This window comes from Dermacentor silvarum, chromosome 4, assembly GCF_013339745.2.
Source record: "Dermacentor silvarum isolate Dsil-2018 chromosome 4, BIME_Dsil_1.4, whole genome shotgun sequence".
Lineage (NCBI taxonomy): Eukaryota > Metazoa > Arthropoda > Arachnida > Ixodida > Ixodidae > Dermacentor > Dermacentor silvarum.
In genome coordinates, this window is record NC_051157.2 from 133,714,688 (window position 1) to 133,786,776 (window position 72,089).

General features: G+C 45.4%; 1 protein-coding gene across 1 annotated transcript; it reads left to right on the forward strand.

Annotated features, from left to right (window-relative positions):
* The first annotated feature begins 14,923 nt into the window (after positions 1–14,923).
* Positions 14,924–60,494, forward strand: LOC119448909 (fatty acyl-CoA reductase 1-like). Its single transcript, XM_049666557.1, is given in 14 exon segments — positions 14,924–15,121; positions 30,845–30,999; positions 33,035–33,151; positions 35,264–35,439; positions 40,114–40,186; positions 40,386–40,492; positions 48,057–48,231; positions 48,941–48,985; positions 49,136–49,186; positions 49,188–49,255; positions 53,024–53,263; positions 57,311–57,440; positions 58,593–58,720; positions 59,919–60,494. Coding segments are annotated over 13 exon segments (1,605 nt in total). The 5' UTR covers positions 14,924–15,121; positions 30,845–30,864; the 3' UTR covers positions 60,079–60,494.
* Positions 60,495–72,089: the final 11,595 nt, after the last annotated feature.

Here is a 72,089-nt window from a genome sequence, read left to right on the forward strand (position 1 = left end):
TCTAGATAGACCAATTAAACTGGAGGCGGGCCGACGGACAAACTTTGTCTTGTTATTATTAGTTATTTCATCTTGGGGCGCCGCCAGAGCTCGTGAAGATCCCGAGTTTCGCCAAACTCGGCGCTTCCTGCATAGCACCCCTGGTCTGGCTCTTTCAGTGCATCCTCTCCAGCCCTTCACACGATGTGTATATTCACTAAGAATTGTATTTCAAAGGTTTCAGGCACTCCTCCCTCGGTTTTTTATGAGGATATCTGCAGCGACACTGCCAACTCCCTCAACGAGCGCACTAGAGAAAAGGGCTGTTTTGTAGCACATGAACACCTTGCTCACATGGCTGCAGTTATTCAAAATGCTAGGATGATCGGGTGTGGGTCCTCTACGCAGCATAGCACTTCAGTGGGGCTAGGGGAAGGAGATACCTGTAGGTCAAGTGAAATTCAGTGTCATCAATGCTCGAAGTGGTGATCGCAATCGAGCCAAAGAAGCACTGTTTCAATTTATTGGCCAAAATCTGGTCGATGTCGACCATTCTGGCGCTTTTCACTGGTTAGCCATTTAGACTTGAGCTACTATGCGTAATAGTCTACAGCATATGTTGATGTTCCTTAGAATATGGGAAAATCTATAAAATGATTTACTATAAAGGTGCATATTAACACCTGCGTTACTGGCTGTACTAGGAACGGCAGACGAGTTCCTCAGTCCCTGCCCTTCGGACTCGACACTACTTCAGATGGTGAGCAAGTCGCTGAGCACGAGTGAGCGCTCCACGTTATTGGATGTTCTATCCAAGCACTCGCAAGTGTTTGCTTTTCCCAGGCTGACACGACGTCCCGAATTCCGACGTCTCGAATACGACATCGTATAAATACCGGATCAGCACACCCTATACGACAGAAGCCGTACAGAGTATCCCCGACTGAGCGCAAGATAATTGGCGAGCAAGTTCAGGAAATGCTGCACAAATGGATAATTCAGGAGTCCGCGAGTTCCCTGGGCTGCACCTCTCATTCTCGTTAAAAAGAAAGATGGCAGTTGGCGATTCTGTGCTGATTATCGGCGGCTAAACAACGTTACCAAGAAAGATGTCTACCCACTTCCGCGTATAGATGATGCATTAGACTGCCTTCATTCGGCTTCTTACTTTTCTTCTATAGATTTGCGAACCGGCTACTGGCAAATCCCGATGCATGCCGAGGATAAGGAAAAAACGGCGTTCGTAACACCCGATGGACTTCTTGAATTCAATGTCTTGCCGTTCGGCTGGTGCAATGCACCCGCCACCTTCGAACGATTCATGGATATTATTCTGCGAGGCCTAAAGTTGGAGATATGCATGTGCTACCTCGACGATGTTGTTATTTTTGGGCGCACATTGCACGAGCACAACACGCATCTCGGTATTGTACTCAGCTGCATACAGAAGGCTTGTCTTGAGCTCAACTCTAAAAAGTGTCATTTTTCTGAGCGACAAGCCTTGGTGTTGGGACATTTCGTGGACAAAGACTGTTGAAGCACTTGAACTACCTCAGTCTGTCAAACAACTTCGCAGCTTTCTAGGGCTCTGCTCCTATTTTCGGCGGTTGATTCCTCGATTTGCTGACGTCGCTTATCCCTTGACAAGCCTCCTGCACAAGTGGACGAATGGACACCTGCACGAGTGGACGCCTGATTGTTCTGTTTCCTTTCGACAGCTAAAGTTTCTGCTGACGTGGCGACCGATCCTCCGACACTTCAATCCTTCCGCGCCAACAGAAGTCCACACAGATGCGAGTGGTGTAGGTCTTGGAGCTGTTCTGATCCAGCGCTTGGATGGTGAAGACCACGTCATCGCCTACGCAAGTCGGTCACTAAGCAAACCCGAGCGTAACTACACGGTGACTGAGCAGGAGTGTCTTGCTGTTAATTTTGCGGTGCAGCGACTTCGGTCGTACCTGTATGGACGTCACTTTACGATCGTCACAGATCATCATTCTTTGTGCTGGCTCGTGAATCTTCGCGATCCATCTGGACGCCTTGCACGATGGGCCCTGCGTCTGCAAGAGTACAGCTTCACTGTATCCTACAAGAGCGGCCGACGACATGCTGATGCCGACTGCCTTTCCCGGATGCCTCTTAGTACAACTGAATGCGACGCCGACAGTTTCGACCACCTCATCGCATCCGTACGCCGTGATTTCCCTGATGTCACAACCTTCGCAAGAAAGCAACGTGATGACCTGAGTTTAAAGCCACTTTTCTCGGCCGCGACAGAGTCGACATTATGTAGTTCTTGTGTTCGGGATGGACAGTTGTATAAGAAGAATTTCTCCATGACAGGTGCACGGTTTCTTCTGGTGGTGCCAGAAGCCCTCCGCTCTTCTGTTTTGCACGTCGTGCACGATGATCCACCTCCAGGTCATTTAGGCTCCACGCGGACACTCCATCGTGCCAAAGAAAGGTTTTACTGGCCTCAACTGCGCAAGAGCGTGGAGACATATGTAGCCACTTGCGCCGAGTGACAAAGTCACAAGAGACTTACTGCAGCTCCAGCCGGTTTCTTGCAGCCTGTGGTGCCACCCAGTTTCCCCTTTGAGCAAGTAGGCATCGATCTCATAGGACCGTTCCCACGTTCTTCCACAGGCAAACGCTGGATCATAGTATGTGCCGACTACCGGACTCGGTTCTGTGAGACGGCAGCACTACCCTCTGCAACTGCAAGACACTGATTGTGGGAAGGAAGTAACCCATGTACAAGTTTCCATCCCTCTAACACTGTAGTTCCTGCCAAATTGAAGTGCTCAAAGCAGTGTCGCTTGTGCTAGCTTGTTTCATCAGAAATGTAACTGATTACATGTATTTGGTTAGTGAAAAAATTAATTGAATTACAGGGAGAGTTGTCAAGTCATGAAAGAAATCGTTAAAAAATTACTAAAATACGTAATTAATGACATGTAATTCGTTAGTGGAAGCCCGCAAGAAACCCATGCGGCTGCATTCGTTCTGGTGCACAAATTGAAGTCACCGTTTCTGCAATGCCATGTGTTTTACATACTGCCCTAGATGCCAGATAAGTCAGAGTTTGTTCAGTGCGAAATCGTGCGAATATGAATGCAGTATCTTCTTCTAGATGCCCGTGTCAGTTTGTTTCACGAGTTTACGAATCTCACAGCGGGGTAGCCAATTGTGTGAGATGAATTTTCGAGTGTTCTATCCTGACATGTATGTACAAGTGAAATTCATATGTTATTCATCAGGGGGAAAATTCTGGCTATAAGAGGGTAAATATAAACTCAGTGGAAAATCTAGTTCTCTTAGGGAGGACATCGTTAAAACAGGCATATAGCGTTGTAAGATGCTTCTGTGTAGTTGTGCCTGCTGCTACACTTTAAACCTGCCCCCTTGCCGCGTAGTCAGCCGATGCGCCAGAATTAGCAAAATTAACAGTGCTTACATTCATTGGATGACTTGGACTCGATTGCTCTCGCGGTAATCCCTTGTCTTTATCTTCCTCGAAGAAACCACCGACAGACGCTTTGGATCTGGCAGAAGTGTTACCTCTGTGGGAAAGCAGGTCCGATAATCGCGATGAATAAACACTAATGAATAAGTAATGGGAATGGAAGACACTATCCATCCAGACGACGACGGGAAAAGCATGTAGTATTCAAGCGCACATTGTTTTGCACATTTCTGAGAATCTCATTGGCAAGCACCGGTAATAACTTGCTATATATGTTCAGAAGCCTAGAGACTGTTATGTTGCAATCGTTCTGAATACGCGGTTTCCCGCAATATGCATAGACCGCTCTCCAGGTCTGTGATGTGTGGAGTGCGCGACACGGTGCATTGGATGGAGAGAAACAAGAACCAGACTGACAAGGAGGCGCGCGGAGGCGAATTCCATGCTTGATGGAAGACAACAACGTCGAAGAGCGTCTGCCACGTGAACACGCGGCACAATAAGAAAAAATAAAAGGAAATGCATGCAATCACAAGAACACACGGAGCTTTGAGCGGCCCACAAGCAAAAGACTTTTCGCTGATTTTCGGCTAGAGAGCCAGGAAAGCGAGACGCGCTGGCAGAAGAGGGAGAGTTCCAGGAAGCGACGCCAGGAGAAGGTCAGCCAACGGACCGGGAGTTGAAGACGGGCCATCGGATTCCGGACCCAAGCCACCAGGACTTCACCCGACCGGGACCTCGTGCAAACCCGTTCCTGGGCGTCACCACTCTACCCGATCGTGAACTGCTGCCCGAGGCCGGCGAGTTCTGCGCCCGTGGGCAGAACGAGAGCAGTCGGGCTACAGGCCCGAGTTTTATGCCCAGCTGCCTGGCCAAAACGCCGCCGCCATCTGCCCGTGCCGCCAAGCCGCCTACCTTCCCTCTTCAAACCGGAGATACCGCACTCTGGTCGCCCGTTCGTCCGCCGATCCCAACGACATTGTGGGGAGAGAACGCCACGCCTTTTAGTTGTTTCGCCGCCTTCCATTCTCTGCGAACTATTACGCGCCCTCACAAACATGCTCAGGCCGAACTTGTGTGCTATTGATACCATGCTAGCTCTCAGTGTGTTACGTGCCGTGATATTTCTTTGATTGTTTGTTTTATGGGTTGCTTTTCGTTTTAGTTTATTAAAAGTTTGTGGGCGTTCTACAACAAACGGCTTTGTCCTCAATTTGTTTCTCGAAGGCTCCACCTCAAAGAACCGTCTAAACCATTAAAGAAAAAGAACCTGCATCACAAGGTCAAGATACGAAGAGAATTATTGCGTGAAATTGATAACTAGAAGTCTGCGTGCGAAAAGTGGGTAGGAGGAGGGGCACCGGGAGGGTGGGGGAAAGGAGGGTGCGGTAGAGCGGTGTATATTCATATCTGAGCACTTGCGTCAGCGGGCGTAAGCGGGCGTAAGCGTCAGTCAGCGGCAAATCGTTTCACGAGTAAGATCGTTTCATTTGTTGTTGCTAGGCTGATAAAGGCCCGCAGAAGTACCTCTATCTCCACAAGTGGCCTCGCCCCGTTTGTGACAAAACTTCGACCGAAGACGACTTAGCTGAACGTCCTGTGCATATTACACGTGCCTGGATTCATTAGGTGTGTATTCAACAACAAAAACACCAACATCACCACCACCGCAACCAACAAAGACGACGACATCAATAAGGATCCGCCTACAATCCATTCTCTCCCCATTGCCAAATCCCCAAATCCTATTCTTATCCGAATGTAACGACTTGGTATGAATAAACCGAGACGTACGATGCGAATGATTATTTCTTACGCATGCGATACAAACAGCCCATTGTTAAGAGGATGTGCTTTATATCCCACCTAGGGTGTTCGAGTGTCTGCGTAAAGCCCAGAGATGTACTACTTAATTACTCGATCTGACCGCCTAAGGTCTATTAGATGCTGTCTACGGAAAATTGCGGTGCTATTTTTCTTTCGTCATTACAGAGCCATAAAAATAAGGGTTTATTTTTTAATTGTGGTTCACCTTGATCAAATAAAAATAAAAAGGAAGAGTTCAAGACTTAATGATAATAATAAAAGAAACATCTTTCAAGCGTCGTGCGCCATAATTTCATGTTTTCTCTTCTAAAATGCAAGAAATTTCATTCATATAATTTCAGTGATTTCCCGAGGAGGGAAATTTTTCCGTGGCCTGGCTACCTGAACAAAGAAGTTGGAGTTGGCCTCGAAAGGCCAAGAGGTGCGAGTCTGTGGATGCAACAAAGCTTGAATTTTTTTTTTTGTCCTGACGTTTCGCGATTTACAAAAAAAAAGGTGCAGTATAGTTGCGTGAATTACAGGGCTACCAATGCGGATAGATGTAGCGGGAAAGGTTAGTTCCTACAACAGAAGTGAAACCACAAAAAAATGAAACCATCTTTTTTGTTTCCGAGAATGCAACAGAACTAAAAAAATAATGTGCAGGCGAGTTGTCAGGCGTCACAGAAAGAGAGTCTGGTCTATGTATTTGCCATTGAGTATAAAAAGAGAGAAAAAAATAATGTATAAAAGAGTCGGGACATTTTCCTGTCCGAGCGAGGTCAACTCGAAAAACGGGACATTTATTTAAAAGTCAGGACTGTCCCGCTAAATTAGGGACAACAACCCTGGGCCAAGTCCCGATGGCAAAGACGACTGGACCCAGCTCAGTCGTCAATGATAGCGGTGTTGCTGTATATTTCACTTTAGCATGATAGAATACTGGGCAAGTTGGTATGCGTTCATGATTGGTAGCGGGAAAAGAGACACACACCAAAAAGGCATGTGTCACGCATGTGTCGAGCATGTGTCGTCTTCCTTTTCCCTGTGTAAATGTCTCTTTTTGCGCTACCCATCGTGAACGTACATTTCACTGCGGATAACTGTGGAGTCAATAGTCTCAATATTTTACAGCTAAGCTATTAGTACGACTAAGAAGCGTTCGAAAACACTGTATGCAAGTTCTAACGATGTTCTCAGAGAACTACATCATTCATCGAGTTTGTATTTAGATAATAAATGAATGATCGATGAATGAATGAAACCTTAATTTTAGGGAAGGGGACGGTTCTAAGCTACTGTTGTGGATTAAGTAGGAAAGGAACCTAGTTTACCTGATTGTTCGCTGAGGTGCACCGTCATCTTAGTCGTTGTTCTCCCGGTTTATGTAGAATCTTGAAAACTTCTACTTTGAGGTGTATGTTCAGTTTCGTTGCTTTCGCATGGTTTGGTCAACTTCTCCTATACCACTCGAAACAAGTCCACTTTGTCTGCCGTATGTCGCGATGGCTTTCCGTGTTTCAGGGTGAGTTTGTATGTGATGTACTAGAGTTCTAATTTCTCTGTGAATATGCAGCAAGTGTTGGATGTTGAATCTTCCATGAGAAAAAGCTGCGCAGCTCCAAATGAGGTGGTGTAAATATGCTCTGCTTGACTCCTGAAAATATGTGCATCGTGTAGAATTGTTCGCAGTCGTATCTTGTTTGGCTTGGTACCATTTGTCATGTATGTGTGTTGTGTATGCAGCGTTGGCATTAACCTTGTTCAAACAAAACGTCTTATGTGCGAGCAGGCTAGCCCAGCCTAGTCGTAAAACACAGGCACTGGTGTAGCTTCTAACGGTCTCTGTTTGCCGCCTGCCTTCGTTTTGCTGCTAATGTGATGCATCAGTGCTCGGCTAGGCGAGCCTTCTACCCACATATTTAGATTAGGATTTCGCGCAGCGGGGTTTGGAGAGGAACTGGGGTGTGGGATACTGTATACTTGTAATCAAGCCCACCCATTTGCGTGGCAAAGGAGCGAGTGGTTGTAATCTTTCAATCCGTGCCGGTGCACCACGCTGTCCAATGGATTTCTACATTTGTTCCATTGTTCTGTACTCTCTTTAGCTTGTTTTAGGGATATTGGCCACAGCATCTTTTGTAGTAAACGCCGATATTCAGATAAAATAGGGCACATAACAGGAGGTAGGTGCAGGCAAATTTGGAAGTAATTGGGTTATTACGTGCGAAATAAAAATTGCACAACCATCATTTCCTTGTCTGAGAGGCGCTATATAAACATTTACGAAGCTTCCTGACTGCCTCGGAATAAGGAGAAAAGGGAGCAATTCTAAATTTAGAGAAGTTGGGATCATGTTACCGATGATGTGAATCGAAAGCTTAAAGTTCGTAACTTAATTATGAGCTTTACAAATAATTATTGTATGCTCCTTTTCCCCCCAATTTTCGTGCGTTATACGAGGCACCTATTTGGCTTTTCCGGTCTCTTCTGTGAACTAAACGAGACACGTTTTTTTTTTATTTGGTTGAAATAGAATGATTGTTTTAGATGAGGTACAATCAAAGTTTAAGCTGTTAAGTTTACTTACAGCCTTTCCAGAAAAATTGTTAAGGCAGCGTTTCCAAAAATTAGAAGAGTATTCTATGCATCAAGTAGTAAGTAGCAACTGAGCAATGCCTTTATAGCAGCGAGCGACTCAGGCGAGTCAACAGCGAACTTTTACCGGACCGCAACGTGTATACTTGCAGAACGTCGAACAGCCGAGCCGGCGCGATACACCGACTGGATCATATCATCGCACGGTATCCGACAGCCAAGGACACAAGGCGCCTGCGACAGGCCGTTACGGCGAAGAAACCTGGCGCCAACAGGGACTTTATATATATATATATAAGAAGGAGCGGCACCACAACCCCCAACATAGCAGCGAGCGACTCAGGCGCGTCAACAGCGGTGGTGGTGGTGGTGGTGGTGTTGAAGCAGGCGGGGTTAGCCTGGCATACATAGCCGGCAATTGTTCAGCCTGATCCACCTTCAAGTTGAGATCAGGGGTGTGTCACCAGGTGTCGATGAGCCCCGTGTCTCGCAGGAAGGCTATCAGCAGACGCTGCGCTCTCTTCCTGATTGCCGCGAGCGCTACGGGGAAAACGACGTCTTCAAAGGTACTGTGCGTAAGACCGCTCTTTTGTAGGCTGTAGACCATCGCTTTTCTTTCTGTGTCAAACTGCGGGCATATCCAAGGGAAATGTTCCATGTCACCAATGTCACCACAGAAAGCACAGAATGGGGAAGCGCGAAGCCCAGTCTTGAATAACCAATTTGGGGTGTACGCGGAGTCGGTCATGACGCGGATAATAAAAGCGTCGCTTCTTCGCGGGTAAAACCGTGAGTCACACAGGCTTCGTGGGGATTCTTGTGGATCTCCCTAAAGTGAAGGCGGATTGCACCCTTAGGGTTCTGAAAAGCTTTTGGAGCTTTGACTTTTGGGACACATGTCAGCGCTAAGCGTGCAAGGGCGTCAGCTTTCTCGTTTCCATCAATTCCTACGTGCGATGGTATCCACTGGAACCTTATGTTAAATCCTTTGCTTGTTAGATCGTTAATCTGCCTTGTAAATTTCTCTAGAGGTAAGCCACGATGTAATCTCTATAACGCTGACTTCGGAATCCGTCAGCACCACGACATCTCGTGCAGAAAAGGCCCGTAGTTTCCGCAGAGCAAGCATGTGATTGCGGCGCTTTCTACTGCTGTAGAAGAAACTACGCGAATCAGTCGGCCAGACCATGACAGATCAAGGGATGGTATGCAGAATGCCGCTGCACAGCTATCTGTTTGTGCGCACGCCGAACCCTCTGTGTACACTTGTAGGTGGCTTTGAAACGCTGTGCTCAAGTGTTCCAGTACAAGTAAACTTTGCTTCTGCAGTTGAAATGGTGCGTTTCGCCGGTAGGTGGGGTACACTGAGGCTGCTGGTAACGTCCGAAAAAGACCGTGGAGGGTCAAGGCGACTTCGTTTAGGCCATTCCAATCCTAAAATTCGGAAAGTGTTCAGCGTCGCAAGGAAATGTGAGCGAGTTCTTGCTCTTAGCCGTCGGAGAAGCGCCGTCAACAGCGAACTTTTACCTGACCGCAACCTGTATGCTTGCAGGTGCTTAATTTCTACTTCCATACTGTTGTAGAACTGAGTAGCTCGCTGCTCGCTGCTGCGGATCCAGTATTGTAGAAAAACAGCCTACCACAATGAAAGAGCTTGGTAAGGTCCTAAATGAGCTCATGGCTAACGTTGTATAACGCTGGTCGAGAACTGTTAAAGATCTTACAACAATTCAATTTATGAGTGATCAATTTCATAATATTCAAACGAGCCTTACTGAAGTCTGCGCTGACCTCAAGAATCTATAGAAGGATCATATTGCCTTTAAAAAACAAAATGAAAAGCTAAAGAAAGGGCTGGATGATACTTGAGCAGACCTTATCGAGCTCAAACAGTATGTACAGCAGACAGAACAACATTGAAATTACAGAGCTGCCACGGAATCACTCAGAATGTCTTGAGGCCATTGTACAAGGTCTTGGTGAGAAACTGCGGACCAAGATTGAAGCCTCTGAAATTGAAGTCGTACACAGGGTGCCTACAAAGGAAAAAGGAAAGACAAACGTTATCGTTAGATTTGTTTCTTATTGCAACAGGGTGCTCCAGGCAGCAGAGAAGAAAAAGATAACTACTGCTGATTTTGGCTTCGAGGGCACAAACGCCGTCTACATAAATTAACACCTTTGTCTGGAAAACAAGATACTGCTTGGAAAGGCAACTCAACTTCGCAAAGTAAAACTGTGGAAGTTTTCGTGGGTCTCGGAGGGGAAGATTCTTGTTGGCAAGAAAGAAACGTCCTCTGTGATTCATATTTCACGAGATAGTGACCTTGTGAAAATTGTATAAGCTTTAACCCGAAAATGAACCTTCAAATGTCCTCAGTACAAGAAATAAGTAACGTTCATACCCCGACCCATAACTTAAAGCTCTTACATTTTAACATTCATAGCGTTAATAGAAATATAAATCGCCTATCTTTATCATTGACTGAACACAAATTTCAATACGATGTAATCGCTTTAACAGAAACTTGGCTAAAACCAAATGAACACATTAACATAACTGGACATAACGTGGTCTCGGCTCCTCGCCCTGGCAAACATAGAGCAGAGGGTGCGTTGTTATGCATAAAAAAGAACTTGAATATCAAATTATTTCCCCAGTGATTAATCAGATACGGCAGGAACATAACATGTTATTTATTGAACTAGCCAATGGAATGAATATAGAACCAATGTACCAGCCTCTTCGTTGTAACGTAACATTTCTTGATTGCTTAGAAACAGTTTTTGAACAGTTATCGCTAAAGAATAAGAATTCTATTCTATACGGTGACGTTTACATTTGCTTGGGAGCACTAATGATGCTCATAAAACACTGATTGGTTCCTACCGGCTTTTCTAATGTCATTACACACGCTTCTCGCGTTATTGAGAATTATGCCACACGTATTTACGACATTATATGTAATTTCAACTCGGACAATACGATTTCCGGAGCAATAGATACCGACATAACCGATCAGTTCCCTACTTTTTTGTTGGCCTCCTTCTTATCTAGTGTACCGAAATGTTTATATCGCTCGGTTATCTGTTTTGGCAACAACTTGCTGCGTGACAACTTCACTACAGTTGGAGATATGATTCTATGTGACAGTGACATAAACAAGATGTATGCTTGCTTTGACAATGCTTTTCCTATATTACCCACGCCCTTCCGTAAAAAAAAAACACTTTGAGCGCCCGATTCAGCATGGGTAACACGAAACACTTTAGAACTTTCTACTAAAAATGCTTAGCTGTACAAAAAGCACAAACATAACAAACTGCGTTTATAGACACCTGTACAAGTTTTTCAGAAACAAGCTAGTAAAGTGTTACGCAGTAGCAAGAAAGCATACTACAATCGACTGATTTTGAATAACCAACAAAACTCGAGAAAGCTATGGCAGACAATAAACTCAGTCATCAAGGGGAAAATGCACCTACCGAAACTCCCAGACTATTGCCTGTATGAATAGTCAAAATGGAAGCTGGCAAATCATTTGAATGAATATTTTGTTCATATTGGACGTTTTAGATTGCCTCTTAGTACTGTGCATTCATTTGTATTCTTTGATATATTAGGCACCGAAATCCGGTCCTTGGTGCTCTCATTGCCCACTGGTAAATCAGCCGGTTGCGACGCTGTAACAGTAAAGCTTCTAAAATCAAATATATAGACATGCTTGCTCCATTTCTAGAGAAGATATTCAACACCGCTTATCACTCCGGTACGTACCCTGATATTCTTTAAAAGGGGAGGGTTTCTCCTGTGTTTATAGGCGGAAATCCTGATCTCTTAGAAAATTACCGGCCTATATTGGCCTACAATTATTACATTATTTGAGAAACTGATAACAAAAGGAATGCTAAGCTTTTTATTAAAATACAACATCTTAGTAACTAATCAGCATGGATTCCGGCCGAGCAGATCAACAAACACAGCCGTTACATGTATTGTAATGATTATAATGATATATAATGATTTGCAGAACAAAGGAACAGTTATTGGCACATTTTTAGACTGATATAAACCACTTGATACGGTTGACCATGAACTTCGGCCTAGTCTTTTAGCCTATGTTGTCTACCACAACTCTTGTATTTCTGGAAATAAATCTCTATTGTATTGTAACTATTACTAATGGAGCTAAATTGCTATGGATTTCGGGAGGTAGCGTTGAACTTTTTTCGAAGCTGTCTCACAAACCGACGGCAGGGAGTGCATACAGAAACAGACACTTCCGACTGCTTGCCAATCACACATGGCCTACCGCAACGATCGGTATTAGGGCCAATTTTATTTTCATTGTACATAAATGGCATTCCCAACCAATTGCACGATGATGATGCCATGATATGCGCTGATGACACAGTTGTACTTATTTACAGTAGAGATAATTTGATCAAAAAGAAGCTGCTATAAAGAACTTAATAATATAGCTAAATGGTTCACTGAAAATTAACTGACATTAAACTGCAACAAAACTAATTACATATTATTTACATCCTCAGGCAACAAAAATAAGCGTTCAATTAAGTTAAGAATCGGTAACTAAGAAATCGCCCAGGTGGAAGCATGCCGATGCCTTGGCATTACGCTAGATTCATCAATGCATTTTAAGGAACATATTAGTAACATCTGCAATAAACTAAGCCATGCATGTTTTGTGCTCAATAAGACACGTCAGCACTTTTCCCTAAGTACGCTGAGATTGATATATTTGGTAATTTTTCATTGTCATCTTGCATACTGTATAGAATCATGTGGATATACATATTATTCGTATCTAGCACCACTCATCACTTTGCAGAACTGTGCCCTGCGCCTTTCAACTTTTTCAAACTGCAGAGTACATACTGCATCACTATTTGCGCTCGTAGTTGCACATGATATACAAACAGTACGTGATGTGCTTAAAACTCTGTCGAGTAATAACCCGCTTCCCTCCACCATCTTTCTCCCCCCCAAAAGGCACACAAATAATCAAGATAACCATAATTTCAACATATCGGCCGGTCCGAACTTATACCGCAGGCGACTGTTAGCATTTACGGGCACAAAAATATGGAATACTCTGCCAGTAGAGATAAAAAGAAGCCCCCATTTTTCTCGCTTACTAAAGGACATTATTGCCAAAAACAATTTTCAATTTCTTGCCGAATTATAGTGCTTTGATGCCGTTTTCAAAGTACTATGTACTAACATTTTTTACTACTCTTGGCACTGCCTGTACTTTTCCGGTTTTTCTAAAAAAAAAACCCATCCCGCTTTGAGTTTTCATTTGTTGGTCACTTATATGATAACGAGTATTTATTTTGATTGTTAGTTTCATGTAATCTATCTTTTATGAATCTTAAGGTGGCGGTCCCACTCCGGCGGCACGAGCCCCCCGTTTTCAGTACTTTGGAGCAACCGTGGCGGCTCTTGTACTTAGGATATGAAGTTGTCGTATAAACCATAAAAAGCTTAACTCTTGTAGATTCCAACTATATATAATATAAAAAAATTGATTGATGTGATTTAGAAATAATTGTTCAAGAACAAGCATGAGATACATGGTTTTTGCGAACTGTGTCTCACTTGAGACCATATTTAGAGGAAACTACCGCACTTACTGCATTGCGGCTTGGCCTGTAGCTTTAGGACATATTTATCTAGTTCCTAGACGTAGCAAAGTAATTTTGAATTTTTACTTTTTGGATAAGTTGCTTATGAAAATTGCCAAGTATTGCAATCTTCTGTTGTAAACAGGCCGGCAACTACATGCTCAAGGAAGCTACATTTTGGATAGAGTTCGAAGAATGTACATTTAGGACGCAAAATTTCATTCATGTAAGTTTATTAGTTTTGCTAATAATGCGGCCGAAATTAAGCAATATTGAGAATTCTGCTTTTATTTTTGCCCATTTTTGCGGGAAGGTAATAAACCTATGAAGCTGCTCTTTAAAACTAATAAAGGTACATCAATGAAATTTTGCGTCCTAAATGGAAATTACTTGAACTCTACTTTATCCAAAATTTAGCTTCCTTGAGCATGTATTTGCCGGGCCGTTTACAACAGAAGATTGCGTTATTTGGCAATTTTCAAAAGCAAATTATCCAACAAGTAAAAATTCAAAATTTCTTTGATGTTAGTTTCATGTAATCTATCTTTTATGAATCTTAAGGCTCTCACATTTTATTCATGTTTGTTACACTTGGCACCTAGGTACATTAATTTTGTGCACTTATTGCATGGGCCCGAACTATAAAATTGCTAAGGGCCCAGATGCTTTTGTCACCCGTTGTTGTATGTATTTCTTAAAGAAAATATGTTGAATTGAATTGAAGTAACGTGCCATAAACTTCACATTTCAATTGAATAAGCGGAATGCTATTGGTAAAATGGACAATCTTTTTAGAGCATCAGGTGATTACTCTTTGAACGGGTCGGTAAGCCGGAAAGCCATACGCGTGGAATGGTTTAAAGTATGTGGTTTAATTGCAGGCAACTGGAAATCCTTAGGCTCCGCTGCCAAAAGAAACGGCCTCCTGGCTAATACGGCTGCTAATCGGCAAAGTCGCGTAAGTGCACTGTCTTCGTTTCTTCCGTGAAAATGTTATCGTCCAGCCGGTTGGAAGCGGCTAGGCAGTATCCGAAGGCGCACTCAAGGGTCAAGGGAGTACAGCTGGTCACCGAAAAGTCCGGCGCGTGCCTATGCCATTGTCAAGGTCTGATTCCGCGCGGGAACTTCCCCTGCTCTCTTACCGCAGTGCATTTGGGTTGGCCTCGAGCTAAACACTTCGCCTGTGCTCGAAACGCATGGCAATTATCTTACGGTCGCGTGACCCGAGGCTATTTTTATGGGAACAGCCCGGCAACAGCAGCGCCACTTTGACCACCTCGATCACGGAGCGCGTCATACAGCGCGCCGAAAGCGCCACGTGCTGCCTCATTACAATGCGTGTGACGCAAGCAGTTTTGCCGTAGGCGGCGAGCGCATTCCGGTGGAGACGAGCGGGTCTCTCATAAGGCGTGCTAAAAGCGTTCGTTTCCTTTTATCGCGTCTCGTGGCTCTAGGTGGACGCAGTCTTAACCTATGAAAGCGAACCTGATTTCGAAAGCTCAGAGTATCCTTCTCCCTTCGGCCATCGCCAACCTCGTCGAAGCCTGTTCGGATTTGATGCGTGCCAAGTTCTGCGTGCCGGCCGGAGTCCTTCCCTGAGTGTTTTTTGAAGACCGTGAAACGGTAAGGTGTGCCGAAGGACTGATGCAAGTGATTGATTTTCAAAGTGACCGACGAGAAGTCGCTGAATATTTGAAAGATCACTCTTACTTACTGCTGACTCTGCAGATTTATTGCATTTACGTATTTATGAAGACAGAATAAAACGATACATTAATCGATAAAGCCGCTGCATCATCTAAACACTGCACACCTCAGCTGTTAAACAGATGGGGGCACGTGCGGTGAGAAAGAAGCGAGACATTGTTATGTAAGCGAAGGAAATATATAGTTTGCGTGATAGAGAGCGTCAGTGTCGTCTCAGCGCCCTCAAAAATTACTGATAGAATAACAAGAAACTTTATGCCTGTGTCATCGATCGTTCAGCCCCATTTCTACATAGCTGCTAATTAGACAAATTCTATGAGGGTTCCAAATTGGCGAAGCATCTAGTTTTCTATGAACGAACGTTCAAGAGGCAACGAAAGAGGGCTACATTGAGTGCAGTCTCAGATAAACACTCTAAGTGACATCAGTGTCGCTTAGCAATTTTTAATACGCGTTTAGATCGCGTGATTTCACTCGAGCTGTAGATGCAGTAGAGCTGCGATTGCATTTATGTTAGAGATTACTATTCCTAAACAAGCGAAGCGTTCTTTACCTTGCATTTCGCGTGGCTGCTGCTGTTGAGTCGTTCGGTGCCTCGGTGGACATATTTGCGGATATTTATACATAAGCGTATATATGCACAGAAATGCAAGTGGCCGTTGGTTTTATGCAAAGAAAGAAATAATTTCCTACATAGAACTTGCATACCTAAGGTCCCCTCATAAGTATCCCCAAAGAGCACCGACCCCTTAATAGTAGAGTGCATTAAACTCAAATATTTTCTTGATCTCTTTTTATTAAGCTATTTGTTATGTTTCACTGGGTGTGTGCTCGTTCTTTGCTATTCCCTCATAGTGCGCATCTGTCACTGTGACACATAAGGTTGAGAATCCTTTAATGTAAAGAAATACGCGTCGAACTTCTCTGCGCATACACCTGTCATTCCGATTCTTCCCTCGGGAAGCATCGTACATAGCCTTTGTCCTCGTAAGCGTTTTCTGATTAACAAAAGCTTTGCGACCGAGACAACCACTGATAGAGTCGGCAGCCGCACGAACTGTATCAGCCTCTATTTCACCGTCTCACACTAAAACGGTGCGGTCAGATTGAGCAAGTTAGCGAGATGTGGGTAGTCACCGCTCTTCCACACTCATAAACAAAATATCACTGCAGTTACTATTTAGTTGTTACATTATATAGTACCTTGGTGATGGTATAGAGCGGGTAACATTACGACTGAAGGTAGTCACTGTTGCTATGGCAATATGCCAGAGCTGGTCCGATATGTGCGCTGTACGTAGGCTATAAACGTTGTATCCACTGGTAACAGTGACAACATTGCTTAGACGGTAATGTTACAAGCTCTACTGTTCCCGAATATAGTTATACCAGGGAAGTGTGTTATAACTAAGTAGTAACTACACCAACCTCTGTTCACTCTTCAAGAACACGACTAACTGAACACCATCGCCGAATTGGCAAGCCAGTGTCATCGAGTGCGCAGATTGAAAAGAGCCAGCATGTTCTAGTGGCTGCTCAACACTTTGCCTATTTCCACAACACGTCAGTATCAGTACCTCAAGTCACGGAACTCAGGCGATATTTTTTTAGAGTGTTTGCCAGGCTTCATTTCATTACGAAAGGAAAGTTTTCATGTTTTCTTCTGCTACATTTATTTGGATCCATTCCGATCATCTTGTGAACCAGGGCTGTAAAGTTAAAGAGTAAACTTTTCATTTTTGCGGCCAACTCAATGCTAATATGAAACCGTGGTAGAGCGCCCCTATAAAAGTCGTGTGAATGTAGCTTGTAGATCACGCAACACAGTACAGGACATTGGAGCTACTTCACGCGATCATTCACTCGCAGATTCGGGCTCTGTTGTGTTTTTGTTCAATTATATGGGTACTTCCTGGCGCATTCCCACTGCTGTCGTCGGCCGCGATGTTCTGCATAAAGTCCAAGTATGTTAAAATCCGAGCCGAGCTGATAAATGAGCCGAGAATGGTGGCTCGATCTCGCGCGCGCAAGGGAGGAAGGCGGGGAGGTAGCGCTCCGTCTTCCACCGCGCGAGAGGCGCCGGAGCGGGGGTGGAGGAGGGGGGTTATACTCTGGCTGCGGCTGCGTATGGTGCGGCTAAGAGCGGCCGCGCGGTCCCTTTCTTGAAAGCGATAGGCGGTCCGTTCAAAGTCTAGGTGGACCGACGGCTGATGGTTTCGTGTGCACTGTGTTGTCGCCGCTTCGTTCGCATTGAAGCGAGAGGCAGCACGAAGGTCAATTTAGCTCGCCGCTGCTGCCGCTCTTCATCGGCTGTACCGAGGCGCAGTGAGAACGCATGCGAGTACGTCGGTGGGCAAATTAGGCGAGACAAAAGCACTGCTGCAACATTTCTATTATTTACCAAATACAAGATTGGTGTTAAAAACGAGGTTACTTGAGAGATCGTCATAGTGTGCGTGGAGTGTGCGCTGGAGGTGCTTAACTCTCATAATACGGCAGTCTTGGTTTCAAGGGTAGAGTATAAGCTTCATATGTAATGATTACAAAGAATGTTATGTACAGCTCCCCAGTGGGGAGTTTCTGCCCCAGTTTTCTTTATCGTCAGCTATAGCAGTTGCGTGCTCACATATCTTATAAGTTAATTTTCTCTTCATTTATGTCCCCGAGGCGTTGAAACGTAATTTTACCTGCAAATTTATGGAAGCACGTTAAGACACCTTGCAGGCCCAGAACGTCATTGCATATGGCGTGCATTGCCTGCAGAACTAGAATAACGGTAACACAAAAAATGTACAGCAGCAATGATTGAATCTAAAGAAGCGAGGAAAACAAATAGAGGAGAGGGGGATTTCACAATGGAAACAATGAGGTAATATCAGTCAAAATAGGAAAACATCACAAATTAATCAACCAGGTTTGTAAGTGTCACAAGTGACACCTGATTCCCCAGTCTCTAGCTTAACATGATTCCTAGCTCATCAAATCGAAATAGGCTTAGCGCACTAAAATGACTATATAATATTATTAATTTATTCTTAGCGGATACGGGAACCTCCAGCGGAATACAGATGCTGTCAAGCATTATTTTGTGAAGGAGATGTAAGAGTACCTGATACATTACTACAGCCGTTGTAAAGGCACGTATGACGCAAGCTTAATTTGCGGAATTTATATTCCAATGAGCGCACAGGGGAGACATTTATGCAGTAAACCTTGCGTTATAGGTGCCTCACTGACGCACATGGGTTGCGCGCGTTTCTTCATCTCTCTCGCTGACCTGGCAATCACGTGACCTTGGACAAGTCGCGACTGCATGGGAAAGCCTATAGTTGAAAGAAAGAAGAAGAAGGCGACGGAGACAAATATATCGGACAGGGAAGGGCGACTGCGTTAGCGACAGGTACGTTAACTTGATGAAGGATGATGTTAGTTTGAGGAAATGACTTACGGCACTATTTATTACCTCTGACCTGCTCAGTCTCGCTTTTTAAACCTCCGGTGGCTGTTTTCTTTCCCTGCACACCTTCACCCGACGAACTGCTTTTCTTGTGCGCTTTTTCTGTGGATTTCTTCGTGTTGTAGTGACGGTGAACGATAAGAAATACTGCCGGAAGTGTGAGTTAGCAATCTGAATTTTGATTGCACCAAGTTTTGCCCCGAAATACAATTTACACTAGGATCAGCCAGTTATTGAACAGTCATCGACCTCACGGGCCAAATCGATGTACTGCTTCTAAATTTTGTAACGTACACTCCAGGGTATTTCACGCATACGCCTTTTTGGGGTTTTACGTGCCAAAACCAGTCCTGATTATGAGGCACACCGTAGTGGAGGGCTCCGGATTAATTTTGACCACCTGGGGTTCTTTAACGTGCACTACAACGCAAGAACTAGAGCACTGCACGGGCTCGGGCTTACCCGAAAGCCCGAGCCCGGCCCGGCCCGTGGGCCGGGCCGGGCCGGGTAGCACAGTGTTTTCATGGGCTCGGGCCGGGCTAGGTCACGGCGTGTGCTTTTTAACTCGGGCCCGGGCCGGGCTCGGGTTTTTTGACGCGGGCCCGGGCCGGGCTCGGGCTTGCTGGTGGTGTGCATGTAACGTGCAGCGAGTTATTCTCGGGTGTCTCAACTCCGAAAAACATTACTTTTCGGTCTCGGGCCGGGTTCGGGCCGGTTTCGAGTCGGGCTCGGGCCGGGCTCGGGCCTAAGGTAAAAGGATGGCGGGCCGGGCCGGGCGGGTAACGTAGATTATTTCCGGGCCCGGGCCGGGCCCGGGTCTCGCCGTAAAAGTTTTCATCGGGCTCGGGCGGGCCGCCCAACGTAAAAACGGGCCCGGGCCGGGCCCGGGCTGAAAAAATCGGCCCGTGCAGTGCTCTAGCAAGAACGCGGGCGTTTTTGCATTTCGCCTCCATCGAAATGCGGCCGCCGCGGCCGAGATTCGATCCCGCGATAATTTGCTCAGCAGCCCAACACCAAAGCCACTGAGCAACCACGGCGAGTGAGATATTCGCGACTCCCGCGACTTACGTTATAAGCGGTCTACACTGTACGTCAAAATGTAGCCACGAAAAATGTATCAGGAACCGAAATATCATTTCTATGCTTCAACGCTGCCACTCCGATTCAGTTATTGCGGTGCCTGCATGCTGCAGTCTCACGAATGGCTGCATGTTTTATTTTCAAAGATTCCCCCCCGTATTTTACAACATTCCTCCGCTAAACACTTAGTGAATAAGACTCCAATAAAGAAGTCTTGAGAGCGCCTTATTCACTGGAGAGGCGGCGCTGTGTTTAACTGGGGGGAGTGGAAGAAATGCTTGAAGTTCAGGAGTGTTTGAAAATACCAGGGTCAGTTCAGCGGCCTCTTGTAGGGAGATTGTTGGTAGCATTCATGTCCTCATTTAATCATGTCACAACTCCTCTTTTGTGTATCCCTTTAATGTTCTCGACCACCGCAGTACACGCGCGTGGCGCAATACGAGATCTCGCATTACAAGCGAGGAAGAGATAAACTACACATTGAAAGGACGACATAGCGTGCGTAACTCCTATAGCGATAAAGCCACCGCGGCGGGTACCAGAGTAATTGCTGCTGCTCGCGTACTCCAGAAGATGTGAAAATCTATTCACGTCGCATGCGCACTGCGATTGCAATCGCCGACAACCTACGAAAAACATCGAATAGAGTAGCCGCACCTGGCGCCGAGCAATAACTTGGCAACTGTAATAATCTGGTGTAAAATTGCACCGGTGATTACGATACTCCCTAATGCCAAATTTAGGCACAGCTCTATACGTGTTTTCGTTCCGCGATATATTGGCTGGCGCGGACAATATGTCTCGTCCGGCACGCTGCAAATGGAGCGAAGTGTGGCACGACTGCCTTGCTAATTGGGAGAGAGCGATAGGCAGCGTTTGGGCGACGCGTGGCCGCGATTCATAGCAGCCGCCGCACATTGATCGCATCTGCTCATCATAATTCCGTAAACTTGGTTTTCTTAGACACAAACTGATACTAGCTCCTGCAGAAACTAAGTCACTAGCTTACACATCACACCGTCTGGGGCTCCTACGCTAAGCGTAACATAGAAGCACCGGAAAAATTGAACGCAATGCCGTTCGCTTCATGTTTTCCAGGTATAGTAAAGCTGACTCTTTAACTTACCCAATGAAAGATCTCGATATCCCAACATTACAGCGGCAGCGAAAAATTTAGACTAAAGGTTTTTTTTAGTCAGATATAACAAATTGTTCCTTCGCCATGAACTAACCATTTGTACCACCACTGAGATCGTTACTGACATTGTCATGTAGAATCGCTAGCTCCGTTCAGCCTCCAAAGCAATTCTTTTAAATATTCCTTCTTACCTCGCGCCATCTCTGAGAGTAACAGCTTACCTCTGACAATGCTACATAGCAGTGACTCTACTGCCCAAATTAAGTCTTAACTTGTCGCCGTTAAAATGTATTTTGCATCGATGCACGATATTTATTTATTGTCTTATTATACAGATCATTACTAAAAGTAGAGTACTTGTTCGCGGTATTCATAGCATGTTTGTTTACTTGTTTGCGTTTGCATAACTATTCCATTTGACTACCTATTTTTATTGTTATCAATATTTCTCCTTCTCGGTGCCCTTCCTGCAAGGGCCCTTTTCCGGACTTCAGTGTACTTGCAAATAAAATAAATAAATAAATAAATAAATAATTCGAGAGATAATTAGATGGAGAGGAACTAGTGGCGACACACAGAGTAAATAAAACTGAGAAAATAATTCTAACAGGAGGCACCACATTAGGTGTACCATTTAAATATAAGTAAGGAAATTTGAATTGAAGTGTACATGCCTTGTCAAAAATTTAGAGCAAGAAAGCAAAATAGATTTACTAAATATAATCAAGCTTTTGACTGCGGAAATGTACAATGACATTATATTTCGATAATGAAATCAATGATAGAAATCTGTAAAAACTTAGTTCGCAATAAGTGTTATCGTGGCATATGATTACCTTTGTTATGACTACGTGCAAGACTACAAAAAGTAAAGGGCTGCTATGAACATTCTTGCCAATTAGGGTAACCTTTTTAGAGTTTCCCTTCCAAGCAGTGATGCATAGATGTTGTTTGCAGTGTGTTTAATTTGTGTACCAGACATGACTCGCCACAAGTACGAGTCAAAGTGCCTCGAGCGGCCAGTCGGGCGGCCATTTCGCATGTATTCGCTGGCATCTTTCACGCTAGGAAAAACTTTTATCTAGTACGTATTGAGCAACAGAAAGCTGTTTTGCGAGTTTATCATGTTGCTCTACAATTTTCCTATTGACACTTTGATTATTAGTACAGTACTTCCAGAGTTAGGTAATTAAATACAATTGCCTAATTAAACCTCAGTAACAAAAAAAAAAAATACTGGTGGCTGCGCGGCTGTACTGCAAACAATATGCACTACGTTTTTGTCGAGCAACCCAATTGCTCCTTTTTTTAAATATTGGGGTACGGTAGCTGGTACACCTGGTGTATATTGTTTCTGGAAGAACGAAAGCTTTATTGCAAAATTTAAAATTTATGTTCTTAAAAATTATGACCCAAACTCATTAATTTTTCAGTGACTGCTTTGGCAAGCTTCTTGACAGTATCCGTGCAATGCCTGTTTTATCTGACGTTCATAGGCTGTCCTGTTTCGACCTTACATGGCTTTCGGAGGTCGGTCACGTGTTATTAGACTGTTTTAGTTAGTGTCCGCAACTGCATGCTGCGTGCGCAATACACGAGGGCGCTGCATACACAAGCAAGTAAAATTTTCGTCATATCTGTTTTAGAACCGCTGTTCTTGTGAGTCCCGATGTCAACAAATCAAGAAAGTTTTGCCTTCATTGAGCGTATTTCTTACCGCCATCTCTGAGGACTTTCACGAAGTACGGGGTAATTTTGGTTCAGGCCATGTCGTAGCTCCCATCGAGTATTTTTTTTTGTCTACCGTGTTTCTTCCAGTCCAAGTCGTAGACTATCTGTCCATGTTTAATGTGCAAATGTACAGTATATTTGTCGCAGGGCTTAGATTGTGCACTGAGTGCTCACGAATTCAGTGCACCATGATCTTGTGCAGTCCTCGGCGTTCCAGATTTCTCCCTGTCTCCGCCGCAACGCGGAGTGGCAAAGCACCATCCGACACCGGCGTAAATGTTCACTCTTGGGATTCTTAACCGTGTATCCGAGGACACCACGAGGCACAAGGAAATTAAATTTACTTACCAAGACAGGTGTGCTTCTCCGAAGCAGCAAGCAAGCTCGCACGCAAGCGAGAGATGCCTGTGTAAGTTCGCAACACCAAAGGTAGCTGTTACGTGCTACGCATAGGCACGCCTGTTTACGAAACTGTCTCGCAGAGGCAAGGTTGCTGTGCACGCTAAACTAAAAATGCGCTGTACATAAGCTGTCTGTCATTAAGACATACGGGAGGCTGTACGTAGAGAGCGTGCACCGGTTCGTTTTTAGTGTCTCGCTAAACACTAGCACCACTTTGCAGAAGCGTCGTGATTTATGCGTGCTCTTAGCTCCAGACCATCATCTTTTCAGCTGTCATTTTTTGTTGCAATGCTTCTGCCCGGCACAGGAAGCGAACCTAGGACCAAAGATTGAGGACGTTCTCTCTTTTTGAACGACTACCACGAGCAAACTTCATGGGCTCTTATTTAGCCATTCAGCACGTCAATAGCACAACTACCTTGTAGTGGCGATTGAAACTAACATTGGCGATGTGTTCAACCTGAAAATTAGCTTTAACACCATAAAAATAATTACAATAACCGTATGGCAAGGATTGACATCACTATACTTTGGATTTCGGGAAGTTCATCATGAAAGACACGTCAAATTGTCGAGAAGTTCTTTACTAGCCGACCGAGAAGTTCGGGATAGTGAGCAGTGCATAAAGGCGCCGCGTATATTGATGGTCCAACATTTTGAAATTTCTAAACGCGAAAACGCAAATTGAGACATTGAAAAAAGCAGCGAAGTTAAAAAGCGCTGGTGGACCTCAGGTGCGGTTGGAGGAGGACGTTTATGTAAACGAACTCCACCAGGACTAGGCCTCAGACAAATACGCTCATGTTCCTGCAAAGCAAGGCCCCTTGCTGTATGATTGCAGAAATGAGCAAAGCTAGAAAATGCACTCATATAGTGTCTTTTGACGAGCTTTCGCAGCATATACTTCACGAATAGGATGGTCTGCGTACAACGGCACAGCCGGCATACTTATCGGAACTGAAACGGGGTTTAATGACAACATATGCAGCACCGAATTTGCTTTCCTGCCATCGCTTACTACTTTTCTTAAAGATCGGGTTATTAACCGCGTACCGAGTGTGATAATAGCTGCGAAAGATGGATAACGTATGTATTTCTGTTATTGCCATCATCACACTCATATATATATATATATATATATATATATATACAGTGTTTCAGCGAACACTTTCAGAAATTCTTAAAGTTTACCTGTGGCAGATAGCCCAATTCTCGTTAATGAGCCGGTCTATACTCGAAGCAGCGGACATTACTTGCGCAACAAATTGAAGTGCAGAATCGACTAATCAATAAAAACTCACTAATTAAGTTTTTAACTAATTACCTGATGGCCCATACTGTAATCTACGAATTGTAGCCGTGGAGTTCGCAAGGCGGATCCACTAGGAACGAGTTCCCGGGATGACACCGCTTTCGAGATATTAATTTCCGAACTTTGCGAAGAAATGCTTTGGCGTTCCAGTTAGTTTCTTAACAAAACATCGCTTTATGCATTGAAGCACAAAGTTAACTGGAACGCCAATGCATTTCTCCGCAAAGTTCGATTATGCATTTCAATTTCTTGTGCAAGTTATGTCCGCCTCTTCGAGTAGACCAGCTCATGAACCAGAATTGTGCTCTGTGCCACAGGCAACCTTTAAGAATGTTTGAAAGTGATCGCTGAAACACCCTGTATGTATATACACTGCGCAGGGCTTGTTTCATTTTATTTATCCGTCAGATTGTGGTACCGCGTCCGGAGGAAGCGCTGTCTTTCGCATAAAATTAAAAAAGTAACGCATATGTGGTGAATGAGCTCAGTTGAGAAAATCTGCCGTGGTAGCGCAGCTGCTACGGCGTTGCGCGACTGCACTCATGGTCGCGGGATCAATTGCGACCGCGCTGGGTTTATTTCAATGAGAGCTAAACGCACTAAATCGGCAGAACCCATCTCACGATGACCGTTATCGGTAATGCGTTTAGCATAGAAACATTATAGCCACACAACCTAATGCCACCGTCGAAAATTGTTACGTACGAGGCTTGTAGGACAGCGAGATCCCTCTGTCGTGCTGCGATGATGATGATGATGATGATGATTTATTGGCATCCCCTTTGAAACGGGGCGGCGACAAATAGTCACCTAGCCTGCTTGATTTAATCAGGTATACTATACATGTTCTTTATCTTGCATTTTTGTATACCTATCATTATTTTTCTTTTTCAAAAATTTACCTTGTACCGCTGCCTATGATTTTAAGAGATCAGGTCGCATCCATCTTTTCCCTACTTTTTTTCCACCAGTACTCTAATCGTCTCTTGCTGATCTCTACGGCTGATCTGTTTATGTTCCCTTCCACTTTAAACCCAAGCGCTTCTGGGAGTTGCACGTTACCTACGGTTCTCGCTGGGTGGATCCCGTCACATTCCATTAGGATGTGCTGAGTGGTCTCTGGATCTTTACTGCAGCATACACATGTCTCATCTAATTCCGAATATTTGTTCCGATATGTTTTCGTCCTTAGGCAACCGGCTCGAGCCTCAAATAGCAAGGCACTGCCCTTTGTGTTATCGTACAGATTTTCCCTTCTAATTTCTTTCTTCTCATTCTTGTAAATCTCCATTGTCCTTTTCGTTTCCATTCTTTGCATCCAATTCACGGTCTCTATTTCTCTCACTTTCTTTCTGATGACCCCTGGTTGTCTATTTACAGTTTCGATTATCCTGTACTTGGTTGCCAACTTCCTTGACCTCTTCCTCCATTCTGTGTCCACGCTTTTCATGTAGAGATACTTGTGCACTTTAGCTGCCCATTTATTTTCATCCATGTTCCTGAGCCTTTCTTCAAAACTAATTTTGCTTTGTGCTTCTCTGACTTCAAAAGAGGCCCAACCCATGTCTCCATGCACTGCCTCATTTGTCGTATTACCGTGTGCTCCCAAAGCCAACCGGCCTACTGATCTTTGGTTAACTTCCAAACCCGCCAATATATCCGATTTTAAGCATATAATGGCATTTGCGAATGTTAGCGCTGGCACCATTACTCCTTTCCAGATTCCACGCACCACCTCATACTTATTGTGGCCCCACAGTGCTCTGTGTTTCATTAATGCTGCATTCCGCTTCCCCTTTATTTTCAGATTATCTTGGTGGTTGATTGAGTAATTCTTTCCTTCGTTTATGTGTACGCCGAGGTACTTATATTGCTTCACTATGGGTATTACTTGCTGTTGAATTGACACCACGAAGTTACTCGTGTGCTCATTAAAGATCATAATCCCTGATTTCTCTGTGCTAAACTTAAGGCCTAGATTTGTCGCTGCGTTCCCACAGATATTCGCAAGTATCTGTGAATCTTTTTTATTGTCCGCTAGTAGCACAATGTCGTCTGCGTACATCAGTCCAGGGATCTTCTGTTGCACCATTTGTCCATTACGCATGTAGGATAAATCAAAACCTAATTCGCTGTTTTCCAGTCTTCTTTCTATGCCCTTGACGTAAAGCGTGAACAACAATGGTGACAGAGGGCATCCTTGCTTCAATCCTTGGTGAATTCCCACCATTTCATTTCCTTTTCGGCCTTCCCATGCCACTTGTACTTGGTTGTCTCGATATATCTCCCTCAGCAGCTCCACGAAATCGTCATCTATGCCTTCGTATTGAAGAATATCCCACAACAATTCCCTGTCTACGTTGTCATAAGCTCCTTTAATATCTAGAAATGCTATCCATAAAGGTCTTTTCTGAGCTACTGAAATCTCTATGCACTGAGTTAGTACAAACATATTGTCTTCTAAGCGTCTGCCTGGCCTGAACCCATTCTGTAGTTCCCCCAATACACCGTTTTCCTCCACCCACTTCGACAGTTCTAATTTTATGGCTTGCATTGCCATTCTATATATCACCGACGTTACTGTAACTGGCCTGTACGAGCTCGTCTTATCCTTATCTCCTTTGCCTTTGTAGATAAGATTCATCTTGCTTTCACGCCATCCAACGGGAATATTCTTTGTTCTAATCACTTGCTCTATGGCATTAGTCAGCAGTGCCTTGCTTTTTGGACCGAGGTTTTTGATTAGCTGTATTGGGATTTCATCGGGTCCTGCTGCCGTGTTGTTAGGGACATTTTCTGCTGCCTTTTTCCAATAAAAGCTTTCTATGCTGAATTTTGATCTCTCAGGCCTCTCTGTTGTTGCTGGATCTGTTGTCTGAACTAGGCTTTTTCTCGTACCGAAGTTATGCCTGATAACGTCTGTGATGTACCGCAGCGCATCATCGCCTTCATAGATGTTACCGTCTTCATCCCTTATAGCCGTTTGCGAGTTTCTAGTTGGACCTCCGAGTGCTTTTATATGGTTCCAGAATCTTTTTGGGGCGCCTTTGTCTCTTTTGTGAATGTTATGCACCCAACGTTCACTTGCGCATTTAATTTTCTCTTGCACGAGCTCACTCGCAACCCTTTTCTTTTCTCGGTCTGCCTTAAGAACACTCAGCGCCATCTAGCGCTGCCGTTGCGAAGCCTATGTGTGGCTTCCGAAAGGCGTGGTGCGCCAGTACGTGCGAAAGCTGATAAACGCGTCATGCCGCAACCGGGCTCCGCTCTCGAGCATCTTTATGAACACGCGGCGCCAACTAGTGGCACTGCCGAGAAGACTGCGAGTAGCCTCCGAGATCAGAAGCGTAGCGCTCCAGTACCTGCGAACGCCGAAAATGGTTCCTCCACTTGGCGCACACTCAGTGGCACATAATCAGTGACCCAAGTTGGCGAGATGCGCATTGAAGAGCGGCACGAACCACCCAGTGCATTCATGGCGCAGCTCGCTAAAGCGCTAGCGTGAAAGGCAGTCACTGAAAGTGGCGCGTACACCCAGAGCATTTGTGGCGCAGCCTGCTGTAGGATCGGGTTGCTGTCCTTAAGGAACCCTTGTGACGTGGGTTTGATAGCACTCAGCAACGGAAAAATTTAAGGGATCTTGCTCGTCACTGTAGCGAGGCACAATACCAGTGTCATATGCCTAGTTATCCAAGTTGGCGTTAACGTCGCTCAGTGAAGACTGGCACACACCTACTCACACACGCAGTCCCGCATTTACAGCGACCCATGTTGGCGTGAAAGAGTGTCGTTGAAGATCGGCACGACAAGACGCATTGCCACATACACAGGGACCCGAGTTCTGTTCTCTGCGCACAGCTGCCCAATGCGCTACCCATTCTCCCACGGGCTACCCAGTAACTCAAGTGGGTGGGGGAACGGTTAGACAGATATATACATAGCCCCCGGCAAGTTCATGAAGTACCTAATTAGAATGCGAACGCATGAAAACGGCCCTGTACTCAGAAATAGGTGCACGTTAAAGAATCTGAGGTGATGAAAATTAATCCGGAGTCCGCCACTACGACATGCCTTATAATCAAATTGTCCATCTGGCACATATAACCACAGAATCCAATTCCACAATTTTTTTCAGTTGAAAAAGTATCGTGGCCGGTTTATTGTTTGTAGTTTTCCCGCAGTTTGTCGTTTTCTTCAACAAAACAGTGGCATAACGGCAAAGTAACCTAGCTCCTCCGCTGTCATAGGGTCAGTTTTCAGTGATCAACTGCACTTGGATAGTCAAACCAAATCCGTGAAATTTATTGATAAACTTCATCGTCCTCGGAGGACGAAAGTTTGAGTTTATTTGAGTTTGAATTTATTTAACCACATGATACACGAGGTAATGTACATAAGTGGTTGGGTGGCACTGGTAAGAACCTGCGTTACGGCAGCTTGATTGGCCTAGTCACCTCAAAAAAAAGTACAGGCAGCAGAAACTACAGTACACAAGGAAACACACACGTGGCCTCAGACAGAAAACGGAGTAAATGAAATTTTTAAGTGAATACTAAAACCAAATAATACTCACCAAACGGAACACATAACATATTTAAGTAATACAACCAACCAGATGTTCGTAACTATATCATAATTAGTGTTCTACTTAATTGATGTTTCTGTTCAGCCTGTTTTTTTCCCTCAGTAATGTATATTTTACTTCGGTGTTATTGACTGCAGATTTTTTCATCCCTGCCCTCTTCCGGATATGAATATTTTTTTCGAGTTCTTTGCACATGAATATGGAGACGAATATATTTGGCGGTTTCCAGATGTTCATTTAAGAAACACTTCCACTTTTCTTGCCCATATATTAATATGTCATAGCTGCTCGTGCTCCTCACCCCTGGTAGGCGAGCAACCTATGTATATCGAATCCTGCCAAAACCAGCAGTCTTTCATCTTGCGCAAAAAAGTCTTCTTGTTGAAGCATTGGCACCATCTTGAAGCATCACTTATATGCCCACCGCCGATGTATATTAAGTTGAGTGCTTCGAAGGGAGGTTTGGTTGGCGAAAAAGATTGAAGATGTTGGAATTGCAAATGAACCAAGGTTTATTGCGAAGCTTTTATCTGGAAGGTGTTTCTCCACTCGTTTTCCGCAAGGAAACGGGTCAACGGGTACCGTTACCGCTTGAGTCAAAAGGACAGTGAATTAAAGTGAATCTAGCCAAGGCCCAGCCCATGGCGACGCTGGCGAGGAGCAGTGGGTTTTTACACCAGCCAGTACTTCTTTCGCAGCACGAGTCTCTGCCGAATGTACAATTTCGCGATCACGCTTAAAGAACGAAGAAAAAGAAGGTGCGTGCGAAAGTGCGAGAGTTTCGTGGTAGCCGCGCGTCATTGTACTTGCCATACCTTGAAATCAAGACCGTTTCAAATTTGGAAATATACACGTCAACAACAACTTCTTTAGCTCGGACATGTGATATGATATTTTGGCATTTATTTATTTATCAACTTTTTGCAGCTTTTCGGTGTGTTAGTTCTAGGTTGTACTAATGCCTTTTATTTTTTAGAAGAGAAGCCCAGCCACTCGAAGCGTGCTTACTTCTGACTTCGACGCCTAGCGCCATTAGCTACGATATCTCATTTTGTTAGTTTAGGTACGTAAACATAGCTAGTGCCCACTGTACGGAGCTTTTCTAAGCAAATCAATGGCAGCCGTGCAATGCAGAAGGTGCCCTTTTCGACATTTACACTATCTTATTCTTTTAGATTTTTTTTATGCCAAAACAGCTGGTGTGCAGCAAAACCTGTTGGAAGACAGCGCCGACAAATAGAACAGGCGGGTACTTTCGCCTTGCCACAACGAGACTTATATCGGGTGGGAATTTATGTAATGTATTGAAATTTGCATTCTGAGCTCCTTCACCACTCCTGTAGCCTCCTCTGAATATACGGCTGCGACTTCTGGCAAGAGTGGATAACTTAACCTGTTTATGTTTTTCGTCGAAGTTATCACGGCGCCCCCCCCCCCCCCCCCTATGTAGCAAAACACCTAAATAAAAAGGTGATCGTGCCCTTACAGATGCTTTTATAAGAACAACAGTAAGACAATTAGCTTCCAATGTTTACAATGAGCATTGAGCTGCAAAGTTACGGTTACCTAATAAATAAAAACAAAACATAAAAATGTCGCAGTGATTGACATTAAGCTGTGCAAAAACATCTGATATTCCCTCTAAGTTTGAAGCAGTTCACCTTTTGGTGACCAATCTTTCGAGGACTGCAATGGTGTCATTTGTGAAGCAAACGTTTAAAAAATGAATTTACGTTATGAAAAGTAAAGTGCAGTACATAATACACTGGCAAAACAGTAAAATTTAGTGAACATTTTAGCTAACCAAACAGTCAAATGAACCAACAGAGCTATCTGCTCTTCTGAATTTCTACTGCGTGTGCAGCAGAACTTGGTATGCGTATGTGTGTGTTTTTGTGTACGTCTTGATATTATTTTCTTCTGATATCCTTCAGCCTGTTGGCAAGTGCCCCCCATGGTCCTCAAATTCACCAATCAGCAGAGCCATATACAGGCAGAGGCCGACGAAAAAAGCAATGAGTCCCAGATTGCACGGTTTTACCAAGATCGAGTGGTGTTCATCACCGGAGGAACGGGCTTCATTGGAAAGGTGATTATTGCTAGAGGCTTCTATGCCTGCTGTGATTTTTGTGCTTGTTGGGATGTTGACAATTATCAGGCGAGTATACCTAGATACTGACACTTATGCAATCGCTTAGAGTCAGTCTACATGTGAGAGTAAACCGTGCATAGATGATGGCACTGGTGTTGCATTTCAGGGCTATTTTGAAGTGCTTTGCCGGCAATTATTCAGGAGCATCTCTGACGTTAACACGGGGTTTTACCGAGCGTTCACCGATTCCGTGTCTGGGAAGGAGGCGATCAGCAGGCGTTGAACTCGCTTCTATGCATTCGGCGCCTTCAGAATTTATTACTTCTTGGAAGGTCGCGTGGGGGAAAAGTTCATCTCTGTAGGCTGTCAAACAGCTTCTTTCTCTCTTTCCTCATGAAGTGCGCACGCCCTCAAGTGAAGCGATTCACGTCGCTCATCTCGCCGCATATGTATGTCACAAAGCGAGAAAGCACCAAGCTTTAGCTCGGGAGCTACTAGCTAGGTGCCTGGGGAAAAAATAATTGGTCTCGGCATTCACAGCACAGAACTTGATGACGTTTGTTGCATTAAAAAAATGTCCTGTGCCGGGAGTAAGTATATATTTTTTATTTAGGCTATCAGTATTTTCACAAAAATGGCTGAAAACAGCTAAATTAAAAATTAATCGAAAGTACCAAGTTTTAGACTCTAATTCAACTGTAATTAACGAGATCCCAATTCCGTAAAATATCACTATTCTGACATTTGAAGTGAAAGAAAATGATATATATGCACCACTCTGAAATATATACCTCTAATTTGTGAGTAGGAATATTGCAATGCCTTCGTAAGCATTGTGAGATTCTCATGTCAGTTGTAAACTCTTATTCTTTCTTTATAAAGCGGATAAACATATCTTGTTCATCCACTTAACATGCTCTAAATAGATGAAGTTTATACAGCTGCAATATCTGTCTTTCTAGAAGAATTGCAGATGAGTGAACCAGGTGAATCACTTATTTTAAATTTAGCCAATTCAGCAGTTTTGTAACAAGTCTGAGGTCATAAATAAGGAGTCTCCTTCCTGCACTTATCTGAAGCCATCTTTTCTGTATGAAACAACCTTCATTCAAATTGCTCTGATGATTGTTTGATGGGAACATTCCGTTGTTTTCCATGTATTTGAATAGTGTAACCAGAATTGGCTGCTGAGCTAAAGCTTCTTCTTAAATATCCCTGCTAGTATGTGGGAGGAGCCAGTTCCGTACATAATATAGGCTGTGGGCTGATAGGAACAGAAGCTCGTAGTTTTTTATAGCCTGAGTATCCGTTGCAACCTCCGAGATCTTCTCGCGCTGGATTTAGGCCGCACTGCGCCTCCTTCGATATGCTGCTGGGCATGACTTGAGACCTGAAAACGAGCTTTGGCTGATGCAGAGTAAAGGTTGTGTACTTAAAACACCATATCGGTGCTATATAGAATCATTTACGAAGTGAATTTGGTACTAAGTAAAGATGAAACGCTCAGAACCGAAGTAAGTGATGGCGGCTGTATATTCCATACCAAAGCTAGAGAACCACAAACAGTGTGGTACAATGACTTGGAGTAATTATCCTACAGAAAGTCCTGAACAAACGACAAACGAGAACAACATGCTCACAGTACAAACAATAGTTACTACGTCACATGCCTTTTAATAGAGATTTCAAGAGTTATTATCACCCTAGTTTGGGACGCACAAGTTGTACCTGTCAGGCCTTGTGTATTTGTATTAGGTCTAATAATCAAAGCTGTGTATCTAAAGGCCGATACCGAACTGTCCGCACTTACGTGCACGACAGTGTGCAGCACAAATGCGCACGCAAGACCGCCACCATACAACCTACATGCATCTCTGAATCCCCTATGTTAATAAATATAGGCAGTAAACAGTGTGTAACGGTCAGTCCTAGGTAGTAACTGCTGCAGTTACAAACTTTTTTGTACTTTTTTTAAAGAGTGCTGTCATTTCACGATTGTAACGCATGCTTAATTTCTTTGGACATTTTTTAGGTTCTTCTAGAAAAACTTCTACGATCATGTCCTGGCCTGAAGCGGGCCTACCTCCTCGTGCGCAGCAAACGTGGGGAAGAACCACAGGCGAGACTCGAAAAGATGTTCAACTCCCAGGTAATTACATTATCGTTAATTCATTCAAGGTATATTTATCGGCATAACTAATTATTCGTGGGTATCAAAATCAGAATAACAAAATTCCTAAACCTGACAAACAGTAACCAAGCTAATCTTCACAGAACAGGTGCTCACGAAGATGCGGCGCGTGTTACTCACTGACACGAGGAGAAAAGCGTGCTCAGCGCAAATGGCAGCGGGTTTCCCGATACTTGTCGCCTTTTCTTGCTCAATAGTTTGTACGATAACGTTCACAGCCCATTAGGTGTGTCATCACCTGGGGCGTACATTTCAGTCTACAAGCGGTAACTGCGAACAGTCGATAGCAAATAGTGTAGGAATGACTACGTTCATTTTGGAGTCCCCGAAGCAACAGTCCATAGCACAAGGCTCCATGCCTCAGAACGTGGCTGTGAGTTCCGCATGTTTAGCACACCCCGACATAGCAACGCAGACAAAAATTTAAGAAATGTTGATTGTCTCCTCATTTATGTAAGAGCCGCACATTGGTGTGATGGGTATTTCTATGAGGAAGGAGCCGGCTTTCCTAAATATTCACTCCTATGTAGTCAAGAGTAAGAGCGTAAGATGGCTCGTACAATGCTCATTTCTTTGTCGTGAACGACCGTACATAGCGACGCGCCATCGTTTGCTTGTTGAAATCGCAACGGACCGCACCTTACCTATACTATGGGGCTGAGGGTCGCGGCTAATGGTACAACCAGAAAGCTGTTGTGCACACAGGCCGGCACCACGATCAAAGACTGCACCGATGCAGAATTCTTTGTGATGCTCACCGTCCCGCTTCTGAGTTGATGGGACTGAAGGAAAGAGATCATCGTTTCTCACCGCAGTTGTTTCTAATAATTGTTGGGGCCATCCGTGTTTTCTAGCAGCAGTAAAAATTAATTTTTCAATCTCTCCCGAAATCTGTGTCATAAATGACGATGCCGCGTTTCTGGCGCTTGTCCCACCCAATCACTGACCCCACTGAACTTAACGCTGTAAAAAAATGTACTTTTGCTCATTATCATTAGTTTTCATATACTAGTGTTGCATTTCCGCTTAGTAGCACATGGGCATGGGTTATATAATAGATTGCCTGATGACTTTCGCGTCAAAAAAAAAAAATCCCCCGCCGTCCTCATTTTTACGTTAAGGGAGACATTATCCCATAGCAAGTGATAGAAGTGATAAATAACAAGCATAAGGAATACAAAAGCCTAATAATAATTACAAAAAGTTGGGAGCCGTCTGAACAGAAAACATGTAATGAAAAACAACTTAAAGCAAATATAACACAATCGTACTATGGAGGTTTCAACAATTGGAACTATTTTAGTTTGGATAGAGCGGCTATCATTGTAGGGGTTGAAAGTAGCGTGATAGATTAAATCACAAGAAAGAAAATGAACAGTAGCGCTTGTTTTAGTTAATTGCAGAAGTGCATTTCTCACGTGGAGGATAAGTGGAAAGTGGAACATGAATGCATTTGTCCACAGGCTTTGACGACGTATTTGTCGAAACTGATGATGAGCACAGGATGTCTGCTAAGTGGAGAATGATATTATTGCTCAGAGGTAACGTAATTAGGACATTTTAACTAAAGTGAATATCTACGAAGTTTATTAGTGAGATTTTATTAATTCGCTAACATCACTCTGGAATCTTTTCTAAAAGTAGTGCCCACCTCCTCAGGTAATCCAGCCGTTGTGACAAAATTGCGATATATACCACACGAGATCTTTATTGTGTTTTCATTATAACAGATATTGTGGTATGTCTAGGGCGACAATTTGATATGTTTTAAGCAAAAAATTATGCATGCCATGTGGTTGTTTTCAGTCATAGTTCCAATAATGTTTGCTCTTCGTTGGTTTCAAGAAAGTACTTTGTTCGATAGTGGCGCATAACAATGATGAAGTTGCAGAGTGGTCGCAGTGGCGTGTAGAGTAGACTTTCTGTGGCTTCATGCGGGAAGCATTTTCATGGGTGAAAGACAAAGAAAATGATACAAAGCTTTGCGTGAGGCTCAACAAAACTCAGTTTGTGCAAAGTAATCAGCGATGTACGTTTCTCTGTTTCAACCTAATTTACTTCATTTCGCAGATGTTCGACCGCCTGAAGCAACAACAGCCAAATGCTCTTGAAAAAGTAACGGCGTTGGCAGGAGATTTGACTGAACCAAACCTGGGACTGAGTGCGTCTGATGAGGCTGTCTTGATGGATAACGTGTCCATTGTTTTTCACTCAGGTGCCACAGTCAGGTTTGATGAACCTCTCAGGTAAGTGAAAGATAAACATTACGGCTTTTTTTAAGCGAAGCTTTCTTTGTCTCTAACTCTTACATTTTTGGTGCTGTCTGCAGTCTTGTGGAGTAGGCACATGGCCATTACTCACTGCCACAATACAACAGCGCCAATTACTGCAGCATTAAATGTGTCACTGCCTACTAACCTTGACCAAAGCCAAAGGGTCCATAAGGCTCTGCATTGCTGTAGCGGATTTCGGTTTATTGTGGCGTGGTGCTACCACAGGCAAGTGAGGACGTAAGCGACAGAAAATGTCGAGTGTGGTGGTCAGTTGCATTGTACGGGATCACGAGAACAACAAAATTTGACCAACGCGTGGAATGCGCGTGGAAAGAGGGAGGCCTGGACAAAACCGTCCAGCGTATACACCGTCGTGGCTGGGTGGCTATGGCGTGGGCCGGCTGAGCACGAGGTGTGGGGTTCGATGCCAGCAACGACGGCCGCATTCCAATGAGAACGAAATGCAACGAGACACAACGACGCTTGGTGCCCCTGAGTTACGAGGATCGTGGAGAACAATACACCTAGACGTGCGATGCAGAACAACATGTGAATGCATGGGAAGCAAGCGAGTACCCTTTTTTCCGTACGCACCCCAGGCAGTGATCCTTTGGTCCAGCAACAACCACGACAAACTGCGTCATTCTGTCGTGGAATGGGAAAAGGGGGGGGGGGGGTGTTCTCTACCTTCACGCAAGACTACCTGGGTGTGCGGCTCATCAGCTCTCACCCGAGCTAGACAGCACTATTCACATCGACAAGTTGTGGTGCGATTGACCAGAGAGAGTTCGAGATGGCAAACGTTTCTCGTTACGTCTCGTATTTCTCGACGCCCGCGCAGCTTTTCACCATTGTCCCAAGTCAACCACAACGCCAAGAACAAAAAGAGAATAGAGAAGATGCGATGAGCGTGTTCGGTTGGTGCATCCTGTCCAGTCTTGAGACAACGCCTGTGCAACTGCGTGAAATTCTGCTAGATGAAGTCGCATCAGAGATTACAAACACTGAAATTGCTGACCATGAGTAGCGTGAAGAAATTGTCCTGTGGGTGATGGTAGTGATATACCGTGAAAGAGACCAAACGGCAGGTGCGCTGCCTCTAATAAATTTGTTGTGCATTTACGTCGCGTTGAAGCGAACCCCGCAGCTCCATCAAAATAATGTCATTTGTATCATTGTGTTTCATTTGCCATATCAGGTTGCATTTGCATGAACAGTGCATTCGCGCCGACAGCGCTACGTTTGCATATTATTTGCGGAAAGATAAAAGAAAGCTTCGCATAACATCAATTGCCACATATGCGTGTTATCCGTCTAATATTTGTGTGTTGTAAAGTTTAAATAGCATTTAAAGGCTCCTGAAAATTATCAAACTTCCATGGCCAAACTAAACCAACCGAGAATGTCGTGGGGCAGCTAGGCAACGCTCTTAGCAAAGAGATGTTGACAGACCCTTTTTTATAAATAAATTTGTGCAGGTGGCGGGAACCTGGGGACACCAGAACGACTACGGGAGAGAGGGCATAAAACTATCACCATCCAATGCACAAACATACAATGCAGTTGTTTGATTAAAATTATCTGCTAAAGTTTTTCTTAGGACTCTAAATTTAAATCGCGAATTCTAAAGCATTCATTCGTCAGATCGAAAAATTTCAAGGGCAAAAGTTGCTCGCAGTGCAGCGTTAGTTTGCCGTAGAGCCGCGGTACTGGAGACGTCATCGTGCAGTAAAAAAAAAAATCGATTAAAACCGTTTCGCCAAACAACAAGTAACAGGATGACATATATCTCATATATAACTTCACATGTATATCAGAAAGAAGAATACCGAATTATAAATTGTACTGTTAACAATATTTATTCCACCGCAGTGAGAACAAGTGCGATAAAAAGTTTGTAGACAAAGATTCACTAATTGGCTTCCTGACCAGCTTTAAGCGGTGTAAATCAGTGTATACGCTTACAGTGAAGTGGCCATTCGGCACGCTAATGGTGCCAAGATGGACGGAAGACAACACCAGATATGCTTAGCCGCGTAGATAGACAGCCGCAGTTATGCAGCAAGAATGGTTCGATTATCAAATGCTTCTAACCAAGTATTGTATTTCTTTTTTCTTCTGTCATTGTTACCGCTGTACTTTTACCATAAATCCTGAAGATCCATTCTCGGGGAGACGATGTCGAGGTTGCTGCTTGGATACGGTGAATTTTTCATATCTATTAACATGCCAATGACATGTGCCTTTGGGCCCTGCGGTAACGCCTTCAGGCATGCGCAAGGCTTCAGTTGGCGGTAACCATGATGGCGTCCTACCTACGAGTACAAGTCATCAGCTTGTAAACTGCAAAAAAAGATATTCTTGCCTTTTCAAGCAAGTATACGTCGTCATCATACTCCATTTCAGTCAAAGACAAACCTGCTTCTTATGCTAAAGTTCATTGTTTTTAGAGCACTGTCATTCACTCGAACTTCTCGTGAAGCGCCAGTTCAGTTTACTTGAAGCAGCAGGTTGCGACACTGCTGAGACGTTCAAGTTCCTCCGGAAGAAAACCGGGGAGGCACCTTTGAAATCCATACTGCAGCAGTGCGCCCATTTTTCTGCGATTCTTGCATTACATTGTCAGAGTATCTAAATATATAGGAGACTGATATTCGCGCTCTAGTGAGTGTTCTGATGGGGGAAACTCTGGGGACGTAATTTTTGAGTCTACCTCTATGCGTCTCCCGTACCTGTCGACATTATGAGGGCACACGGTCACTGTATTTCAAGAATTCCAGACCACATGTGCTTGGCTCCATTGCCAGCACAATGACGTCAAGCTATATTTCTATGACTGAATAACATTCAATAACATGTTATCCCATCAAATTATACGTCTGGGACGAAACCTTCCTCTTGCCTGTGTTGCCTTCGGCAGTCACAGGTGTACTCGCTATTCCGATCATTACGAAGTCTGACCTTCGTTCACCCTGATGGAGATAACGCTTTTATTATTGTGCCACATTCGTGTGCATGAAGGCGGCATGCGTACAGAAGCGGATAGTTCAGCTTTGTCAAGGTTTCGGCAGCTACTATTTAATCTGGGTGAAGTAGGTTACAATTAACCTAAAACTCGCATATAACGATGTCGACGAGAACGGAACCCTCAGCCCTGCCTGCTGCTGTGCACTATGTAACTAATAAGCTGGCACGGTAACCGTTAGTGCTGTGTGGCCCGACAGCAACTGTTCGATTCCTCTAATGTGCTTTACGCCAAAGGACATACGACCAATTCGTGTCGAAAATAAGAGAAATCTCTTCATCGGGCTCTTCCAAACTGACACGTTCAAAACTGTCACTGCGGCATCGAGAAAATTACTTTGTGGACAAGTCTACTGGCTGCACCCATCGATGCTACTAGGTGGATAAAACTTATTTGCCTATGACGGACGCGCCAAGGCAACTGCATTTACTCGCTTGCACAAGAAGATAAGCTTTCTCTAGTTCCCATGGCATCTACGATATCCATTTGCGTAACCGGGACTCTTGTTCCGGCTGCAATTAAGTGCTGTTTAGCATCTCTTTCTATGATGCAACATTACCCCACCACATATCGGTATGAGGCGCTTTCGACACGCATATTACTTTCGCATAAGAAACCCCGTTGGACCAAAGTTCGACTGCTGTGTGGCGCCTATCGATACCACGTGCAGCGCCTCTTCCTCCACAGCTTGTGAAAGCTACCGGACCCCTAGAACACTTTCAAATGTGAAAATCCATAGACCATGACCCCTTTGCTCACCGGCGTAAAATGAAATGTGAACGTTGCGGAATTTTTTGAGGTGCATGCTGTTTGACTGACTCTCTATAATCCCGCTGCGGTTCCTTTTTTGTGCACCCAGTGTTCGCTCCCTCCCTCCTTTGCTACATTTGACCCCGTTCCTTTCACTTAAAGCGCGGGCTGACAGCAAAGATGCTTGTTTTCACCTCCCTACTTTTCCCCTTTACTGGTTTCTCTGACTTTACCAATAATCACCATGCCGCATTGCGCATGGTCAGCCAGCTAGAACGAAGCAATTAATAAATCGGAATAACGCTGAATACTTTATTTTTGCCTTACTGCCTCCATAGCTACTGATAGCGTTCACAAATTACATGAGCTTTCCTTCTGTGAAGACTGCACGGGGAACACGACGTCAACTTGAAAAATCCGACTCCACTCCCCCCTGTGAAAGTGCATGTACAGCGAAGCTGTTGCCAACGTTAGGCAAGCACCAGCACCACAAGCGACGTACGTCACGCACGCACTCACGTGTGCGAAAGTGCAGCATACATGCTCATTCTTCTAGGCCCTCCGGCAAGCTCAAGTGCGTTTTTGAACTAATTGAATTTTTTCAATGTAAATTGCGTCAGAAAATTCGTAAAGTACGACTGACACACTAGCTGCAGACATGATAGCGTTGATTGTAATCCGAATAAACGAGGAAACATAAACCTGTTACGCAGAAGCTCGGTGGCGGTACCGTTTTTGGGTGAGCACAGACCCAGCACACAAAAATGCCCTACCAACTAGAGGCTAACAGCTTCGCTGTAATACGTGTAATCCGTTCCAATGCCGCGTGACAGGAGTGTAAAATTTAGTCTTGTGAAACGGTTGCATTTCAGGAAAGCCGTTGAGCTCAACGTTCTCGGGACAAGGCGTGTCCTGGACCTCTGCAGGCGGATGCCACATTTTTCTGTAAGTCACAGCGCACTTTAGCGATTTGGTCAATTTCGGGACGCTGATATGCTGGCTACGTGAAAAAATATTTATGAAAGTTCCATTGAAGTGCGCATGACTATAGGCGGTTATTCGTTGCAGTTTTATGCTCACGTTACATAATTATTTGTGTTTTCAAAACCATGTATTTGACTCAGCTTCTCAAATTCTTTTTCAGGCTCTTGTTCATGTATCAACAGCATATTCCAACTGTGATAAATCGGACGTGCTTGAGGTGATATATCCCCCACCTTTGGGTGCCGAAAAAGTTGTTGAAGTCATTGAGTAAGTACGCATGACTGAACCCTTGCCGTCAAATTCAAACTATTCTAAGCCAGAGAGCGTTGCATGTAGGCTCCCTATTTTAAGCCATAAATTTAGGGTATAGGTAGGGTTAAGCGTCTTCGGTGTAAACAAAGAAAAGTTGGCCCATTTCTGCAGGATTGTGGTAAACTTGCTTCCAGTGACATTTTTTTGTTAAATGAAAAAGGGCGGTGAGAGAGCTTAGAGCGCTTAGTTGCAACCCTACATGTGCTCCGATGCACGCACTCTGGCGAGGTCAAGCTTACGCGTCACTTCGTACCTCAAGCAGTCCTTACATGTAGTTCTTTTAGTTTGTTTTTTCTGCTTCAGCGACTAAGTACGCATAGAGGTCGAAGGAGCTTGGCCCGTGTCCTTGCAGTATTTGCGGGGTGGTAACGCATTTTCTATTATTACTCTCTGGAGATTTTACCCGCACACTGTTATAAACCAAGTTTCACCTTAGTTGTGTTCAAATGCACTCTGTCTTATTCACACATCGCTTCTGTTTAACAAAAAAAAAAAACTTTGTTGTGGGCAATAGATACAACTGCAGTTTTGAAGAACAGGATCCGCAGTCATGCAAGGTATTTCAGGGTCAACATTATTAGGACCCCAGATATTCAAAAAAAGCCGACCAGCTGAACACGAAACATTTATCCACCAAAAAACACCGGCGAAAGTTCACCAGAAAAAAAAATATATATATTACCTATAGAAACTGAATTTCCTAGTGGGAATATAAACAAAAAGAAATTGGCTCGCCTCATGAATGTCCTGCCGCAAACTTTTTCGCATCCTTGAAGTACAAGCGCCGTTAGCAGTAGTTCAAAGTGACCACCATACTGCCGCGCGGTTTGCTCTCTCCTGTCGTGTCCACTAGCGGGCTGGAAGCTGCACAGGAGGATAGCAGGGGGTAGCAGCCACGTCGTCCCGCGCAAAAGCTGTGTCGCCCGTGCTTCAAGGCCTTCGGCCCTTTCTCCTATTCTTTTCTTTCTTTGCAACGCGTTGACCACTACTTCCAGTACAGCCATGTGCGGCGCTTACCGTCGGACGCGAGTGTGCGATAAGCTGCACTTAATCGGTCCACAGCTTGATTTTTTTTACGGAAGTAGCTCTCTGTGCGTGACTCTGGGAACGAGCTGACGAAGCACACTAGGCCAACTATGCTTGCTTGACCACTGTGGGACCGTTAGTCATGTTGTCAACACTCGACTACCCATGGATCCCCACCTGTACGCACGTGTAGATCGGATGACAGCCGTGATGAGTGTTGCTCCCTACGCCCAATGCACCGGCCCGGAAAACGGTGAGGAAGAACGACTTCCCGAAATCGCCGCCGTCAGCTGGGTGGGAAATTGTCTTGTTTGTTGTGGCTCGGCGCCTTGAGGCACTCGACGGTATATGTACGCGTTCTACCACAGACGCCCTCGCAGTCGACAACTTCCCACCAATAATGTTGCTTCCAAGACGTCCCGAGAAGCGGCAACACTTTAACAAGAGCTTGGGTCAGCACAAAAGCACATGGAAAAAAGGAGCAACGAAACTCACAAAGTAAAACTGTAGAGCAGCTCAGCTTTCGTGTAGCAAACTTTGCTCACGCAGAGAGTGGACACGACAAAGCAACGCAGCACGCACAAGAAGAATCGGCGATTGCCGAAACCAGCAAAAACTTCGCTATTGACACGCAGCGTGCAGTGGTGGAGAAAACTCTACTGGTGTGAAAGGGAAGTTATTTATAGCTTAGCCGTCTCCTTCGTAGTTCCTCTCTCGAGCGCCGCCATCTTGCGAAGGCGCCTGGGACGACTCGGGGGGGGGGGGGGGGGGGGGCTTTTCCCGTCGCGTGTGCCCTTATGTAATCGGTCGTAAGGGCGTTCTTTGGTGTAAGCGATAAACCTTCGTGTGCTCCTATTTTGTTTGGAATGCTTTTTTAGGCTGTTTGAGATCGCGGACATATATTTTTATTGTTACTCAAAATCAGCAGCAAAAGAAAAAGTACAAAAATTTCCGGTGGGAGCCATATCAAGATAGCTGTGGACGTTGATGCGATCAGTATTGAAGCAATGTAGCGACACCATATTGCCTACAAGGGTTATTGAACTACAAGTATTGGACTACAAGGGCTAGTAGGTGATTCGTTATCGCGAGTGCACAGCGCGAAGGCAAAACGTGGACGTAGACAAGACAAGTACAAGCACTGACTACCATATTTTTTTTATAAATGAGCTGAACTTATACAAGGGAGCCAGAGAGCTATCGGAAGAACATATACTGTAGACGGAAAAAAAATCAGAGCAGTGGGTGTCATTAAAATCAACAAAGGATAAAAACCAAGAGATACACAAAGCAACGTATAGCTGAATCAGAATCGCCGGCCCAACGTGCGACTTCCCAAAATCTGCCACCGCCGAAACGCATCATATGTGAGGCTCCTCCTCCAACCCTTCCCTCTGAACACGCTGTGCCATCTAGCGCCACCATCGCGAAGTTTGCGTGAAGTTCTTTACATTGCCTCTAAGATTTTCCCGGTGGCGCGTCGCTTCCCATGAGTCGTGTACTTCAACCGTGCTTCTCTGTCATGATTGCCTCTAGACATGCTGCGCCATCTAGCTTGAGGATCCCGTGTGAATACTAGAGCTACTAGAGCAGCCGGCGGCGGCTCATGCATGCTTGCTCCCTATTCAGAAGGCGTTCAATGGCAGGGCGGCAAATGAGGCCCCCCCGTGGTAGCGTCGCTAGAACTGGGAGGTGTGAACAGTACGGAGAATTGTCCTTCCCAGGAAGTGTCGCCTTCCGCGATACCTCCGCTATAGGGAGTAACAGCGCACACAGACGGCGGCAGAGTGAAGAATCAACAGGACTCATCGCTAGTGTTTCTTCACTCTGTCCCCGTCTGTGTGCGCTGTTGCCCCCTTAAGTTGCTTTACGAACTAGCCCAGCAAGCCATCCTTGTGAACTTCTGCTAGGTTGAGATAGGGCGCTGTGGTCGGGGGCGCCGGGGACTGGTCAGCCGTCGAGATAAGCAACAGGCATTAGAGTACTCGAGCAAAAAAAAAAAATCCAGGAAGAGATTGATAGAACCAGAGCCGTTACATTCATAGGTGACCGCGCCACGTACTTTTGCAAAGCTACGCCGTGTTAACGTGCTTTAATTATTAAAGATGCCAGCCAAAAAAAAGACTCAGCCATAATGTTTTGTGCCTCAGTGCAATTCGGGGTATTATTCTCTGCCGGAACAAATGTACTTTTTCCGTGCACCCGCATGCAAACCACAATTTGCGAGATGAGAGGAGGCTATCAGGCTAGCGGGGTGATGTAGATCTAAAGGACCATTCCCCTGTGTGGGCACTGTTGAGGATTCTGCAACAAAATAAAGCTCAAGAGGAAGGTCTATTGTTACAGCTCCCATGGAGGCAGCGGAAGTGATGGTGAGACATATTCTAACTACACAGAGCAAGGCAGCGATGCGCGCTTTGTGTACTATATTGCAGGCAACGGTAAACGAGCCGGGTTCTTCCAATAAACCGAATTGCGCAGGTATGCATGCAATGTGCCTAGGGATAGACAGCGTCGCAGCGGAAGTCCCCACTGACATATTTAAAGAATGGGATCTTGGAGGGCTTCTGCCTGTAGCCGCCAAAGTCACTGTACAACTTGATTCATGCGGTCAAAAGTAGGTTAACGTATGTTTAGGACAATGTGTACGCATTCAAAGGTTGTAAGACACCTATGTATACTGCAGGCACCAGCAGGCTATAAATTGGCTGCCAAGCACTGCACAGAACTAACCTGATTAGTTTGACTTCTTTTTTTTTTTCACAAAGACTGATTTCCTTTTAAAGGGGCTCAACCAAGCAGCCAGCGAAAATGATAATAATAAGGAGGCTGAAGCTATGCGCAACTGATGGCGACATCCACCAAAAATCACGGATAATTAAATTGCGGCTGCATAAAGTCATGAAACAAAGTTCAGTCTCAATTTCTCTTAACATTGAGCATATACTCTGGCTGCACGACTGCACGACTATAGGCGCCACACAAAGGTGTATTGAGAATAAGAGAATACATCAATGTACACGATCATTCGCACAAATTAGATAATTAGGTAAACGTCAGTGACGGTAGCAAGAAGAGAATGTCTCGCACGTTAGCGTATATAGGCTAATTTCAGAGCAATAAAACAATGACATATTGGCGAAAGGCACTGCCTTCCGTTTGGAACAACGTAGGGCTACTCTCCAAAACTAGCATCTATTTCGTGCTGAAGTGTGCCTGGTTGTTTTTTCCAAGAAAAAAAAAACAAAAAGCCCAGGAAATACGCGAAGTATGAAATAGATTCGCACTCGAACGCTGCTACTCAAGCGCCTCCAAGCAACTTTTGATTTTCCGGTGCATTCGTTTATCGCCGCATCGTACAATGTTTCGTCATGTAGCATGGTTCGAGAGGTTTCGCGACCTAACTAGCGTGGTGCGATAAGCGTCAGCATGTGCGGACGCAAGAATGTTTGGCTCGATCATAAGGCAGTCGGGATAGCTTTAACCTTCGCATATCACGAAACAAAGCTACAAAAGATATTCAAGAAATGTTAAAAAAAACAGTGCGCGAAAGAGCCCGTAAAAGAAAAAACCAGCTGTCGGAAGAAGAGAAAAGAGCTGCTCAGGAGTTTATTTCACTAAAAAGTAAACCAAAAGCACGTAAGGCGTCTCAGCCGCCCACAAAGAAACACGCAAAGGTGAAACTGGCCAAGCCATTTCCCCTTTCTGTCTCTTGAACTCTGGCAAAAAACAAAACAACGCAGTTTTTTACCTATTTCTGTCTTTGTCGCAAGCTTTTTTGTATGTAAGGATAGCGTGACATCATGAAGGTGCGTTAAACAGTAACGTTTTACACCTGTTTTACACCCCAAACGCACGCCGACCACGACTCCTCCGAACGCTCACTCGCCTCTCGCTCCCCCAACCCCCTCTGACGTTTTTTTTTTTTATATAATTTTTTTTCCACTTTCTCGCTCTCCCGCTCTTGTCCCCTCGTCTTAGAAACCGCGCCTAGCCAGTCAAGCGCCGGCGCTCATTTTCTTTTCAGTTTCTCCCTTTACAGACAGCCACAGCGGACATCGACGTGACGTCACTCCACTAACCCTTTAAAACTAACCCGCCGAGGATGACGAGGCCGCCTTTGACGAAGATAGGTCCTCCTATCGAAACGTTGGCCAGCCTTTCTGAGGCACCTTATCCCTGTTTATAATCCTTATACCTGTTTTGAGTGGTTATTTTCCACTGCCACTTGTAGCCCGTGCTCAAACAGGTTACCGTCTGAAGCAACAGAGGGCTTGCTTCTTTCCAACACTCGTGCTGTTGCTGCTTTGACCAACGACGTTGTAATCTCGCGGCAGACTCTGCCTATTTTTGCCTTTAGGGCGTCCGCTGTGGTAGTTTCGCTGCTATACACTTGCCCATTTGTTTATTCTCAGAAAAACCAACGAGGCAAAGCTGAGCACGAAAAATATGCTTGATTCGGGGTTGTATGAGGTGCCCTACAACTTTGCAATTGATATGTTTGCGATTCAAGCAATAAAAAAAAAGAGTTCACTAATTAAAAGCAATTCATTCATTAATACTTTGTGATGAAAGAAAGTCGCAGTTTCGCCCGAAAGGTGAAGCATCAATTGCGGTAGCAAATTAGCAGAGAGCTATTCGGAGTAGGGATAGTAGTTTTATCGGCTGCATAAACATGGACACATTCGCTTGCTAACTAAGTTAACAAGCGTGGTGTCAGCGCGCTCAAGCAAACATGAATAGATCACACTGAATGACCGTAGACAACGACTGTCAAAACGCTGGCAGCCAGCGCAGCCGCCGCAGCGGGAGAAGGTTCGCGCGGTGTATCGCTTCAACGGAAACTGAGCGGCGAATGCACAGCGCATACAAAGGTCAGAGCCGTGTGGAGATAAGAGACGGTGCGGGCGACGGCCACCGTCGGGCAAAGTGCAGAGGAGTTTGCAGAGAAGTTGTTGGCAGAGGAGAAGCTGCCCCCCGCCCCTCCTTCTCGCGCTGCCTTCCCGCTTTCTTGCTTTCGCGTGGGAGATTGAGTGACAAGTTCCCCTTACGCCCGGTTGCAAGATACGCCGTTGGAGCCGGATCACAGCGCCGCCCCGCCTCCCTCCCTCCCATTCCCCCACGGCCTTTCGCGCGACGGTCGCGTTTGCATTCCGCCGTGCGTTCGTTCTCCGTGATAGCGCGCGGGGGAGTTCGCCCTCGGTGATAGCGCGCGCACCCCGCGCGCTTTCGCTCGCGTATACAGCGCGCGGCGACGATTTTATCGCCCTTGGAATCTATACGGAACCTCACGGCGACGGCGACGCCGACGGCAGAAATCCGGTTGAAGTGTCCATATAATTGCTATCGCAATAAAAATACTGGCTGTAAGTACACACGACTACGGCTACTATGCAGTCGGTACGATTTCTCTTGCGCTGATGTGTATTTTTTTTATCTTGGTCCAAGTTAACTGTGAGACCCGGTATATATATGTTCGGCAATGTAAATATGTGCACCTCTCTGCTCGAACTCCATACGGATATATAAATAAATAACGCATACATCAGCATACACCCTCCCGCCCTCTATGTACGCAAATAGAGCATTACCACGCATAACACATCCCACACCACGCTGACCATCATATAATGCTACGTTAGCGTTATATAATGCTCTATAATGCTAATATAAAGCCTGGTTAACCTCACGGCCTTTCCTTTACAACTTATCTCTCTCCCTGCTGCATGTATTGCAATAATATTTGGCTCGCATTTTCACGGAAGCCTTATCTACAGATCGGCATGTCTTTATTTACCTTGCTTAAAAAGTTTTTCAGGGACCGTATGAAATAAATACAAACATTTGAAATTACATTCGCAGCAAAACCTTACAATAAAAAATTCACGCAGAAATTCTACTGGAGTTGTCTAAGTGTGCGTAAGCATTGTGCCACTTGCCCATCTCTACGCATTGGGTGTCATTATCAATCTTATCAAACTTGATGCCACCAGCATAAACACTTATCAAGCTTTATCGGTCATTATCAATCTTATTGGATTGGACTACATATCCGACCCTTATCAACCCTTATCAGTTGTCATCACCCTTATCGGACTCGATCCGGCGCTTATCAACCCTTATCGCTCGTCATCAATCTGCGAAAGTGGATGCACACCGAAGCTGTTGCAAAACCACTACTACAACTGTTGGGGGGCGTATCCAATGCTTTATTCATGATTCGGACACTTGTTTTTGAGGTTGTTCTTTATTGAAACGTATCTTGTTCTGTGTGTTGTATGGGTGATTTGAATGAATGTATGCACTGTTCGCTTCACTTTGCTGAGCGCTTGTAGCCTCAGCCTTGCGGGGGTATGAGCCATTGCTTACGGGGGTAGGCGCAGCATTCGTCTTACGTAACGGACGGGCAGGTTTCTCGTTGGGTAGGTAAAGAAATGCTTACGCATTTACAAATCCAGATTATGCGAAAAAAGGTGATTATTATTCCCGGCAGGTCCGCAGGTAAAGACCGCAACAGTAATGTGGAAGAGCACCTGTTCGGGCAGCCCAACACGTACACTTTGACGAAGAGTTTGGCTGAATCCCTGTTGCTGGAAGAGCGAGGAGATAGGCCCGTCGCTATTGTGCGTCCTTCCATTGTCACTGCCTCGATGAGGGAGCCAGTTCCGGTGAGAGTGCCTTTCTTGTTCATATAGACAGTTTTCACGTAACTGCGCAGACGCAGCGTTTCGCCGTGACAGCAGCCGAATTTGGTGGTTACGAGGACGTTGTGCACTGCCTTAAACCGCTGCGATGTCAACCTAGCAGGTATTCGAGCCTATTTGTGTCTGACCACTGCCACCGCAACTTTTGGTTGCCAGAGAGCACAATTAGCTACGAGCATTTGTTGCGCTCAAAAAACTGGATTTTGCCGCTTCCTTAAAGGTGGAAATCTGCAAATCACAGTGGCTGGCCTGTAAGACAACTAGAACAGAAAACGTACATTTTAATCTCCTGTGCCAGACTGCGAACACCTACACTGAAATAAATGCAATAAATACATGACAAAAGGGTTGATAACGATGAAGTTAGGCGCCTAGAGAGATAGTCAGAATGTTAATGTCTGTGGCGATCCAAAACTGGGCTCTCAAATAGCTCACGTATCCTGTACACGCCCAAGCTGACCAAGCCTTCCACACCTTCCCAAGAACAATATATTAGCTTAGCGGGTTCATGAATACAACGGCAACGCTGTCACTAATAGATGTAGCGAGGTAAGCAAAAAGCCTGTGTCTGAACTGCACTTTTGCCGATGACGTTCACCAAAGCATTTTGAGCACTTGTGTCCACAAATATCATCCCTATAAGAACTCATCTAACACGTTTTCTTTTTTAAAGGGTTGGATAGACAATTATAACGGCTGCACAGGAATAATTGTCACGGTAAGTCACAACAAAATGCTTCGCCAGTTCCTGTGATCAGGACTGTAAATTATTCTACTGCATTCTAGCGTAACTGCACGCGTTATATCTAGTCTGCGAATGTCATCATGAGCAAAGCGATTCAACCTGTTCTTTTAAAAACATTTTCAGCTCGCTCTGGGGCTGCTACCCTCAATACTGGCAGGACAAGAAGTGCATAGCTGACGTCATTCCTGTCGATGTTGTGGCCAACATGCTAATATGCGCTGCTTGGCACACTGCCGTCACAAGGTGAGCACTATGATGTGTTCTTGCATGCACAGTCGACTTGCAAACTTGCAAGTATTAACCGCTAGCGATATATCTTCGCTGTTACACAGTGCACGTTAATGCAGCTTGCACCAGACTTGGAGTAACATCGTTTCCTTAAAATATAGATAGTCATAGGCACGCTCAATTGATTCGTAGACATCGAGTGATTTTACCAACAGGCTTGGTTCTTGAACACAAGTTGAATGACAGGCTGTCATCGAAAGTTCTTCAACTATAATATATTTCTGCGAATAAATTACATGTACAATGGTTCCACCTTCATCAAGAATGCTTACTTAAAATTAAGGTATTTCCTACTAGTGTTCCTTCTTTCAAAAGCCTAGTTGGGGCGACACTGCAAGCCTCACATTTCTTGTTATTTTCCCGCCTTTCGTTAAATATTTTTGTTCGTGAGGGATCTTTCGAAGGGATCGCCACGGCCTTGCTAGTCGCCCCTTTCAAAACCCTGCGTGTATTCGCTTTCAATCTGCTACCATGTCGTTGTCGGCGTGCACCTTAAGAAGAGTGCCATTTATGCGACGGCTAGTAAAGCGAAGCCAAAGTATAGCCGGCGTGAAGGCGGCCTGTACGTTGCGTACATCAATTCGTGTTCATTCCGTCAATCCCCTTTTTTGGCTAGACTTCCATCAAGATGCGAAATCAACTTTTCAATTCATATGAACTTAAATCATTTCACAGGACTTTCTAGTCCAAGGAAGATTTATTTGGAGCACATTTCAAGACGCAATGGTTCTGATACCATTGGAGTGGTGACCTCAGTGCGTGGTCGTTACGGTCGATAACTGACTGCTGAACGAGAGCAGCAGCAACGAGAGCGCAACAAAGAGAAGCCGGCTAGAATACTTTAGGGCAGCGTGATAATGCTAAAAGGTCGCAGGGCCTTCAATGTTGTGCAAAATCTTGGACCTCCAAAAATACTCAACAAAAATCTTCCCGCCGTAATTTGTCAGACAAATGTAAAGTTATAAGTTGTCGGGTACCACCAAGGACGCCAAGCGCACATGGATACCACGAAGAGAATGTTATCTGCCATAAACAAGCAACAGCTGCTTAGGCGTCACGCAATATGCAGTTCAGCATTCTACGCAACAAGCTACGTTCGTAATGTTCAACTAAAAAACTTGGAGGACGCTTAAGCTTAGCCTTTAATAGTGGAATGCGATAGCATTCAATGATCCCTGACTGCTTCTCATGCTTCCAAGCAGCTAGAGCTGATGTAACCGTAATGTTTACCTCCAAAAGCGGGCGGCGAACGCTATGCACGAAGGCGAACTTTCTCGTTCTTTTTTTTTCACTCTTAACGGCGTCCTCCAAGCGTCGTCCAAGTTCTTTATTTTTACCTTAATCATGAACCAACTTGCTCAGCAACAAGTTTTGTTAAATCTAGGAGCCTTATTAACGCGAGAGCGTTAAGGTCCCCGTGTCGCATAAAATCCGGTGTCGGCGTTAGCGGCGTTGTCTGTTAGTGAAAAATCATCCAGAAGCACACTTACTGAACTACGCAGGCCCTCCGCGCGGCGAAGACGCGTTACTGAAATATTTGAATTTCTCAAATTAAAATGCCTCAGAAAATTCGTAAAATACGACTTACACACAACCTACAGACAGGATAGCGCCAGAATGTAATTTGAATATACGACAAAACATAATTCAGTTACGCCGGAACTCAAACACAAACCCCTTTACCAGCTGCCGCTTGAGGTCTGCCTTGAAGGGCGCGGCATACCCCGCTCGGTTCCTTGCAACACTATCAAGATGGCGCTCGCCTTCGTGAATCCACGGTAGCGGCGGATCCCGCCGTGCGGGGTAAAAAAGAACAAGAAAACTAGCCTTCGTACATTGCATTCGCCGCTAGCGTTTGCTGGTAAACATTACGGTTACATAAGCTGCAGTTACCGGGAAGCTTGAGAAGCAGCCAGGGATCTTTGAATGCTATCGCGTTCCACTCTTAAAGGCGTAGTTTATGCGCCCTCCAAGTTTTTTTTCTCTTCTGCTACTTTTCGTTTCTCGGCGATGAGCCTTTCTTGCTGAGAGAGAGAGAGAGACAAATAGAGAAGAAAGCAAACGATATATGCAGGGCTTAACTTTAACAGAACATCCCGTCTGCTATCCTAAACTGGGTGGAAGCAATGGAAGAAGCAGAGCGTAGGAGAGGCCCCGGCCACCACGTGTATTTCGCAAAGGAGCACTGGGATTTGTGTACCAAACATCTGCGTTGTCATAGCAACTGCGCTTGTGAAGCTTTCGCTACTGCTCTCGCTGCTGCTCGCTGCCTCCGAAACGCGAGCTTAGATTTTTCAGCGCGGGTCTTTGTCGAAGCACGTCCTGTTCGCTAGGCAAGCTGTGTTTGGAGTATGGTGTGGGAGGTTCAAAGCTTTGTCTTAGGTTTTGAGTGTGAGTGTCAGCCAGCAACACGTAACAATGGCGCGGGTCTCCAACGTATTCTTTAGTGGGCCACGCAAAAAAGAGAGAAAAAAAACCCAACAACAACACAGGGGAGCACCTGCTTCACTAAATGTGTTACAGAAGTTTCATAGGTTTTTGTTCTCACGAGCGTGAGCCGCGCACAATTCCGGGACCTCGTCGCAACGCAAGTTCAAAGCTCGCGCCCATTTGCCCCGGCGAGCTGACAGGAGACGCAAAGGGAAATGGCACACCGAGTCGACAGCACTTGCTGTTTCAAAGGAGTGACGTTAGGGCCTCTCATTGATTTTGTTTGTTTCTTTCATGGTGGCGGGGGAGGAAAGCTACAGAGATGAGAAGGAAATAGGGACCCAGAGCACATGCGCCCGACCGCAGACATTCCACTCGTTCAGTGTACAGGACGACAGTTAAGAACACGCTGCGCTAAAGCCGCTTGCGCGGGTTGGTAGTTTCTTTGGATTGTAAGAAGGCCTTCGTCGCCCTCTCCTGCAGTTACTTACGAGGGCGGCATTCGTAAATAGTTTGTTCTGACAATGGTCAGTCAACCCAACCTAGAGAGGTCGCTAGCGACCACCTCTGTGCATGTTATCGAGAACAGTCACGCATAACCTGTTCAAGGGTGTCCTGACAACGAGAGTTTTGTACACCATTCTGAAATCAAAGACAAAAGAGATCATAAAGGCTCATTTTTCGGAGCTTCCTGCAGCAAGGATAAAATCAGGATAAGTATACACGAAGACTCGACAACATGGCTGGTTGAGCAGTGGTCGTCGGGGGTGGCGTAGTGGCTTTGGTGCTGTGCTGCTAAGCCCTTGTGAGCGGGCTCGAATACCGGCGGCGGCGGCCGCATCTCGATGGGCGCGAAATGACAAAAAATCCAGGTACCATTCATTGGGTGCACGTTAAAAAAAACCAGCTAGTTAAACTTAATCAGTAGTTCCACACTACGACATGCTTCATCCTATCGTGGTTTCGGCACATCAAATCCCATAACCTTTAAGTTTAACATTTGTGGGGTGAAGCAGACAACTTGTGGGCCTGCCAAAGCGATGGTGATCGGATGATGGCCACGCAGTCCTATTTATAAGAACACACCCGGCAACGTTCTTCTCATGAACCCTCGGTTGTGCTTTTCGTAGCCGTGTACTTGCATTTCCAACTATGGCAAGTTGAATACAGTGTGCCTTTTACTGATACTCTTGTGCGTCTGCCGTCAGCGTCAGCGTCAGTCATTTTGTTGCACTTGTAAAATTGTTCTCATTTGTCCACTTCACTTTGATGAGCTAGATATCCTATTTGCAGACCCAAGAACGTGAAGGTTTACCACTGCACCAGCGGCGCCCTGAAGAGCCGCACATGGGGTGATTTGGCTGATGCGACGCAGAAGAACATTTTGCGGCACCCGCTTCCAGATGCCATCCGCTTTCCCAAGTTTACAATGACAAGCAGCCAGCTGTGGCATGAAATGAACCTCTGGTGTGTGCATTATCTGCCCGCATGCCTCATAGATCTGGCGTTGCAGCTCTACGGACAGAAGCCGAGGTTGGTACCATGAACCTCACTTGACACATATTATTGCGGTCGTTATTCTTGTTCATTTCTATCTTATGTGTCTTTAGCAGTAATTTTATCTCCAGTAAACACCAAGTCGGCCGGTTCTGAGCGTCAAATTCTGTGCAGCAATGGGTATGGTTTCTGAAGCATAGGGTATTACAGCACACATGCGCCAATCTATTTCAACTTCATTTGTTTGACAAAAACTTCATGAGAACCATGTGTGCGGTCAAGAAAGCTGTACATTTGGTCTTTCTCATTCAGTGTCATTTAAACTTCACAGGGCCGCCTATGCCCAGCACATGATGTTTATATATTTCTATTGAAATTTATCGAGATTTTGACGCTTTCTATTCTTCTTTTCGACGAAAACAAACAACTCCAGCACAACTGAGATGACAAATCTAAATGAAGGGCATGGCAAACGATTGTTTATTCGTGAGCCTGCAGCAAAGAATACGCTTCTCCTGTTCGTCTGTTGGGGCAAGACCTGGGTAAAAGGCATTTTCGCACACGAAAAGGGCGCCTATCCCTTCCCATTCCTTTAGTTTTATTCGCCATGGAATTGCTCAATGCCCACCAGTTATACACTAGGGTTGCACTCACTGGGACACTTGCAGTTGGAAATTTCGCGCTGTGTGAACGAATGTCTCGTGCTAAGATTTGCCGCCGCACGAGGAATCTTTGCGTTGGCTTCTCAATTGTGCAGTGTTTAAGTGAAGGAACTGTAGACTCAGGAATTTAGATGTTCGCCTAATGCCTGCACTTCGCCTGCTGTTGTATGACTCGCGCTGTTGCGCGGTAACCTTCGCCAATAACCATAAGTAGCGGTACACATTAATTGATAGGAACATTTGATTCACGTGACTGTTTTATATATCAAATAAACACATAACTAATTTTGCAAGCCCTTCTATATATGGCTGCACTTCGCGCGTTTTACCGAACGGAAGAAGGCGCTGACCGAATGTACGAGAAGCAGGCAATGTTGGCGGTCCTAGTTCTTTTTCAGAAAAAAGAAAGCGGTGGTACGTTAGCCAGACAACGTGAATATGCCGCATAGTGTAGGCACTGTGTGTTGTTTTAATCGATAATTTTTAAATTGATCGGGACAACACATGGACGGGACAAATGTAATCTACCCGGCAGAAGTACGAACCTTCTTCTACCACCTTGCGCATAACCGTAGAACTTATTTGCCATATTCGGTGTGTCGGTGCTTCTAGTCATTGAAGAATTAGGGCTCGCTTTCGATCTTCCAGCCTCCTGGTTAGTGCAGACGGTAGAGCGGTCACCCTGGAAATGCGTTGTTTCCTGGTGGTATCCCCAGATTAGAAATTATTTTTATTGTGATAGAAATTATGTGGTCACTCCGGGCACATTTATGCCGTCGCCGTGAGATTCCGTACAGAGTCCAATGGCCCAGGCGGCCCCGCTAGCCCGCCCGGGCCGCCGTATGAAAGCCATCTGCGACGGGGACAGAGGCCTCCGCGCATTGATGCGAGAGTTCGCGTTGATGCGAGACGCAGCACAAATATGAATTCGCTCGCTGCTGCAGCCGCGCTTCCTCACACCAGTGCTTTGGCAGCGAGAGAGAGAGAGAGAGAGAGAAATAACATTTATTAGTCCCGAAGGAACTAAAGCCCAAGTCCGGGCCTCCTGGTAGGCTCATGCCTCCTGGCCCAGAACGTTCTTGACGTGCTGCACCAGAAGCGGCCAGCATAGTTTTTCAAACCTTCGTGGGGGAGTGGTCCACTCCTCCCAGCTGCCAGGACGCTGGTTGTGTGGTAATTTGGAAAGTATTGTCTTTTTCAAGATGGCGTTTTCAGGGCACTCCCACAAGATGTGTTTATTTGATGGATAGGCCCCGCACTGTTTACAAGTGGGGGAGCCTGGGTCCCTGTTAATATAATGCGTATAGTGTGGTGTGAGTAATGTGTGTGTTTGTGCTTTTCGTATGATTGAGGCGTCCTCCCTCGAATGCGTGTAGGATGGTGTGTTGAGAACTGTTGATGCTTCCCTGCGAGATTTCAAAATACGTATCCTTTCTTTCCGCGAGTTTCCGCGGTCATCGAGTGAGATGTTTTCATGTTGACTTCTGCGCGCGTGACACAATGCTTGTTAATTTAGTTAGTATGCCTATGGTTACAAGTTTATACGGCCGATAAAAGTACTCTAATTATGTCGTGTAGCTGTCCACTAATTTTCTATCACAATCGATGCTTCGCCTTTCAAGTGAAACTGGGACTTTTTTTTTCAATGGCGAAGCTTTCATTCTGAGATAGTCGTATGGGTTTCCCGGCAGCTTCGTGCTACATACTATGATGCTGTGACAACCAATTTTCCGATGAACTGAAATGACAACGTGATGAGCGATGTAATGCGAGAAAGCAAGGACTGTAACGTTGGGGGGAGGGTTGGGGTGTCTACGACAATTCTGCGCGGCCTGTGAGGTGGAGTGCCAACAACGGCGCATTTGGTGTGCAGAGTCTAGTAGCGATTTCGCATTAGGAGCATGATTTGTAGAAATGTAAGATGAGGTAGCAAACGTTGTCTAGTGGCATTGCGTTTGCACTACAGCGGAGACAATGGCAAATGACAGGGCAGCTTATGCTGTTCCTCAGGCGAAAATCTAGTTGTTTATTTATACATACATATATTTTATTAATTTATTTGTTTAGACATACATGAAATCATAGATACAAAATCCCTTTAATATCCCAATAAATACACTGAAGGAGCAGTAAAAATACGTAGAAAAACAGTGAAATAAACAAAGGACAAGACGAGCCCAAGCAAAGAAAAAAAATCGTACAGGCGTACGTGTTCGCGCGACCCCGTTGCGGGATCGCGCGAAGAATGCATCAGTTGGTCACTCAACAGGGTGCTTCCAGTACACGTTGCCGTTCCACCGCAATTCCGGAAATGTATTGACTTCTTCGGTTACGGTATCGAACGATTGCACAAATATCAAGTATATATGACCACTTCCTCAGACTAACTCGTATACGAAAGCTAGTGGCTGTGAAATCGCACGTCGCTTTCGACACACGAAGTTGCGATGTCTCTTAGCTGCACGCTGCTTACCACGCTGAAAGACAATGGGCATTCAATAAAAGCCAGTCAATGCGCCATAGGCTGAATCAATGTAGCAAGGCGCAGAATGCATCATTTTTTTCGGGGCGTGGGTGGGATAAACAGATGCGATGCAGAGAATGCTTAGAAAGGCGAAAGCAAAGAATGGTGATTCATGCTCACAATTTAAGTATGCAATATACTGTATAAATAGAGAAACTTGGGCAAGTTGGCATACATTATTCTTGAGAACCAGGTGCCAATAGATGAGGGACGCAGGTAGGTCATTTCTTCCTTCGTCATTCGTTTCTTGGCGCTTGATCCTCAGATGCATGAAATTTCCGGTGTTTTCTCGTGCAGGGTTACTAAAATTCTACTAGAATTATTAGGCTACTAATTAACTTTAACAACTTATTTTAAGGGAGCTAATATACATAAAGAATTGCAGTTTCGAGGTATGGACTGTCAAACATGAGCAAAAATGCACAGTTGTTCCGGTAAGTCTAAACAAAAGCGCCCCATGAGATTGGTGTCATCCACAAAATTCGTTAAAGTTGATATGTCTTACAAAGTCAACGGCTACAATTGGTAAGTGTAATATATGCCGTAAAGTATTGAGTTAGAAAGCTCATTAGTGGAACTTTTTGTTAATTTAAATTTTTCTTGCAAATAATGTGCACCTTTTCGATCCCCTAGCTCAAAGAGTAGGATTGAGCTACATACCATAGGCAATAAATACGACACCCTAAATGCATTATAATGAGTTCACTGACCGAAATTTTAGTGCAATAATAAACTGCAGCCCTAACACAAAGATACGTACGTCGCTATGTAGGAACTTCAACTGCGTATGAAGGGGAGAAATTGCTTAGGCTATGCAACTTTCGCAACATTGCTAATAAATGTTGTCTCGGTATAGCAATAAACTTTCCCTGATCTTTCCTAAATATTCCTCTGCAGGTTCGTACGCCGCTATCAGAAGATTCGTAACGCCATGGATACTCTGCAGTACTTCACCACTCACAGCTGGATGTTCAGGACCGACAATGTCTTGGATCTTGTGCGTGAACTCTCTCCCACGGATGCGAAGGCAAGTCCATCTGAAACACGTTGAGTGCCAATATGCGAAGTGGTGCGCGAATGTCTATTTCACTATAGCGCAGCGTGCGTTAGCCCATATCATGTTAAGCAGTCAATCAGGCAATGAATCAGGCGTACCGCTTTCACGGCTCATTCACCGCTGTCGTAAGTTGTGCTATGTATTTGCCATTGTAAAACATTGAGAAGCAAATAGACTCTTCATCTAGAGGCCCAGTTTTCTTAAAGAATGTCGGGGATGTAATACACGTTCTCTTGGAGGAAACGGAAATTCATGCGTTGCAAGACTGCGGCTTATTATTGCGTCCTGTAGGAGCTGTTGCAAATATATTACCTTTGTTGTCATCTTTCTAAGCGGACCGTACCCTAAACTAATGCACATGAACAGATTGAGCTCAATAAGAATTCAGGCAAGCGTAAGCGTCGACGCGCGATGCCGAGACAAACCTCGTTCTCCTCTTCTTCAGTCCCCTTGCTGTGCCACACCGTGTGGCAATATTAAAGCTTTCCTTGTGTTTCTGATTAGCGGAACTCTATCACGCTTCAGCAAACGGCATTGCCCTTAGTAATTTGGGTTGAGATTGCCGATATTCCGTTGATTGTTCGCCACAACAGTCTATAGGCATCCACCGCTACATGACACTACGGCTGTGATGGCAAATTGACCACTTGGTGACCTGCGTACCTTGGCGCACGCGTCACCGAGGCTTTAGAAGTCGGCGGAGCTCATGATCAAAGGGAAGACTGCTTCAGGCCATTGCGGCAAGCCCATGTATGTGAGGCATGTGCCTCGCCGGGGCCAAGGTTGATCAGTGAGCACACGGTGGCGATTGTAGCGAGAGGAAATGTTTGTCGAGTACTGTTATTGCGCCATTAGGCACGCAGTTAATGTTGTTTTAAAAAGTTTGGACACGAAGTAGTGTTTCGTTTACGCCAACGACTAAGCTTCCGCTTCTTCCACGTGAGGGCTATACATCGGACATCGCAAAGAAGCCAGGCGATTTCATTTGTAAGTAGAGAAAGATACAATATAGCAGCATAAATTACCGGCGTCAAAACCCCAATTTCATATTTTACTGCCCATGACACACTGTATCCAGTGATGCCTTGAAAATGCCTTAAAGGAGGATTCTTTACTTTTCAGCTGTTCAACTTCGACGTTCGAACCCTCGCATGGAGTCAGTATTGGAAAAATTACATATTAGGAATTCGGAAGTACCTGTTCAAGGCTGACGATGCCAAAGAACCTGACGCACGGAAACACCTGAAACGGTAAGTTCATATTAAAAAAAACACAATCAGTTGATGATCAGCGTGCCTGAGTTACCAAAATGATATTTCACGGGCGCTGCCGTGTAAAAAAGTGAACCATTGCCAAGCAAATGGAAAGTAATTGTGCGGTTTGTTCAAAAGGTTCCGAAACAATTATTATGATAGTAAAGGTGCCTTTGAAATGCTTGTTAAGATCCTCGACGGCTAGCGTACGCCTCTCGTCATGGCTGTCTACGTGATGCACCTGGTTTCCTAAAGCAGACCTACAGAATGGCGTAGCCATTAACATGCTCAGGGCGTATCACTAGGCTCTTCATTTTCATCAGGCTCTCTGCGATGTATCTACCGTATATTTCTGGTACTGCTTTTCTCAGAAGTTGGAGGAAGGGGAGAGGGGAGGGGAGTTTGATAGTTACGCTGGAAATCTGTTAGAGGCAGCGTTAGTGCATGTGAATGAGAAAAAATAAAAATACGAAGTTCCTTTAGATAGGGTTTCTCTCGCCAGCCACTGTAAGCTGAAATAAAATATTCCTTTAACATAGCCACTTACCTTTCTAATGAGAGAACAGGTTCTACACAAACGGGAACTGCAAAAGCCCTTTATGAGCAGTTACTAGCTGAACCTAGAGTCATAGATTAAAGTCACTTTTGCAGACCTATTTGGTGTCGGTGTCAGCACTGACGTCATTTATCGCTGCCTCATCGCTAACGCGTCCCTACTGTCTGCATTGCGTCCGTCGTCGGTCTTCACGGGAAAAAAAAGAAAATAAAGAGAGAAAAAATTAGGAAAAAAAAAACGCTGACGTTAGCTACCCACCTGCAACTCACAAACTTCAAAAAAAAAAAGAGGTAAAACCTCGCTACTTGTGGTTTGAATGGGATTGGATTGCTGGTAGCGAACGCCGATAAGGAGAAGTCCGTTATAGATCAAGCTCGGACGCTATGTATCATCAGCATAGGAACAAGCGAAGGACTGTCGCTGAAGCAATATTCGAGGCTGCGATAATAAGACGAGGTAAAAAACCCAACTTTTGATAGCCAATACAGATGGGGGACGTGCGTGAATTACGTGAGTAAATACGGTAGAAAGTATATTCTAAGACAGCAACTTCAAGTGCGGTGCACGAAAATAAAGTTCATGTGGTCACCTAGTTGCCTTCGACGCCTTACCACGACAATGTGTTTTTTTCCTTCGCAGGCTCTACGCCCTGCGCTTGTTCTTTCAGGCGCTCCTGTTCTTCTTTTTGTGGCAGCTGGTGACGACACCGGTAGCGTGGAACCTGTACTCTTTCACGAAGGCGGTTGCACGACGGACGTGTGAAACGCTACTCGTCATGCTGGATATGCTGCCCAACTAGTAGCAGGCACTGCGTATGCCTAAAACCTCATCGGCACCACTTTCCCAGTGGTCCCCAGTCCGTTGTTTTATGCTGCAGTATATAGTTGCAACTGCGGTGAAACTCGCAAAGCCTTAGTGACTTTAGTAGGAAAACTTCGAAGAAGTGTCACGCGACAATAATACATTTAATTGCTATAATGTATGGTGGATGGAAACGAATCCTTTGTTTTCGCCTTGTCTGCACCGCTTCTGAAAAATGTAATAAGCACATAACATGCAAAAAGAAACATTTTATCACGGCTCATGTCACCACCTGATTGCGCAGTTCACCCTCTCTCTCCGGTGAGGAGGAGAAGTACGCACCTGAAGGTTCTTATTTACTATGTAGGCACGATTGTTTAGCTGTTTTTCTAACTATTCAAGTAAACGCAAAAACCTTCAGTGTAAAGGCTGGAGAACCTACTGCAGGTATCTAAGCGATTTGTTTCCCCGAAGGTACTACCTGCAGGCTTAATTTTTGGAGCTTCATAAAAAGCGGTAGATATGTAAAAACGGTGTACGTCACTAGGCGATCTAGCGCAGTGATTTGTGCCACTGGTGATTTTGGTCACGCAGTGATTTTAGCAACGAATGGTCGTTGCTGCATGTAGACAGGGTATATGAATACGGCGTAGTGACGGTGATGCGTTGAACACGACCATCTCGGCCTCCAATTTGGCCAAAGCTACCTGCCTAGTGCAGTATTGTGCCCATGGAAGATAGCAATAAAGAACACATTGCCACTTCTGAGGCTCTCAGCGCTTTTGTTATAAAAGTACTGCGCAAAGGGCGAGGGGCTGCGCTGGAGAACGGTAATGCACCCGAGACGACATTCGAGGTTGTTGGCTTAGTGTCGCTGTTTGCGCTTGCGGTCTATAAATACATTCGGTCTGCATGGAACACGTATTCATTTGAAATCTATACAGGGCAAAAACTTCGCCGGATGCCAGCACCTAATTAAGTGGTACTTTTTCAAATCTCGGGTGCTTGCTTTGGACAACGACAGCTGTATTCACAGAAACAAATGGACTGAATAAAGCTGAGTGCACTAATGACTATTCCAATGAAGGTGTAGAGTTTAAATAAATACTACAAACTTCAGCTCAATATTCTTTGCTACTAATGTATTGACCCGCCATGGTGGCTTAGCGGCTACGGTGTGGCGCTGCTGAGTATTGAGGTCGCGGGATCAAATCTCGTCCGTGGGGGCCGGATTTCGATGGGGGCGAAATGCCCACCACTATGCTGTGTCTCATAATCAAATCAGGGTTTTGCACGTAAAAACCGAGCATTTAATAAATTTTTACTACTGCATTTGACTACAAGCAAAAAAAGAGAAGAATATCTCAGTTGGTAGAGAAAACGTTAAAGAAACTTGAGTTCCTCGCATTTCTATTACCTGCACCTGTTTTTTCAGCCCATGCCAACAAGTTCGCTGAAACACCATGTTTTGTCAATATGCGCCGACAGAGGGAAAATATAAACCTGCGACCGAGACGAAATCAAGCGTCCATCGTATCCATCGAAGCGAGCGATATAACTTGCACTCTAGCCCTGTTATATGGCGTGACATTGTCACAGAGTCACATATTCACCGCGAAGTAAACAAATGCACAACGTGCTCCAATGATGCGTGAACAGTCCTGTGGGACAGGAAGGCCCGTCTTGCAGGAAATTGCTCAAACAGCATGACTTGTACAGCCGCTATCTTATATCGCGACCACATCCTGCGGGCTGAGCGGATGCATGATAACGCCGACAGCTTGGCAGAAACAAAATATAATCGAACAGAGAAAGGAATGCAACACGTTGTATCACTCGGCGTGTTCGTAATCATTACATCAAGAACATATCTGCACGGACAACGAAAGACAACGACCTAAGACAACGAAATGATCGAAACTCACGCGCTAAACATATGTGGAAATGGGACGTCACGCTCGTGTGTCATCACTTCATCGTTGTTCCCAAGTTCTTGTAATATTAGAGTGTTTCAGCTGAGCGCTTGCTGTCCGCTCCGCTAAGACCGGCATATGCTAGCAAATGCCACACAACCGCTTAGCGGGAACGCTATTCCGCTTGCGCACAACGCTCTAACCGGCAACGCAACGAAGACCGCGTCCCTCGCTCCGCTACAAAGCTGACTGAGCGGAGCATGACAGCATGTCTACTTGGCCTCTTCGTCGTTTTGCAACCGAGTTGATAGCGCGTCTCGGCAAGACGCGCTTATCAAATGCGAAATTTACACAGTTCCCTGCAGTAATGATTAACCAAACGAAAGCGCATATACGAGTGGTGCTAGGTTCAACGACTTCGCAATAGCAAGAGATTGTAGTGGTGCTTGAACGTTGGGACCATTTACTCGCACGACTCAGTCCGATGATTTCTATATGCAAGACGACTTTTAGACGCATTTGTCATGGCAACAGCCGTAATTTTAAAGGAAGCTTTCTTTACCAGCTAGCTTTCGCGGCTTTGATATAGCTGTCAGGCTGTTGGGTTGGTCGCTATGTGGTCCAATAAATTTGTCATTATAAATAAAATGTACTTGCGAAATAACTTATACCATCCTTGCCCGTTGACCATTTAAGCATCCGAATTTTTGTGCTGCGTAATAAAAAAATACCTTCTTATCAAAAAAAATATCTACATATAATGTCGGCTTAGGGGCATATTTAACTCACACCTATGTTTTAATTGAATAGTGAAATACATGTAGCATTTTTTTTTCTTTCACCTTATTAAGCATGAAATGCTTTTAGCTCCCATTGTCAGCTACCTTCAAGTGACCTTTACTCAAAAGCCAGAGCCGTTACCTGGGCACTCAAACGAGATCATCCGGGAACTCAAAACGAGAACATGCCAGCCAGTTACGTAAGCAAAACGAGATCAGCCGTGCAACCAGTCAAACTTTAAGAAAATGCGGTCTCTGGCCCCCAAACCTTTGTACAGGACCGCATTACATACGCTCGTTACTCTCCAAACAAGTTATAAAAAAATTACGGGCAGCTTCACACAAGTGGTACGAAGAATGGGCAAACAGCGAAGCTGGCGATCTCACCTAGCTTTATCTCAGTTTGGCCAAGTTTTTGCGGGGTTATGCTTCGAGACTCGGCCACGTTTTGCACAAGATCACCCCGAAATCATCGACAGCCAAGGAGCAACGAACACTCGGCCATTAAATTATTCGGACGCTTCTGGGCGCTAAAACGCTCTTGCTCGGTTTCGCGGGCTCGCAACTCCGGATCTTCTGCGAATCGCCGACGTTTCGCCGACGTTTCGCCGCCGCTTCGCAGGCGCGATACTCGGCATCGGACCGAAGTCGTCTCACTCGACCTCGAGTAGCGGCGCGGCGGCTTTCGCACCGCGCTTCCTCTTCTTCGGGAGTGACGTTCTTTTTCGCGGCGATGTGCTCGGCGCGGAGACGGCAGGGATTTTGAGTCAACATGGCGGTGACGCGGAGCTATATATCCCATGTGTCGGCGCAGTGACGTCACGTCTTAGCTCCGCCTCTGTGCAGCCTTGTCAACTACTCCGCACGGCGCGGTGCCGTGATGGTGCGGCAAAGCTAAGGCGAAACGATGCGGCGCGCGCGGTCACGTTCACGCAGCTGGGGCGAAGCGCTGCTAGGCGACGCATGGTGACGTCATCGCCAGGCGGAGGTTTTGCGGCGTACGCTCGACGGACCCCCTCCGAGCTTAAATAGCGTCGCTGGTTCCCAGGGGTATGTGCCATTGCACTTGGACCCTTTCTGTACAACCACCAGGATCGGCCCACATTTCGGCGTTGTACCTGACGGCAAACGCCCAGGTTAAACAACTTCGCTGTTAAAATATTGCTTCCGAGTTCCCCCTAATGTTTCTTCACAATATCACTCAAGCTGTAACTTCTAGTACGCTGAAGTTTGATTTGTCATTTCCAATAGCGACGTTCAAAAGGGAGACACAGGGGACCTAAGGCCACACATTTGCAGCCGACCACTTTGATCCGACAAGAAGAAATAGTGGCGACAGACGCTGAGCGCGTTCGACTGTTGCAAGAAGAAACACCGTTGAAGGTGGTGGCACCACAGGCAGCAAAAGACACCGTATGGTAGCCATTTCATGCTTACATCTACTCTCGATTACGGGAGAGCCAGCAATGTTTTAGGGGCGAAGCACCTTAGGGCCGAGCCTTGTCCCTTACTCGTCGTCGTTGTCCGTAGCTCTGGTTTGCATGGAGTCCTCTAGGGGCGCTGCGGTGCACAAGAGCTATATAAGCGCTCGTTCCCGACGTGCGCTATCTTTCTCTCTTCAGCCATGGATGGTAACGGTCGCTTCTGATAACTGCGCGCCCGCTATGGATGAAAAGGCGAGAGTGGCGGCTCAACTGCAAGCGGCGTCGAGGGCTCGCAAAGCTGCTGCGGCACGGCGGCGCAGACAACAAGCGGACCCGGAGTCTAGGGCGTGGGAAGCTGCAGCAAAACGGCAACGCAGGCAAGCGGACTCGGAGCTGAGGGCACGCGAAGCTGCAGCAGCACGGCAACGCCGGTATGCGGACCCGGAGCTGAGGGCTCGCGAACATCGCGCTTGAACCGAGCATCGGCGCCACCAAACTCAGGCAGAGAGCGCTTCCAGCGTTTTGCCGCCGCTTCCCGCGCTCTCGTCGCCTCTGGTTCCGCTTGCCGGCGTCGCCGTGCTGCTGCACTGATCACAAGGCAGTCTTAATGAAGGGAAAATGAAGTTCGCACCTAAATACCATATACAACCAATAAAACAACATTGTATATACTGTACACATGTGTTAACTGTCACTCATTTGCATCTTCGTGAGGGCCGTGTACGGGGGATTCATAGTTACCCGAATGATCCCCCGGTGCTTCGCCCACTCATTATCATTCATTTCGTGGATATGCGGCGTTTTTATATTACGGGTATTGGGGCTGGTGAAGCTGCCACAAGGAGATTTTTTATCCCGTTTTCCCTCCAAAATACTGTATTTTTTGTTTTATTCTGTTCAATTGAAGCATACCATATCAGTCTTTGATTCAGATAATGAGTATGTACTACTGTGTGTGGGCCTGTTGGACAATCCTCCAGAATGGGTACGTGCCACTGCGATTCCTACATAAACCCTAAACACGTAATGTCGGCTCACAGATATCTCTAAAGCACTCCAATCTGTTAATAGGGAGCTTTAGAACAGCGTTTGCAACCGAACGTAAGAGCATTACATACGTAAAAAATAGCGTTGTCCTCAGTGCGCGCGCTCCGTACATTATGGGGTTTCTGCGGTCTGCATACGCTATGTTAACGTATCGTATTTGAGGAGTTTATAATACGGAATGTTTGCGTAAACCATAGAACGCTAAATGACAGGGTAGTTGCTAATGAACTGCCTGGCTTGGATTTGTTTGACTCGAGGCACCAGACGGGGCGCTGTCTTCTAACGGCTGCCCTCAGTTTGTGTTCTCATACGGTAAGCTACAAATCTTAAAGGGACGTGCACCGTAACGTCTCGCAAAGTTGCCTGCATTTAACGTACGTGAGGTGACAGACGATATTCTTAAACTGCATAATAGGATGGGGAATTCCATTTAACAAATTCTTTACCGTACTTTACATTCTTGGAATTGAATTGAATTTTACTTCACAATTTCACTTGGGAAGGGTCGAAGAAACAAATATTCAAAAGCAGCTTGCCGAGCCCGTCGAAGTGTATGGCCACATTCGGCAAACAGTATTCTTTATGAAAAATAACGAACAAAAATAACACAGAAATAAAATATAAATTAAGTCTGGAAATGAGCGTCAAACAAAACAAACTTTATCCTGAGTAACAACACAGAAGTATTAAAATGATGTGTCCAAGTATGTAGCGAAAGGAAAAATGTACAGAAGTATGCTATAACCAGACAATTAATTGAGAAGAAATTACGGCAGAACTCATCTCACGATTACCGCCAACGGTAATGCGATTATCATTCGAGCTTGGTAGTGACACCGTATTTCTAAGTCACGCTTATTTAACATATGCAGTGGTAATTCTGAGACTTCCGTTGCTTCGGAACATGCGACGTATACTCTGGTATTGCCCCACATTGCTATGACACTTGCCTTGGCACATGACGAGAGTCGCATAAAAAAGGGGGAATAACGACAATGCAACGACCATTACGGCATCACGAGCACGAGCACATACCTAGTGGCCCAACCTATTAAACAAGTTGAGTCGGTGGGTCAATATGGGAGGCGTGATTACGACGGCATGATGAGAGTAGGATCACGAAGATGAAATGATGACTATGGAACGACCGCGATGACATCATGATCCCTACCACATACCTAGTGGTCCAAGCTTCTAGACAGCTTGGGGCCACTCTGTCGGCGCAAGAGGATAGATAGATAGATAGATAGATAGATTGTTATACAGATAGATAGATAGATAGATAGATAGATAGATAGATAGATAGATAGATAGATAGATAGATAGGCTCAAAATGGCTCAAGTAGGCAAGGACTGCGAATCGCATTGATAAAAGGCTTGCCCACGCAGTTGCGTCATTTATAGCTCTCAGAAATGCTTCGCAAGACACAGGTTATCATCAAGGATGGTTTCTGCCCTAATATTTTGCTCTCTTGACAAAGCTAAGCTGTCTGTATAAGGGGTGATGTAATTATGCGTAACTTAATTATTTACCTTGCAGGCAGAACTCACCAATTTCATCACTCGCCTCACTCTGACTCAGACCAGCCTACGAGTGTCAGTCTGACCGAGCCCACCTCCTGAATAGAAGTTTGGTGAGTCTGAGGGAAGAGGGGGGGGGGGGGGGCGGCTAAGTTTAATTTTAGAGAGTCTGTGTCAGGGTCAGGTCTAAGCAAAAAAAAAAAGATTTTGTGAGTGAGCTTCACCGAGTTCTGCCTGAATCGCCGACCTATGCCTACACATATTACATAGAATACGCCATACTTTTGCAACATGAAATAACGCTCTGCGTGTTGCCGCAATAGAGAGTCCATATAAATGTGCAGTTGTAAACACACATTATTGAAGCACAAGCCTTCGTACTTTGAAGATGCTATATGAACGGTTCGTTCTCACTAAAACGCTATACTTTTCGTGATTTCCGAATACGCAGTTCCAATTACAATTGTATATTTGTTCACCAGACGAGAATGCTGCTGTTTAAAGTGCGTAGTAAGCAGTAGCGTTGCGTCCCAAAGCGGCAATGCACATTCTTTGGGTGCTTGCCACCAGGTCACTTCATCAGCAGGGCGGTGAATTTGACGGCAAAGCGACAACAACCGCTGCACTCCGTGGAAGCGGTAACGACCATTAAGGTCAGTCTCATGACCCTAACAAGCTCACCGTCACGGAGAGCAATGAGCCAGTGTCGTCGACTTCCGTGGAAAAGCGGGGGCCCCTGTTTCCTAACTGCCTCGTAATGGCTTCGTAGGCGGGTTCGGAGGTTGAACATCAGAGGCGGAGTCCAGCAATGCAGTGCGATCATGGGCGGAGTGCTGTAAACAGTACAACTCCTATGATTGGCCACGATAAGGTAATCGAATTCGCTTTTGTGAAGGAACTATAGGCAAAAAGAACTGCTTAAAAAGTGCATACCTTTGGTGCTGAAGTGTGTGCTCAGACGTGTAGTGGGTTCACACATTTAATGTGCTTCCACATGGAATGTGATCCCATATCTGGAGCCAGTTGTGTAAATATGTAAAATAAACCCAATTATCTTTTCCTTCAACCTCTCGACCTCCTCTCCTCAACAACAGGCAACTCTCGGCGATAGATGCGGACAACGGAGTGAGTTCGCTTAGCCAGCTTAGTGCGACGTCCTGGTTATAGCGCAGGCCAGCTACCATGTTTTAGGCGCCTTGATGGTGTTGGAAAGCGACCCTCTTAGTGACGCTAGTGTCCGAATCCCAAACCCCAGAACCGGATCAGAACAGTAGGTAACAGTACATTCACATTCTTGAGCAAAAAATATCGGGACATGGGAGTGCGTACACTGGAATAAAGAAGACAATACCTTGGAGTTGTCCAACTTTTGCAGCTATCCGCTAAAGCCTTCACAATGCTTAATACATATATTTACTTCCTAATGTTCGACTTTCGCGGGCCGTTACAGGATGAGCAGAATATCAAATAAAACATAACATACGCAAGCGTCCCTACGTGTGCTTTTTATACTTGGCAGAAAGTATACTATATACCTTACACAAGAATTTTATATAGCACGCAGTGATTTTGTAGCGCGGCCCCTGGTCATGCATGAGCTTAGCCTTTTTTTTAATGTCGCCATACAAAACACAAATATTTTGCTAGAGCATAGGTTTATAAATATGCATAGGAGCTCAAAGAACTCAGGGGAAAGCAGAAAAAGACATGAACCAAGAGAACCAGTACGCACGCGAAGACAATTACAGAGGATATACACATGACTCTTTATGAACAGAAAAAAAAATGGTGGAGAATTTATCTTTGAGAGATCATTGGTGACTTTAATGCTATTAGCAATCTATCTTATGATTGGTGGGCAATCGCCGATGATATGTTTTATATAATGATTATTATCAAAGGTGACACATAATCGGAGAAACATCACTAGTGACCCAAGCTTAGCGTCAAGGAGGTTCATTGAGGAGAGGCACATACAGAGTGGCAAACACACTTTGACCCACTTTGGCGTCAAAGAATATCATTGATGTGCGGCAGATACAAAGTGGCACATTACGAGTGAACCAAGTTGGCCTGAAAGCGTGTCACTGAAGAACACCGCATACCCAGTGCTACGTACCAAGTGACCGAACTTGGTCCGACGGTTGGTTCTGAACCCAATTCCCCCAGCAGAGAATCGCCGTGCTCATACCCACGGCCAAATGACCCAAATTGGCGCGAAATAAATTAGGCGCGGACATACACCAATACTTAGAAGCATAGAGAAATACTGCAAACTGTGTTAACTTCTCAAATAATGCTAACAGCAATAAAAACAGGCTCTAACCATGCATACCTGATAGAGAAAAGTTGTGCTAACTCGCCAAGGAAGACATTGTTTTTAAGGTGCATTAGCAAATGGCCATAATACGTTTAAGCATGACACACACGCAGGTCAAACGAGCCTTTTGCACAGCACGATTCCATTTGATTCTCCATCACTGATACAGATAAAGTTCGCAATGTGAGAAAACGAACGCAATAATTGCTACCATGAAGAGATGCCACTTTTCTTGTGGGAAAAAGTACTCGATCGTATACCGCTAGTAGTTATTCATGTATGCTAAATCTTAGTGCGATAAAGGAGTGACAAGTAATGAATTTGAAATATAATATCGTGCTGATATCCTTCCTAGGCCCGTAAACTTGACTAGAAAGAGAGGAACGCTTGTGCAAAATAAATCATATGTATAAAAAAGGGAAACGCTGTGGTGCTTTCAGTGATGTACATAGATTGTCTTAAATGTTTGGCTCCACAACAGGCATATCAGCTGGTCGTCGTAAATGACTTTCCGGCAGGCTGGGGCACCTTTCGGAAATATTAAGTCGTTTAAGTTAACGACAGAGCTATGTAGCCCCTCAGGGCAGGTGTTTCGCAGTGCGAATGGTTGCCACGTTGACACTGCTCTGCCCGCAACGCTGCCACTTCGGCTCGCCGTTGTCGCATGCGTTCGACATTTCGAGTTTGCATGGTGTCGTGGTTAGCAGCATCCGCCCACCATTGGCGCTTGCATTCCACTAGAAACACAGACATGTAACCAATAACTGAGATACGCTTCAATACAGCGTCGGGATTAACCCACTGCTAAACACCGGGACCGCACGTTTCAGCTTTGATGGTTAACCATTTGTACGGAGTGCTTGGGCATTGATTTTTTATCTTAAAATAATTTTTGCCAAATTCCCGCGTACGAGGCTCACGTCAGAGATCTATGAGTTTTACACATTTCCGATAAAAGACACAAGAACCGCGCCCATTTCTTGTCATATAGTTTTTCGCATCAGTAATCACCTACGTAGGATTTAATTTCTGCCCGCATCCGGCTCAGAAGCATGAACGATAGCGTGCACCTCCACTGCACAGGCGAATAGGTGGGAGCAAACGCCGCAGCGTATGCTGCTCATTAATCATTGCTTGGTGCGCTATTAACGCAAGCACACTATCTCTTGCACACTCCTACCGGCATCGTTTAGATAGCATGCATCTTTTAGGTCAGATGCCGGTGCTGCACTATCACTGTTATCTTTTTCTAACCGTGCTGAGCAATCTGCGTGGCGCACTACAACGTCTGACATATTGATGTGTAATTTGCAACTGTGTACTAGTAGCCGCGCAGTGATATATTGTCTTAGAGAGATGACAAGGGGAAATTTATTATCGTGCCAGCATCCAGCTTTCGCATGCGGTTTTTCACCTACGAATACTCACCTAACCCTTTATAGCCAACATTCCGCATATGATTGTGCCATGAGGTTGTAAGGTATATGCCAAAGAATGTTGAAAACGCTAGAGTGTATATAATATGGACATTTAAATATTATACTCTAGGGGCTGAAAGAAAAATGCTCTCGAGATATTGTTCGATATATGTATGCTGGTTCGATTTCTCTTTCTTGCATTTTATAAAGAATGCTTAGTAATCACATGTTGAAGATGGCGCGGTTGCAAATGGTTTCAAATGTTACCTGAAAGGGCGGGCCTTCTTTTATGGCGTGGCGATAACTAAATCGATAATTAAGAGCATTTCCTAGTTAGTTGCGGTAAATAGTTACACGCTGCAATTGTTGAACAAATCTCTGATAGTAATGCATTCGGGTTCGCTTAACTCCTTTCGAGATGACAGTTATCAAATTTTTGGCAGTAATGATGATGATGAAATAAACTTTAATTTTCGAGACAGTGTTCCCGAGCGTTTGAGCTGTGGATCACTCTAGGTGGGAGGGTCCCTCATTCCAGGAATCCTGTGGCCGCGATAGCATCCCGGGCTCTGGCGACAAGACGTCGTTGGTCGTCCAGGGCCGGGGTGGAGATCTTGGCCTCCCACGTCTCGGCGAGGAGGTTCACGTCTTCGAACGTTGTTTGCTTGGTAAAGGCGTATTCGGGGCGCCACGGGCACTCGAGTAGTAAACGAGCCAGAGTGTCTGGCACGACGCAGATCGGGCAGTTGTAGGTGTGTAGTGTCGGGTGGATGCGATGCATGAGGATCCCATGGGTGTACCTGTTGCTCTGCAGTCTTCGGAATGCGGTGCTTTCCTCTTTGGTCAGTTTTGGGTGAGGTGGCGGCTACACCCTGTGTCCCAGTCGGTAGTGTTGGAGGATGGCTGTATACGTGGGGGGTATTGTCTCCGCTTCCGCTGCGCCACCAGGCGGTCGGGGGTCTCGCGAGGCGGCGGGAGAGGCCCGGTTGACGTGATCGCGGGCCGCGGCGCCTGCCGCTTCGTTTCCCTCGAGCCCCTCGTGCCCTGGTACCCACGTGACGCAGGTGTAAGGGAGCGGAGTGCTTCTTTTCTTCAGAATTTTGACTTCTTCCACCGATATTCGGCCTCTCGTGTAATTGCGTACTGCGGATTGGGAGTCCCGAAGACTGCGACCGCGTTCGTGCTCGTGGTGGTGGCGAGGGCGATCGCCGCTTCTTCCGCGGTCTCCGAGGTCCGCAGCCTGACGGTGGCGGATGCCAGTTCTTTGCCTCTCGAGTCAACCACACTCAGGGCATAAGCGGTTTTGCCCGGGCATTTCGACGCATCTAGGTAGCGAGCATCTGGACCGTGCTTGTGCCGTCTTGGCATGGCGTCGACTCGAGCGAGCCGGCGTCTCCGATGATGGTCGGGATGCATGTTGCGCGGTAGTTTGTCGATGCTCAGGGATTCTCTTATGCATGGCGGTATCTTGACCTTGCGGTCCGCGTCGGAGATGTAGCGTTCTCCGTAGCCGGGGCGCGCAAGGACCGATCTGCCCGTCGGCGTGAGCTTCAGCCTCGCGAGTTGGTTGATCTTCTGGGCTTCCAC